A 72,089-nucleotide genomic window follows, 5' to 3' on the forward strand; every position below is an offset into this window, starting at 1 on the left:
CATGCCATACATTAGCTCACGAGACTTAACATAGGCGGGTTTTCTAGAACCTCACGTCGTATGTAGCCTACTTAGATGAAGTCTAATTATGGCTCTTTTATACGAAGTATGTTGCCGGGAGGTCCTCTCAAGTGCAAGGAGTGCCCCTGAGGCTACGGGTCCAACAGATACCCACCTAGCAGTTGTTCGGGATATTCCATCATTATGAACCGGAGCCTATCACAGCTCTAGCCCAGTCTATGAACGTACTGATCGTAATGGTATGGTTCGAAAAGTATATAGGTGGCATCCTGCTGCTGCTCAAACTCCTTTAACCTTTCGACAACCTCAAATCTTTACTACTAGCAAGACCTCAATTTCTTCGTCAAAATGTCCCTCGTTTCATTCTCCCTGCTTGTGCTTGCTGCGACTGGCTCGGCGTATGTCGCCCCAAGCAGCGGCACCATGCATCAACCTGACGCAAGAGAGGCACCAAGCTGTGACTGCAAAAATGACTGCACAAACACTCTGAACAACGCCACGCTCAAAGGCATATATCGTTGCGGAGATCCTCTTCTCGGTCCTGTCAAGTGGCCCACCAAGGCCCCTCTTCAAGATCTGCTTGAGCATTGGGAGCCCTACGCGGGACAGTGCCCCGGTGCATACTTGGTGGACAAGTTGAACCCCTCAACCAGAAGCTATGTGTATCCCGAAAAGGATGGATTTATGCTTGATTGCATGGGTAATGCTATAAGAGAGAGGTACGACTTGACCCCAGGTCAACTGGTTGATCGGTTCGGGCCCCCGACCAGCGCATTCCTGGGCGACCCTGGCATGTCGTATGAAAAGCGAGCTATTACACCTAAAAACTTGAATTTCGAAGCGAACGGAAAGTAAGTCTCATTAATATATCGTGCAAAATAGCCCCTCTCTAACCGCTATAGGTCGCCCTACCACGTGTATAAGGTTCTGAAGAATCTCCCGGTCCATGGTGGCACTATCAGGCCCGCGTTTGGGCAGCCTGGCGGCGGATATCAGTATGTCCTTGTCGACTTGACCGCCACGTCGAAGGCTTTGGAACAGGGCTACTTGACCGAGATCGATCTGGACAGCCAACTTAATGGACGGTGCGAGCCTAATGAGACTGAGTGCGCCGTCAACACCAATGTGGGAGGTGGCGGCAAAATAGGCTTAAAGACTTGCAATGCCGACGGTAGCAAATGGGAGGTAAGTTCTGGTCCCACATTGCTATTTCTAGGTCCGTTTTGATCTAACCATCCGTTACACTCTAGTACACCCAAGACTGCGGGGAGAGCACCACCTGTAAGATCCAGGACGGAAAGGCAACCTGCGTGCCGCGGAATTAGGTCTGATTGCAGGCTATATTTAGGGAGTTTTAATATTATATAGATATTTAAGGTTAACCTCTAATAACTAAATAATATTTTCTCTTAGATCTTAAGTTATTATCTTTATATTCCTATTAATTTCCTAGGAAAGCTAAGAGGCAGCTATAAGTATTATTTTATATATTATACTATAACTTTTTAATATACTTTTATAATTAACTAGCTTACTACTTTTTTTATAGCTAAAGTAGTAAAATAAAAGGGAATAAGTATTAAGTAAAACTAATCGCACTTATATATATCTCTAATTGCACTCACGCTATATTTTTAAGATATATACTAATACTAGCCCGCCCCGCCTACTTATACCGCGTAGGCCTAGTAAGTAGCCGTACCGCCTAAATGCCCGCACCCGCGCCTACGCCCGCCCGTATATTTATATTATAACGCACTTTTAGCTATATTACGTGCATGCCTCTTAATTCGCTTAAATAACATATTTCCGAACCTTAAGCTCGAAGTTATAATATTCGGCCCGCTAATTAATCCGGCCCCTCTAGCCCTAATATAACGATCCCTCCTTTTAGCGCCTAATAAAGCTAGCGGCTTTAATAAAGCTAGCGGCGCGCCCCTCCTACCGCGTCCTCCTCTTAATCCCCTTCCCCTTATATTTCCTCGGGCTAGAGATCCTTAATATAACGCTATAAGAGACCGCGGGCTACGGCTAAGTTTATCGATCTTATTATATAAGAGGTATATCACGGAGTAGGCAGAGGCGTATACGTAGGTGCCGTCCGTTAGATAATATTAATAAGCTATATAAAGCTCTTCTATACGCGGCTAGCCCGTATATATACGTATAGGATCCGGCCCTCCGTACGTAACTATATAGCTTAGGCCGTAGCCTAAGCCTATAACCTATAATAGTTAAAGACTCTTATATAATGCCCTCCCTCGAGCGCGGCGCGGCGCTGCCCTATTAACGGCTTCCGTACTATTAGGCCCGTACTACTAGCTCTACCCTACCCTTTCCTATTAATCGTGCTAGCCCTACTAGCCCTATTATCCCTATACCTATTAGCCTAGGTAGCCGGAACCTAGCTCTATACTTATTAGCCGGCTAGCTGTTTAAATAGGGGCGCAACCTATTATATTCGCTCCTAGGTAGCCGGCGGCCGGCCTAGACCTACGTAAGCCTTAGGTTGCCCGTCCCCTCGGCCTTAAGCAGCCTCCTCTACTAAGGGGTATATAAGGCGGTATCCCCCCCTTCCTCCTTCCCTTCCTTCTCTTCCTTCTTTAACTATAGTAGTAGTAGTAATAGGTAAGTTCCGCTCTACCTAAGGCGTTAGTTTATTCCTAGCTATATAAGCCGCTCTATTAATATATACTTATAGTAATAGCTATAGTAGTAATAATAGCCTTAATAATAGTAATAATAATAATAATTATAACTAGTAAGTTCCCTACCTTATAGAGCGGGAGGCCGTAATCTATAATACTAACTTCCGCGATAGATATATCTACCTCCCCCTCCCCCGCCTCCTCCTTCTCGGAGCGTACGGAGTCGTTCGTCGACGCTATACTAGGCACGGCTAACGATAACTCCGCCGCTGCCGCTACTCCTGCCCGCGCCCCTACCACCGCGCCTACCGCCGCCGCTACTACCTCCGCTACGCTAGCTACCCTTACGTCGCCCTTTAGGGTAACGACGCCGTCCCCGCCGCTACCCGTAACGCCTAGCCCCTCGGCCCCCGCCTCCGTCTCCGCTACCCCCGTAAGTCCGTAGCTAAGCGAGCGTAATAGACGTCTTCCGCTAACTCCTTAAAGTATAAGCGCTAGGTCTAGGCCGGAGCCGCTTACGCGGCCCCCTATATATAGTATACGTCGTAGGAGCTCCCTTACGCTAACTAGGTCGGGCGCCGCCGCGGCGGTAGTTATTACTAATATACGCGTGCCGGCCGCGCTTATAAGGCGGCGCCTCCCGTCCTACTCGCTACGGCGTCGGCTTAGAAGGCCGGCGCGTATAGGTAGGCCTAGGGGGCTGCTAAGAAGCGCCTTACCGCCGCCGTAGCCGCCTACTATAACCTTCGCGCCCTAGAGCGCTAGGGGCTTATCCCTAAGTAGGTTCTTCCCCCTCCGCTCTCCTACTTCCGCTATTAACTCTCCCGGTACTAGGGATACCGCCTCTATCGCCTTATCGGCGATCCCTATAGCTATGCCCGCCGCCGCCGCTACTACTACTACCCCTACCGCCGCCGCCGGAGCTAGCCGCCGCCCCTCTACCCTTAGAGCCGCCGCCGCCGCCGACTAGCTTATAGGCCTAGAAGGCCGACTTAGCGCGCTAGAGAGCGCCGCCGCCGCCGCTAAGGAGGAGGAGGAGGAGGCCGACGAGGATAATAATAATAATAATAGCGAGGGCGAGGGTAATAACGAGGAATAAGCTTAGGAAGTCTAAGGGCTTTACTTTAAAATAAACGCTATTTTTATCTCCGCCTATACTATTATACCTATATTACCGTAACTACCTACTCTACTTTACTTATTTTATAGTCTTAGTTTAAGCTACTACCGGTAGTCTATTAGTCTATCGTTCTCGTCTACTAGCCTATATAGGGTCTCGAACTTATTAAGGGCTATAGCTCCTATAAACTTATATATAGGTTCCTACGTAGGGTCGAGGTACCCGCGCTACTTAAAGAGAACCTCTTAGCGTATCTCCCGGCCTACCTTCTTTTAGTATATAGCCCGTATCTCCTTAACCTCGAATTTATCGTCCCCCTCTACCTTAATTATAGGCGGTTAAGCGTCTACTATTTCTTATCTAAGTAGCGGGTTAGAGGAGGCTTAGCGAAGGAGGTTAATATTAATCTTATTATAAACCCCCGTTAAGAGACTATCGAGCTTAACTACTTATAGGCTAACGACCCTTTATACCGTAAACTTTATATATAGCTAGTTTAGTTTCTTCTTTAGTCGTACTAACCTATAGTTATAGAGGTCGAGCTATACCTTATCTCTTACTATAAACCTATTTATTAGCGCCTTAGTCTTATTAGCGTACCGCTCTTAATCTTATACCGCCGCGGCTATCGCGGATTAGTAGTATTCTATAGTTTCTTATAGCTTCTATATAAACGCGGAAGCGCGGCTCTCTAATAACGTACTACTATACTACTCCGCTACTACGTTAGCGGTAAACGGGATCGGGGAGGGTAGCTTAAAGCTATACGTTATAAAGAAGGGGGCTATTTAAATAAAAGATTACGGTCTACTATTTAGCGCGAGCTAGGTAACGGGGAGCTAGCGGTCTTAGTCCGCTTAGTTATAGGCTATAACTACTTATAGGTACGCCTATACTTCCTAGTTAACCTTCTTAGGTCCCCCGTCGGTTTATAGGTAATAGGCCGTACTAAGTAGCTATATAATCTAAAGTAGCTAGTATAGGTACTACTAAAAGCGGCTAGTTTAGTTCGACCCTCTATCGCTTATAATAAAGGCCGGCTAGCTATATAAGCGGGCCTAGTACTAAAGGAAGCGCTTCGCGTAAGCTTCTATATCTATAAATAGTATTAGCTTTAGTACTATTAATTTACTAAGTTAGTCTTTAATTACTTATATATAGCGGTTACCGCCCTTTATAAGCGGGAGGTTTATTATAAAGTCTATCTATATATATATATAGAACTAGTTTAGTACTAAAAGCTACTTAAGTAGCCCCTTAAGTTATACCTTTTAGATCTTTATATAGCTATAAATATTATAGTTATAAAGGAAGCGATAAACGTAGTACTATAAGAGGGGCTAGTAAAAGTCCCTTATAAGGCCTACTACTATACCTTACTTACCTAGGTAACCTATAACGCTAAAGTTATAGATAAGCTAGACTAGCCTCCCTTAAAGCTCGTTCCGTTCGTCTAGCTCTAGCGGTCTATCTTTCTCCTTAGCTTCTATAGTATATAGTACGCCCGGTACCTATAGTCTCCCCCGCTAGCGTAGATGCCCCTATAGGTTAATATAATAGTTAGCTACCTATACCTTTAGCTTTAGCTTTAGATCTAAGCGTCGAGCACCGGACTCTATAGCGCGGCGTATGCTCTTATAGGTACGGTCTAGAGCTACTATCCTATCCTATAAGCGTTAAAAGGCTATATCTTAGAATACTCTCGCCGCGCGTGCCCCTAAGCCGGTCTATCCCTTCTTACTAAACTAAGGTAAAGGCGCTAAGAGAAGCTTATCTAGTAGTAAAGGTATAAGGGGAAGCTTATTTACTAGTACCGCGCCTTCTTCTATTAAGGAAGCTCCTATATAAGTCTATAGCGCTTCCTATAAGATAAGCTATAGATCCTAGGCCTCGATATCCGCTCCTATTAGCCGGTCTTAATCCCTCTAAGAAAGCGCGTCCAGGACTATAGAGTCCCGCTTAGGGCGGTACTTAATCGAGAAGTTAAAGTATAAGAGATACTCCGCCTAGCGGGCTTACCGCTCTAAGAGGTATTAGCGGGTTATAAAGTACTTAAGGTTCCTATAGTCTATAAGAACCTTAAAGCTCTTATAGCTCTAGAGCTCCGCTTACTATCGCTTAAGGTAGCTAATAATCGCTAGTATCTCCTTATCGTAAATAGCGTAATTCCGCTCTACTAAGGTTAGCTTATAGGAGTAGAACGCTATTAGTTACTTCCGCCTATCTACCTCCTAAGAGAGCGTTCCTTTAAGTACTTAGCCGCTATAGTCTACTTTAACTAACGTAGACCGGTTAAAGTCTTACTAAAGTAGTACTAAGGCTTACGAGAATAAGTCTTTAAGCGTATAGAACGCTCCTTCTTATATAGGCCCTTAATAAAAAGCGGTCTACTTCTTAGTAATCTCGTTTAAGGGTATTATAATATAAGAGAAGCCCTTAATAAATATCTTATAATAGTTCGTAAACCTAAGGAAGCTTTATATACCTATTTATATAGTTAGGGCCGCTTAGTCCTAGATCGCCTAGATCTTTATAGGATCTACCTATATACTTATACCTATATAGATAATAAAGCCTAGGTACTTAACCCTCTTAACCCTAAATTTATACTTATTTAAGTTAAGGTAGAGCCTATAAAGTTAGAGGCGCTTTAGGACCCTCTATACTTTCTATATATAGTCCTTATAAGAGCCGCTTATATAAATAAGGATATTATCTATATATATAAAAGCGAACTTATTAAGGAAGTCGCGAAGTATATTATTAATATAACGCTAGAAGGTAGTAGGCGCTCTTAATAAGCCGAAGGGCGTTATAAGCTACTTAAATAAGCTATAGTATATATAGAACGCTATCTTCTACTTATTACCCTCTAAGATCTATACCTTATAAAACGCTTATTTTATATCTAGCTTTATAAACTACTTTGCCTTTAAGAGGTTATAGAGCGTATCTAAGATTAAGGGTAAGGGGTAGCGGTCTAGCTTTATAATTACGTTTAGAGCTATATAGTTATAATAGAACTATATCCCGCCCCTTAGTTTATATATAAATAAGACCGGCGCTCTTACTTTAAAGCTACTTACTTAAATAAAACCTTTATTTAAGAGGTCCCTTAGCGTCTTCTTTAGTACTAATAGCTCTACGTATAATATACTATATAACGGTCTAAACGGTATAGGTAGTTCCTACCCCTTCTTATTAGTATAGAGTACGATCCTATAATCTACCCTTAGCTTATATAGGTTAAGCTTATCTGCTTCCTAGGACTTAAATAGCGGTAGGAGGTTATAAAAGCGCTCTAGTATTTACTACTATAGCTTAGAGGGCGACTTTAGCTTCTTTATTTAAAGGGCCTTATTAATATCTACTAAGCTAACTATATAGACTACTACGTTAGCCGCCGCTTAGCCTTCCTCCCGCTTTACCTATTATATAGTTCTTATAAAGATAGAGGTAAGGACTTCTTAGGCTAAGTATAAAGCTTATACGCCTAGTCCTATACTTATAGAACTATTATTATAGTAGACCTACTATTATATAGGCCTAAACTATAGCTTCTTTTAGTATAGAACTAAGTATAACTCTATATATAATAACTAGGGTTTCCTAAGGATTAAGGGAAACTCTAGTTAAGGGATTATATAGGCTACGATAAGCTTATAGTAGCTATTAACCTCTATAGCTAGCTATATAATACCCTTAATTACTATACCCTCTATCGCGCTTAAGGCGCCCTTTACTTACCTTAAAGCAATCTTTTCTACTAGTACTTATATCTCTTATATAAGCGCCTCGTTAACTATAGCGTAGCACTAGTAGCCCTTATTTATAAGGGCGGCGATAAGTAAGAAGTTATTAATTATAACCTATATTAAAGTAAGCTCCTCTTTTATATAGGCGGATAATTCCTCCTTTTCCTTTACTAGTACTAGTAATTAAGGCTCCGGAGCCCGTCTTTACTTTAGAGCTACTCTTTTCCCTCTAAGCCTAGGGGCGCAGAGTCCTCTTTATCGTCTAAGGCAAAGAGTAGTTCTATCTTCGCTACTTAAACTACTATAAGCCGCTTAGCTAAAAGGAAGGGGCATTTTAATATAAAGTATATAAACGCGCCGTAATATAGGTAGCGGCCGTTAGCCTTCCTTTTCCTAATTTCCTTACTTATTACCTACTTCGCCTACTACTTAAAGAGCGGAATAGTATAAGGGGTATTTAATAACGACTTCCTACCGCGTTTAGCTCGGTCTATATAAGTAGCCGATATTAGGGTATCCCTATTAGTATTAATAGTTAGCTATTCCTCTTATAAGGGGGCGGTAATCCTATTACTATTATACGGCGTATACTTATAAAGCTTTTAAAAACACGGCGTCTACTTATAGCCCTATACTACCTTTATTAACTAGCTTATATACTCGCCGTAGTTAGTAGGTATAATTATAAGGATAAGTAGCTCTTATAAGGCTAGCGTAATTAAGTTCTATAACTATATAAGCTTCGCGTTAACTTCCTATACTATAGTTCCTGCCGCTTATAAGAGCGTCTCTTTAAAGTTAGGGAGGAATTCGCTAAAGGACTACCTATCCTATTACCTAAGGGTCTATAGCTTATCCTACGCCTTCTCCCGCTCTTATATATTACCGAACGTATATATAAGATATTAAAAGAAGTCCTATAGGTCGCGTCTACCCCTAGGGCCGCCCTTATCCTAGAATCCGGAGATCCTCTATATCTAGGGCTCCGGTAGCGTATAAAGGAGCGAATACCACGCTATATTACGATAGCTATTTAAGCCCTATTTCTTATCTATTATAAACTTTATCTATAGCCGGCTAAGGAAGAAGTAGAAGAACTTAGGCTTACTATCCTAAGTCGGCTAAGGAAGCGGCTTTTATATTAGTAGTACTACCGCCGTAACCGGTATTACGGAGGTCGTAGGGGTTAACGCTAGTCTCGTAGATAGCTCCCTTATTATAGCGAGAACCTCGTTCTTCTCGCTAGCTATCGCGCTATTAATCGCTTCTAGGATAGCTACGATACTTCCTATCCGCCTAAGGGGTAGCGGGGTACTCCCTTAAGGAAGCGGCGCCCTTTTTAAGGAGATATCTATTAGGTCTATTAGTTAATAGCTTATACTATTATAGAGTAAGTAAAGGCGTATATATAAGTGCTATTTATTAAATAATATTAATAAGCTATATAGAGCTCTTTTATACGCGGTTAGCCTATATATATATATAGGATCCGGCCCTCTATACGTAACTATATAGCTTAGGCCGTAGCCTAAGCCTATAACTTATAATAGTTAAAGACTCTTATAAGGTACCCTCGAACGCTTACGTTAAGCCGCTATAAGCTAGCTTAACTTAAATTAAGTAGCTATATTAAACGAACTAGCTATAAAGCTAGCTATAAAGCTAGCTATAATACGCTTATTATAAGGGAGCTTAGTATAGGTAGCTTATTATTATAAGGCCGGCTATATATATTTATAATAATATTAAGATCGCGGATTTAAAGTAATAGCTTTTCGAGGTTCTTAAGGTAGTTATTAGTATTAAAATATATTAAAAAGGGGGGGGGGGGTCCTTTACTAATAGCTTCTTAAGCTATTAGTATATAAGAATATTATACTTTTTAAGCGTTAGCTTAGCTTAAAGGCATTAAAGGATAATATATATATAAGGTAGTCTAAGTTAAGCTATAAATCGCCTACTATAAAGTAGTAACGGCTATAGCTCTTATATTAAAGAGGGCGCTAATAAGGGTATTATAGCGATAGTAAGCCTATACTATAGAATAAAAAGATTAATCGCTTAATAGGTAACCTTAATATTTAAGTTCCTAAGCTAAGACTACCTAAGAAACTAATACCTTTATCGAATTTCTTACTAGGTAGTAATTTATATATAGGTTATCTCTTTATTCTTAATTATCTAGATAAGGGCATTATAAAGATATAAAAGACTAAATATACTAGTAATTAAATAAGACTTTATATCCTTATAAGTAGTCTTAACTAAGCTATTAACTTACTACTTAAAATTATAGTAATAGTTAATAAAGTACCTAGCTTATTACTTACGTTATAGTATATATTTATTTAAGATATAAGTTATAATATAGCCTTAGTATTATTAACCGAATATTTAATTAAGTTACTACTATACCTTATAGAAATCTACTTTTATTTTTAAGTAAATAACGCGCTTCTAAGCTTATAGTATTCCTTTATAGCTAAATTTAACTTCCTTATTATTTAGACTAAATATAGTAATAGCTCTAGGTCCTTATTTAGTAGCCTCTTAAGTAAGGATAGCTTTAGCTTTTAAAGAGATATCTTTATTAATAGAGCTTTTAAGACTATTAGGATTTACTAGGTCTTTTTAGTATAACTTAATTTAGGCCTAAGTATTACGATTAATATAATATATATAAATTTACTATTATATTAAAGGGAAAATATAAAGAAGGGCGTTTTTAAGTATAGCTTCTTTATCTATAATAACTATAAAGGGCTCTAATACCCCTACCTATATATAAAGAGTATTAAGGGACTTATAAAGCTATTAATATCCCTCTTTAATTTTTATATTAATAAAGCTAAAAGTAAATTTAGCTAATAACCTTTAGTTAGTAACTTTAGTAACTTAGAAAAGGAAGAGCTTAAAGTAGTTAGTTTTATATATATTATTAAGGCTAAGAACTTTAAGGAAGCGTGTTTATATATAAGAGTCTAATCGTTACCTAGATAGTTAATCTTATAAATAAAGGGTAGGACTAATACTAAGGGTATTTTAACGGGGGCATCTATACCCTAAGGAATATATATAGCCTACGTAGTAGAGTCTTTAGTAGGGTCCTTAGTAGGGTCCTTAGTAGGATCCTTAGTAGAGTCTCTAGCTAGCCCTCTTCTTAATTAAATAATCCCTTAGCCCCTATTTATCTAAGAAAGAAAGAGGGAAAATTCGGTTTATAAAAGAGGTCTCTTCTCCTCCTTAGCTAGCAGATATTATCTTCTTTTATTATCTTCTTTTATATCCTCTTCTACTAATATACCTTTTTAGCCCTCTTTACCTTTACCTTACCTTACTTAGTACTTTCTCTTTTCCTTCTTTCCCCTTAAACCCCCTTATTCTTTAATATCTAGCTACTACTATTACCGTTAGCATAGGTATATCTTTAAGTATATACCGTAGCTACTATTAAAGTATATAGCTAATTTACTATATAAACCCTAGGCGTAGCCCTAGCCCTATTTATAGGGGTAAGCTATATAGGCTATAAGACTACTTAGCTAAGAGCGGGCTATATATATATAGCTTCCTTTTTATATAGTATATTTATATCTTTAAGAGCTCTTTTCTATAGGTTATAATAGCCCTTTAATACTTACCTTTATAATAACTTACTTATATAAAGATTTATATAAAGAATATAGTTATTAAAGCTATTATAGGTCCTAAAGAATAAGAAGAAAGTAATAGCCTTAGAATTAAGGCTATTAACGCTTATATATTATACTAAAACCTAGTATAGCTTAGTATTATAAGATATATACTAGGCTATAAGTATAATATTAGGTAGCTATAAAAACAGCTAGCGAACCTAGATTAAGCGGAACGTACTAATAGCGTTTATAGTTATAAGATAAGGGCGAGATATAGGAGTAAATAAGCTTAAAGGTTAAGAGAATTATAACTTATAGGCTATAGAACTAATCGTAGCTTTAAGAGTAAACCGTCTTAAGAGCTACGTTAATAGGACTATAGCCTAGCTAGCTATAAGTCCCCCCCCCCTTACGATTAATAAGATATAAATAATAAAGCCGCGAAGTATAGTATTATTACTAGCTTAGCCTTAGAAATAAGGGATCTAATCGTCGAGAATAGCTAGCGTAATAATATAATAGCTAAGGAGACTATAAATATAATAAAGGAGTTATTAATAGAGATCCTTAAAGTTATATTTTACTTTAAATTTATAGAGCTTACTAGTATTAATATAAGGAAGTTTATAGATATAAAGGAATTTATAAAAAACTATATTATTACTAAGATTAGCTTATTATAATAGAAAAAGATATACTAGAGTAAGTCTTAATAGTCTTAGCCCTTAAAGGTATTTAGAAGTATCGTCCTAACTAGTATAATAACTAGGCCTACGATAAATAACGCGGTAATAGGATCTTAAAGAACGAGCTTTATAAGTAGCTTATAGGGAGGGTAAGAGCTAAGAAGTTAGAGTTACTAGCTAATACCGCTTTTAATAAAAGCGGTAATAATAAGAAAAGCTCTAGTAATAGCGGTTTTATAAGGAATAATAATACTATAAGTAGTAGCGGGTTAAGAAGCTAACCTTAAAAGTATATTAATAAGTTAGTAAACCTTATTATACTTAAATATAGCTATAAAGTTAAGGTAGAGGCCTTATTTATAATAAAGAAGACTACTAAACTATAAGAAGGTATAAGCAATAAGCGTAGAATCGGGTAATCGATAATATAAGCGGAAAGATCGGTCGAAGGAGTATAGGGTAGGATTTCGTCCGGAATTTATAACGAGCATATAAGGGGCTAAATAATATATTAAAAGAATAGCGTTGTAAAAGATATATATAAACTTACTTATTCTATCTACTACTCCTAGGGAAATCCTTCGTCTTTTATAGACTATTGCTCGCCTACTAGTAGACTAATTAGTTAGCTTTCTAGTATATTTAATAGTGCTTAAAAAGCTCTATCTATAGTATATCTTCCTAACTTAGTAGGTGGTCTGATTGTAGCGTGATGGTTAACGTAAGACTATGGGTTCTAGTATAAGTAGTGGATTTAACTAGAATGTTCTATGCCCTACCTATTCTCGTATCGCGGATATCTTTAGAACCGCTAAGCTAAAATAGGCAATAGGGTATCCGTTCTACTCGTAATTAACTTATGCATTTTATATATACTTTTGTTTATAAGGATAGGCTTATTCTAACCCGCTTTTCCTAGAGGAAGGTATAGATATCTAGTAGAGGTCTTTGTCTTTTAAGGGTTATTCCCTTAGACTATATTATAGAGCCTCTTTTTACTAGCTTATTCTATAAAGCCTCCCTATACTTATTATTTCTTTATAATAGTAAAATAGGAATATAAGGGTATATTCTTATATAAACTAAGTACCTTAAAAAGGCTCTTAAGTACTAGAAAGGTTAAAGAACTTAATAAGCTACTAAAAAAGCAGGTAATATAAATATTATAACCGCTGGTAGCTATAAGGGCTATTACCTTATATAGGCCTAGACTAGGGTCTAGGCTAAGTCTATATATAAGCTACCTCTATACTTATATAGGCTAGGCCTATACTTCTTTTCTTTTTTATCTTTATAGATTATTAACCTTCTTTTAATAGACTATACCTAAGCTTATTCTTTTACTTCCTTATAATAGTATAATCTACTCTTTATTTTATCCTTTTTATATCCTTATATATAAAATAGCTATTTTTAGCTATCTTTAAAGCTAACGTTTAATTACTTAGTTTAGTTAAACCGCCCGCGCTAGTATATATATAAAGTATTTATACTCCTATAGTTATAAAATTAAAGTAAACGTAATACTTAGTTTACCTAGGTAATTAAGAGCCTCTTATAATAGTAGGGCTCTATACGCTTAAGAGCGGTACTATTATACTTTAGTAAGTTTAACGGCTCCTTTATAAAGCTTAAGCTATAGCTACTTTATATAAAAGTAAAACTCTATACTAATAGCGCTATAATAGGAAATATCTACGCTTAATTTAACTATCTTTATATAAGCTTATCCTTATACCTATAAAATTATCTCTTACTATTTATATATATTAATATAAATAGACTCGCTAACCTCCTTATAAAGCTTTATATTAATTATAGTAAGCTTAATATAGCTAAGTTAATAAGCTAAGAGCTTATAACGCTTAATTAAAAGTAAAGTAAAGTAATTCCTACTTACCTTATATAGTTTAAAGAGGTATTATATTAAGTAAACGTATATAGCTAGCTTAATATAATAAAGTATAATTACCTTATTATAAGCTTAAATATAAATTAGTATACTTATTAAGTAAAAGGTCTATATTATTAAATATATATACCGATCTTATTTACTTCTTTTATAAGCTTAGTAGTAATAAGTTCTTTTTTTATCTTCTTCTATAATATAGAGGTCGCTTAAGAAAGTTATATTTAACGCTAAAACTAGCGCTAAGCTATATAAGGAACGCTACTACTAACTTTAGCTATAGCTTACTCCTACCTTCCTTATACTCGTTTCTTCCCTTAAGTACGATTATCTCTTAAATATACCTTAGAATTCTCTTAATCTAAGCTTAGATATACTCTTATAGTAGCTCTTTCTAAGCTAAATTCTAAGCTACGATAGGTTCCTACTAGCTTTATAGCGCGCCTTTTCTTATAGTCCGTCTTTTTATCTAAGGCTAGGTAGGCTCTATTATATTAAGGTTAGGGCTATTACTATACTAAAGAAGCCGCTAAACTTAATAAAGGTTATAGGCTTACTACTAAATATAGTAGTTATATACTAGAGCCTTATCTTCTTAAACTATTATACTTAGTCGGTCTTATATATATTCCTTAGAAAAAGGAAAGAGCTTTAAAATAAGTATCTTTTATTAATATTAATACTAGTTAATCCTAGCGCCCTTATAGCGTATAAGCTTACCGGTCTTTATAGTAAATTTCTAAGTTAGCTTCTTCCTAGGCTTTATATAAAGTCTTAGTTACTTTATTCTAGTTATAAGCTCTTAGTTCTCTTTCGCGGCTAGCTCTAGCTCTTTATTTATCTCTTAAATAACTCTCTTAGTATCTCTTTTCTCTTATATAGTCTCTAAGGACTAGTAATATAAAGGGCCCTTACGATCGTATAAAAAGTAGCCCTAAAATATAAATTCTAAAGAGCCCTTTTAATGCTCGTAAATATAGCTCTTTATAAACGCCTTATTGCTTTTATACTAAACGTAATAGCTACCTCTACGATAGAGTAAGATAATAAAGGTCTCGTTTAACTAAATTATATTCTTTTAATCTTTAAGAGTTTAGTCCTTTCTCTTAAGGTACTAGAGTAGTCGATCTACCTTTATCTTCTTCGTTAATCTAGGCTTCCTCGTTAGCTTAGTCTTCTTAAAGCTAAGCTTCCTTAGGATCTTCTAGACTATAATAAAAGAAATAAGTAGTCCTTCTTAACTAAGCTCCCTAGTAATATTAATATATATCTTCTCCTAGCTATACTTATCGCGGCGGACCTTTTAGGCTATCTTCTCTTATACTTCTTCTATTTACTTAGTCGGGCGGCCGGACTATAGGGCATCCTTAAGAAATTTATCTTAAATAAGTAATAGCCGGCAAGCTAGATTAAATCTACGCTTAATTGCCTTAGTATAGATATAGTTAACTTAATAAGTAGAGACTCCTATAAGGCTAGCAACCTTAAAGGTAGTCTTACCGCTAAATTTAAGCTTAACTATAAGAGCCCTTATTATAATATCTATATTTAGGGCTATAATAAAGAAGTATATAATAATAAAGATATATAAATTTATATAAAAGAAGAGGGGAATATTCCCTTATAAAATAAGTGCGGGGTTTCTTAGCTTAATTTTAAGCTATATATATAGGGATATATATAGGGATTAGACCCTTATTAAATAGAACTTTTAAAATGCTCCTTTATATAAGAAGAGGATAACGCTAGTAATACTATAAATATCTCTATCTCTACTTTAAGGACTAAGAGTAGAAAGAGGTAGCGATAAGAGGGCCGCTATATAAGCTATAGTAGTAAATCCTACTAGCTTTTAAAGTACCCGCGTTAAGAGGCGCGGGTAAATATACTCTAAGTAATAAAGGGGCGTATATACTAAAACGGAAAGGAGGTTAGGTTTAACGATAGCGACTTTAGTAGTAAGTAATCTTAGTAATACCTCTATAAGCTTTATCGGCGTTCCCTTATATATAGTAGTAGCTACTATATAGATAGAATATATACTTATAGCGACTAAAAAGGTAAGTAAGATATAAAAAGGCCGCTAATATAATATAACTATAGTAAAAGGGAGTACTTATATAGCCCTATATAAAAGGGAGCGGAGCCTTATATACTAAAATACTATCTATTATATTATAGTACTAAGAGCTACTACTATATACTAATATAAGGGGGCTAGGATATTATAAGCTTACTAATACTAGCTATATACTATTTTATATACTATTACTCCTTAACTATAAGTACTAAAGTTAAACTCTTAAGGCGCGGCCCTTATTAATAATATACTTTATCTAAGAAGCTTATTTAAGAGGGTATTATTCTTATAAAGAGAAATATAAAAAGTATATATAAAATATATAAAGGTAAAAGTAAAAGTAAGGGGATAGATAGGTAAGGCAGAGATATTTAAATCTTATAGGGGTAGTAATTATAGTAAGGGAGTAATTATTATATTACCTTAATTATCCTTCTTTCCTTTATCTAACGCCCCTTTTTATACCTATTTAGCATCTTAATTAATAAAGAAGATTCTATTTAAAGAAGCTACTAATATCCTTTTAACTACTAAGCTTTTTACCGGTTTTTCCCCTCCTTTTTAGCCGTTACTAGTATATCTACCTTATCTCTCGCTACTTTTATAAGAAGCTATCGCTATTTATACTTCCCCTTATACCCCTACCCTCCTTTTTATACCTCTTTTTAGCTCTTTCTTCCTTCTTTTATACTAGGTATTTTTAGCTTCCTTAGTCCCTCTTACTAAGGGATATATCTAAGAACTACTAAATTAAGCTACGCTTTATAATATACCCCCTTAGCTATAGCCTGCCCTTATAGTAAGGGTATAGCTAATATAGCTTCGAGCTAGTAAGCGTATAGAAGAGGTTCTTAGCTCTATACTTCTCCCTTTACTTAAGGAAAGTAAGGGCCCTTTTAGGTCCCTAGGCTCTTTTAGGCCTACTTAAGGAATAAGGGCCTAAAAAGGGGAAAGTTATATAAGAAGAGGGCTTTCTTAGAAGGGAAAAACCTAATTAAATAAGGGGCCCTTTAAAGGGAAAAAGCCTCTTCCTTCTTCTTTAGCTATAGACGTTACCTTCTTATATAGGCTATTAGCTCCTCTTATAGACTCTTAAGGCGGGCCTCTAAAGATAGCTTCTTATAAATATCTTCTAGCTTAATTTACTATAAAAAGATAGCTAGCTTTTACTTTAGTAAGGGCTTTATAAGACTATTTACTTTTATTAATACTATTAAAACCTAACGGATAGAAATAAGTCCCTTTTAGACCTCTTAGTATAACTAATATTAATAGATATCGATATACTATAGCTAGGTTAATAGCTTACTATTTTTCTTTATAAGAATTTATATAGTCTAAGTATTATTATATTCTATAGCTAATAAGGACGGTATTTATAGTTATAGAGATATTAGTAGCTAGCTAAGGAAAATCGCTTCTTTTAACGCTTTTAAAAGAGCTAGTAGCTTTACCTCTATATTAAAAGTTATAATAGTAGCTTACTTTAAAGCTTTCTAAGTAATAGTTCCTTTAAAAAGAGATATAATATACCTTTATAAGCTCTTTCTATTTAAGTAATTATTAGTTAAGGACGAATCGCTTAAATAAAAGAAGATTTCGGTAGCTAATTTCTTTCTTCCTTACTATCTTAAGCGTAAACTATATAATCTCGTTAAATAGAGATAAAGGATAGCTCTATCTATTACTTCTTAATACCTAGGGCTAGGATTCTAGTTATACCTAGCTAGCTAGGAGACTACAAAAGAGATATCCGGTTTAGTAGAAATAGCTAAAAAAAGTAAGGAGCTTACTTTCTATAAATATTAGTATTTCTCTTACCCTTAGCTTAAAAGGATAGATAAGGTAAAAGCTTCTTATTTAATATAGGTATAAAGGGAAGCTTTTTACTAAGGGAATTAAGGAGGAATTTATAAGCAACCTTATTAATATAGGCGTCCTAGGTAAGCTAGATAGTCTATTAGGACCTATTTTAAAGGATTTATATCCCTAAGAACTACTTTAGCTCCCTTAGCTTAGTTATCTTATACTTTTATTATAGGCCTTATATAGTATCCTTAGTAGTAGCTTCTTCTTCTTTTAGGTAGGCTTAGATAATATTATCGATATAAAAGAAAACTATAATTTTACCTTTTTATATTATATATAGTTCCTAAGGGACTTTCTTAAAGGCTAGGGCTTTAAGGGAACCTATTAAATACTATTACTAAAGAAGGGGTAATCTTCGTAGTTTATATAAAGCTTTCCTAAGCTATAGAACCTTTCCTAGCTATTAAAAGCTTAGTAGAAAGCGTATATAAATAACTTCTTCTTCCTTAAGTAGGTAATTAATAAAGGCGTTAACTATATCTATCTAATTAAGTTTAAGGTCGAATTCTACCACTATAGTTATAAGGGTCTAAAAAGACATCCCTATTAAGGTAGTCGCCCTAGTAAGTAGATCCCCTCTTTCCTATTAATTCCTATAGATAACTAGCCGGGCTTTATACTTTTAAAGGAAGCTATATTTATTAGTCTTATAGATTCTTAAGGTATATAAGTAAAAGCAGAATTTTAGGAAATTAAGGAATTATATAAGACTACGTAATAAAGGGGAAGAAGGAGTATAAGGTAGGATCTTTAATAGAATTTATTAGTAATATATTAGTATATAAAAGAGGTATTAAAGTTAATTAGTCGTGCTGGTATTCTTAAGAGGTCTTAAGAGGTCTTAGCTAGTATTCTAAGCTAGCTCTATTCCTTCGATTCCCGATTATATAATAACCGGCAACCCGTTTAATATATAATAATATATAAAATAATAAGCGATTCTTACTCTATAGGATAGGATTTTATCTATAATTAATATACTACTTATTAGCTTATATAATCGGGAGAGTATATTATAGCTGCTTTATTTATAGTAGGAACACTGTTCCTTATATAGATAAAGACCTACTTATAGCTAAGGACCTATTTTCCTTTTACTTTCTCTTTAAGGACTTCTTTAAAAGACCCTATCTCTTTATATAAAGCTAGGTAGTCTTTCTAGCCCTAGAAAAACTAGTCTTTAAAGGGGTGTCTTTCTAGCTGCTTTTAGTTTACTAGTAGGTCTAGGAGGTCTCTTTTATATACCTTCCTTACTAAGAGAGGCTTAAAAAGCCGGCCTACTATTAATACTCCGTAGGAACCGTCTTTTATAGGCGTTAAATAGAAGTCGGAAAATCGATCGAAATAAGAAAGAGGTTAGTTTTCTTTAGTAACTATATCGGGCCCTATACCTTCCTTTACTTCTTAAAGTAAGGATAAAAAGGTAGCTAGGTATTCTTTTAAGAGAAGTACCTTTCTTACCTTTTTAGGGGTTAAGATAAAAAGACTAATAGAAAAAGCTACGTTTAGATCTTCTTTTTATATAGGAGGAGGCATAGGGAGGTAAGTATATTCTAGCTCTACCGCTTTCCTATAGTCTCCTTCTTTATCTAGATTATTTAATTTAGTAGCTTCCTTTCTTTTTCTTTAAAGTTAGCGTTATCCTTAACTACTTTAATATTAGTTTCTTCCTTTATTTCCTTATCTAAGACCTCTTTTTAAGACTATTAAAAAGGGGGGATTTAGATCTTTTAAATTAGCTAACGTTATAAGAGTAAGAGGGGCTATTAATCCCTCTTTCTATCGAAAAAGCTAGATTCGTCGAAAGTTATATCCTTAGTCGAAATAACCTTCTATAAAAAAGGAATCTAGATCTAGAAGATATTTATAGAATTATAACTAATAAGGTAACTAATAAAGGCTCTAAGATTAACCTCTTTTTTCTTTTCCTTTTTAGCTATATATCGGTAGTTATAGCGTATACCTTATATCTATAGGTATAAAGGTAGGCTAGTAAGGCCCTCTTCTTTATAAAGAGCTTAAGGGGAGATTTCTAGTCTATTCCTTATATAGTCCCTCTAAGGGTCTAGTTTTATAGGTAATAAGCGGTCTTAATAACTTCCCTTTAAAGGTTATAGGGAAGCTTTATAGTAGGTCTTATTATATAGGCCCTTTTTATTATAATATCCCTTAATCTTTCTACCCCTCCGTTCTAGGCCTAGGTATTCGGTACTAATAAGAGGGGTAAAATACTCCTTTTTCGTAGCTAATTTAAGATATCTTTTATAAATAGCTCTCTATTAGACTATATCTTCTTTACCTAATAGCTAAAGTAGGATTTTATTTAGTTAATAAAGTCCTAGAGGGTAAACTAGTTATACTTACTTAGGTAGGTCTATAGGAAATAAGGGAAAACTATCCTTAAAAAAGCATCTATAAAAAACATTACCCTAATAAAGCTTTCTTAGTCCCTAGAAATATTAGTTTAGTCGACCTAAATTTCCTTATATAGCTAGTTTAGCTATATAAGGGTTCGTTTAGAAATTCGTCTTTTAGTCTTCCCTTAGCTATAGTATTTATATTAATAGTCTTTAGGCCCTTTATTCGTACGCCTTATTATTAACCTAGCTTATATAAAGCTAGGGGGCCTAGGTAACTAAGTTATACGTACTAAAGAAGGCCGTTTCCTTAAGCTACTAGAAGAGGGTCCTTAGAACCTACCCTCTTAGTAGGGAAAGCTAACTTCTTAAGAGATTCCTTCTTAAGGATAGGTCGGAATTCGAGAATAAATTAACCGAATTTCTCCTTAATAAGCCTAATTATCTAATTCTTCTAAACTAGCTTTATAAGCTTAGTTATTATATCCTAGAAGATTCCTTCTTCTTAAAGAAAGTAAAAGGAAATTAAGCTTATTAAAAATTAAGGGTAAAAAGCTACCCTTTTTTATCGAAGAATTTATATAGACCTATTAGGTAATTTTATCGTGAAATTTACCCTTCTATATCCTTCTATCTATATAGTTAATTCCCTAGTAATAAGGTATTCCCTTTATACCTTCTTAAAAGACTAGAATTATATAAGTATATTATAGATATTAAGGGAAGTACTAGAGTTAAGGATAGCTAATTTTTATAGGGGATAGTCGGAGGGTCCTAATAGTTAGTCTTAGCCTTATTAATCTATAAGGAAGATAAAGGCTGGATTTACTATACTAACGATTTTTCCTTAAATTTATAGCTTAAATAAGGGTAGCGGCGTTAGTTACTATTACGGGCTACGCTTATAGAAGGCTAAGGTTATACTATAGCGACCGCGCCGAAGTCGGGCTAAAGTAGACCTACGTATAGGCAGAGCTTAACCCGAACTTAGGCCGAATAGCACCCGAATATAGGTCGAGCTAAGGACTAAGGAAGATAGATAACTATCGCGACTAAGATAGAGTTTTCCTCCTTTCTCCTTAGCTTTAAATAAATAATTATTCGGCCCCGTACTACTATACTAAGTATACGCTAGCCCTTAATATATCTAAAGCTCCTTTTAGATAAGGCTATAAAGCCCGGAGAGAGATCGGACCGAAAGGATATAATATAGATATCCCGACGACCTAGAGGAGGGAGAATAGGCCTAAGGACGGCAGGGAGCAGTAACGGGAGGGCTAGACGCCCGGCTAACGATAGAGTAAGCGATACTCTCGCTATAGGCAGGAGAGGTAAAGATAAGGTATTAGGTAATATAGAGCTAACTATAGATATAGGAACTAATTAGCTAGATTAAGAGGATATACTAAAAGATAGATAAACCGATATAGACGGGCACGTAGGAGAGGGCTAAGGGCGGAGTAGGTGGTTTAATACCGCCCTTAAGGGCGACGGGGGGGGCAGCGACGCTTACGACTAAGGGGGAGGTAGTAAGGAAGAATAGCTATAAGAAGCCTCTCCTAAGCCTAGGAAAATTTAACGGATAATAACGGCACTATACCCTATAGGCACGATATATATAGGAGAAGTATAAGATCGACGAAGAATTCTTCTTAAGCTTAAGGGAAATCTTTTACCTTATCTATAACTACTTAGACGCCGGGCTATAATAAACGGTCGCTATATACTATAGAATAGGGGCGGAGAGGGGCTATAATTAAAAGGAATTCCTAAAGTACCTTAACTCGATCTACCTTAACGTAGATATCTAGTTACGCGCGGCGGCGGCGATCTAGATAATAAAATAAGGGGAAAGTTAGACGTTTATAGCGTTCCTCCTAAAGTTTAAGTAGAGACTCTTTAAGGCTAGGGGCGGGTCCTAGCTATACGACGTTTAGATCGTTTTCCTAGAAGGGGCTCTAGGAATCCGGCTCCGCGAGGCGTTAGCTATAGTCGACCTCCCTATATTAAGCTTCGCCGCCTATACTAATTAGGTAGCGTAAATAGTAGCTAAGCTAGAGAGGGTCTAGTAAATAAGATAACCCCCCTTAAACTAAAGGAGACTAGCGGATATATACCCCTAAGAAAGGAAAGATAAAAATAAGGATACCTTAATAACCGGTATTAACGCCCTAGATAAATAAAGGGAGGGGTAGAGCTAGCTAGAGAACCGGATATACTTTAACTATAGAGTGAAAGGATATATCGCGCTCTATTATAAAAAGAGGAGATAGGAACCCTAGAGGGCGGGCGTAATAAAGGAAGAGAGGGACGCTAAGGATAATAACGACTTAGAAAAAAGGGAACCTTAGCGTAAAGTTAGGCGCTAAGGGTAAAAGAGAAATAGTAAGAAGCTTAGAAGTTAACGAGGGACTATCTTATACTAGGCCTAGTAACGCTAAGGGTAAGTATTAATAGGAAGAAGGGACTTAACGCGCTTATAAATACCGGCTATAATTACTATACTATAGTAAGCGAGAGGGTAGTAAAGAAGCTATAGATGCCTCTCGCCGATAGAAGGAGAAGATAACTAGGGCCGTTCTTAAAAGATACTCTAGCCTTATAGATAAAAGGAATTATAGTATTTAAGATAGATATTAACGGCTATATAGAGTAAACCTTTATATATATAGTCCCTAAGCTAAGCTATAACGTATTCTTAGGAAGGCTATAAATAAAAAAGAACTAAGTAATATACGACGTAGCGGGGGATCGGATTTAGTACGGTAAAGCTAAGATCTAGATTAGCTTATAAGGATCGAAAGTAGTAAGGAGGGTAGAATAGATCTAAGGGGCAAAGATCGTTAGCGCGGTAGTATTTATAGCGGAATATTAAAGGGAGAGGGCGGTAAAGGATAATAAGGGAAGGTAGAGGATAGTTAATATCTAAGCGATTACGATAAAGGACGTAGAGAGAGCACTCTAGCTAAAGATAGCGGTAGACCTAGCGGACCACGTCCTAAAGTAGGCGCTAGATATATACCTAGACCTTTTCGCACTAAAGAAGGCTTTAGAGATACCCTTATATAGGCTAGGGGTAGACTATAAGATTAACCTAATACTAAATAAAGATAGGGTAGAGCCCCCCTTACTATAGGGACCCCTCTACGATATATTAAGGGAGGAACTCTTAGTACTAAGGAAGACCCTAAGCGAGCTAATAGAGGTAAACCTAATCCGCTTAAGTAGCTCCTTAGCTATAGCCCTAGTACTCTTTACCTAAAAGTTAAACGGTCGCTTACGATTTTACTATAACTACTAGGCCTTAAACGCGATTATAAAGAGGGATAGGTACGCGCTACCCTTAATTATAAAGATACTATAAATACTTATAAAGGTAAAGTAGTTTATAAAGCTTAACGTTATAGTAGCGTTCTATAAGATCCGGATAGTAAAGGGCTATAAGTTTAAGATAGCCTTTCGGATAAGGTTTAGATTATTTAAGTAATAGGTATACTTATTTAGCTTAATAGGGACGCCGGCTACCTTCTAACGATATATTAATAAGGTACTAAGGGAGTACCTATATAAGTTCGTTATAGCGTATATAGACGACGTCTTAATCTATTTATTAGGGTCTCTCTAAGACTACTAAGAGAAGGTAGTAAGGGTACTTTAAAAGCTATAAAAGGCAAGCTTAATATTAAACTTAAGGAAGTATAACTTTACTATAAAGGAGGTTAAGTACCTAAGCTTTATTATATAGGTAAAGGGTAAGGTTCGATGCGACCTAAAGAAGATCTAGGTAATATAGATATAGTAGGCACCTTAGAACGTAAAAGGAGTCCGGAGCTTCCTTAGCTTCGTAAACTACTACCGGGCCTTTATACTACTTTACGTAGAGGTATCGGTATACTTAAACGGCCTTTATAAGAAGGGCGCGACCTTTAAGTAAATAGATAAGCACTAAGTAGCGTTTAAGTTTATCCGGAACGCCTTCTATAACGCCCCGGTACTATAACTCTACGACCTAAAGAGAGAAATATACCTAAAAGCGGACTATTCCGGATACGCGATAGGGGGGGCGCTAACGTAGGTAGGGCTAGACGGTATACGATACCTAGTAGGATTCTTCTTAAAGAGACTAAACCTAGCGGAGTATAAGGAGTAGAACTCTAAAATATACCTGCCTTTATAGTACTAACTAACTATAATAACCTAAGGTACTTTATAATAAAGAAGAAGTTAAATAAGAGATAAAGCTAATAGGCGATAGAGCTTATATCCTATAACTTTATACTAAAGTTCCGGCTAGGGAGGCTAGCGGCGGTGCCCGACGCGCTATCCCGCTAAGAGTAAGATTGGCTAGCGGGCGAAACGGACGAAAGGGAGATAGGGCGAGTAGTCTAGATAATTCCGGAGACCGTATACCCACGGGGCCGCCTAGTCCCCGCCGGGGGCCGATACGCCGACTTACCGGGACGCTTAGCCCGAGATAGGGCGGTAGTAGCGGCGCTATAGGTAGGTAAAGGAGGGGTAGGCGCGATAGCGTACGTCGGCGGAGCGGGGGGGCCCGTTAAACGACCTAAGAAGGAGGCGAATAAGGGTAATAACCGACTAGAACTCGACCTAAACTTAGGCTAAAATATACCCTAGGAATAGGCTAACCTTATACTAGTATTTAATAACTAAGAGCTATAAAAGAAATATATAGAGGCGTTAGGAAAAGATAAGGAATACTAGGCGGTATTCTAAGTAGTATATAAAGGGGAGAGATTACTAGCACCGAAATAGTAACTAAAGGTATAGCTAAGCGAATATATAATCGACGTTAAGAGACGGTTATACTTTTAAGAGAAGCTATAGGTACTAGGGAAACCGAAGTACGATAAAGGAGAGGGGGCCGAGGAATAAGATATACTTTAGGTATAAATAGCTTAATAGATATATAACTTAACGGCGGTAGGATACCTAAGGAGAGAAGGGACCCTAGTAATACTAGCCTAAGAATTCTTTTAGCGTAGCTAGTCGGCGACGGTAAGGCGGCTCGTCGTAAACTATAGACTATATAAGAGGGGGTATATATAAAGGTAACTTTAAAAGGGACTCCTAAAGCCCTTACTACCGCTATCCTAACCGTTTATATACCTATCGATAGACTTTATAGTCGAACTACCGCTAACTAATATAGAAGGCGCGAAGTACCTTTAAGTAATTATAGACTAGCTAATAAAGGCGGTAACGCTTAAAGTAATACCGATAATAGGGGCAGTAGTATATATAATAAGGTTCTTCTAAGCTTACTTTCGCTTTTATAAGATACTAAGGTCGATTATATTAAATAGAGGGACGAACTAAATAAGAAGCTTCTAGAGGGAGTTCTATAAATAAATAGGAGTATAAAGGAAGTTAAGTTTAGTATACTACCTATAGATAGATAGGTCGACTAAGCGCGCGAACTAAGAAGTATAGGCATACCTTTAAGCGTATATTTACTATAGCTAGGACGACTAAGGAGCGTAGCTACTATACGTATAAGCTATACTAAATAACTACGTAGCGTTAATAACGGGTATAAGCCCGTTCTTCGCGATATATAAATACGATATCGAGCCGGTCTAAATAATAAGGGAGGAGGGGCCGCTAGCGCTAAAAGTAAGGGGGGCGAGGGAGCTCGCCTAAAGGATAAGAGAGGTAACCGACTTCCTATAAACCGCTATTATCGCGGCGTAGGTAAGATAAAAGGAGACGGCGAACTAAAGGAGAGCCTTAGTAAAGAGGTTCGAAGTAAGCGATAAGGTATAGGTAGATATAGCTAAATATATAACTAACTAGCTATATAGGAAGCTTAACTAGCTATACTAAAAGTATACTATAATAAAGGTAGTAAGCCTATATATAGTAGAGCTCGATATACTAAGGAGGGTATATAAGAGGCTCTACGTAGAATTTCTCCGCTAAGCGGTAGAGAACCTATTACTTAGATAGGTAGTCGATAACTACTAACTACTACCGGTAATCGGGGAGAATAACGAGCTTAAGTATATCGTTAAAGAGATCTAGTAAGTATAGTAAAAGTAAAGGGGGAGGGGTAGATAGTAATAGGTACTCGTAAAATAGTAAGGGTATATAAACCTATTATAGCACCCGCTAAACGACTTCTAGGAGATAGAAGCCTTAAAGGGATTCGAGAGATAGTAAGGAAATATAAAGGAGAACGACGGAGGAGGGGCAAGAGAAAGGGATAAAGAGGAGGGTAGAAGATAAAGAAGGGGAAATAAAGGATAAAAGGGGGAGAAAGAAAAGAAAGTAAGAGATAAGGGACGCTCGTTAAAGAATAAAGAAAGGATAAAGAAGAACTATAGTACTAAAGGGAAATAATAAAGGATAGATAAGGGATAGATATAAGATAAATAGCGATAAAGGATAAATAAGGATAGGGATAAGGGTAAGATATAATAAGATAAGATATAGATATAGTAAGATATACTAAGGATACCGACTTAATTTTAACCGACTATAAACGCCCCTTAACTATCGCTTAATTACTCTAAGATATTAAGGTATATCTAGGCCTAGCGTATAAATATAGCGGCGCGGGTAAGCTTAGTATACTAAAATAATAGTTAGAGATAAATAGTAGGATAAGGTTAAAGGAGGAAGGGAGTATATATATAAGGGTCGCTTTAATAGTTATCGAACGTCCTTTAAGATATATAGTCTTAGAGGGCGTTAGTAGTAGCGATTATATCCTTAGTATACTACTATTATATTAGCGTCTTATTAAATAAAGTTAAGGGGGAGTAATAGATAGGAAGGTAGCGTAATCTAGTATAAGCGTAAGCGAAGTAGTTATAAGTACGCGGCGACGCCTAATTCTAGTAGGCACTATACTACGTCTCGACGCTTAGCGACGTTATTCGGCCTATATAAGCGAGATAGGGTAGCCGCCGTATAATAGTACTATAGGTCGCGCCACGCTTACTAAGAGATATAGGCGGACGCGTCGACTAGCGTAAAGGCGGTAGAGTATAGTCGCCCGGCGTGCTAGGAGGCGGGGTGCCGCTACGCGGAGTAGAGAAGCCGGCGGGCGTGCGAGGGCCCGTAATAGTTATAATATAGCGCGGCGCGGCGATAGAAGTTAGGTAGAGTAGGGGCGCGCGCGCGGAGGGAGTAAAGCTTAAAGGAGGAAAAAGAAAGAAAGAGAGAGAGGGGATAAAAGAGGGGTATTTATACGCGGCGGGGCACGCGCATAGTTAGTAAGGTATAGGGGTATATATATAGAGGAGGGAAAGAAAGGGCGGAATAGGCATACGAAAGGGTAGGGCGTAGAGGGATAGGGCGAGCGTAAGGCGAAAGGAAGCGACCGCGCGCGCTAAGAAAAAAAGGATAGCGATAACGGAAAGGCGGTAAGAGAGGAACGGGAGTACTACCGATAAGAGGGGGAGAGCGGGGGTAATATTATAGGCTACGCCTATAGAAGGCTAAGGTTATACTATAGCGACCGCGCTAAAGTTAGGCTAAAGTAGACCTACGTATAGGCAGAGCTCGACCTAAACTTAGGCCGAATAGCACCTAAATACGGGTCGAGCTAAGGACTAGGGAAGATAGATAACCGTCGCGACTAGGATAGAGTTTTCCTCCTTTCTCCTTAGCTTTAAATAAATAATTATTTAGCCCTATACTACTATACTAAGTATACGCCGGCCCTTAATAGTTACTATTTCTTAGTAACCTAAATCTCGTTTATCTTCTTTTATAATAAGGGGTCCTCCTTAAGAGACTTTTTAATAACGTCTTTTAGTCCTTTAAGAAGTATAATTTTAGACGGTCGAATTTCCTTAAAGACCTACTAGTAGTCTTTTAGCTAATAGGGCCTTTTATATACTTAGTAGGTAGGTCGATTCCTCCTTATTTATTTTTTTAAGGAATCCTCGTCCCGGTCTAAAAGGTTTACTTAAAAACCCCCCCTTTTTACTCCTTATTACTAATTTTAATAAAGAGGTTCGATTTTAACTAGTTCCTTAATTTTTTAACTAATAGACTAAAAGGTCTATTAAGGGACTAGTCGGGCCGGTCTAACTAACGGGACTAGGGCCGGGCCCGGAGTAAGAGGCGGAGCTAGGGCAGTAGTAGTAGTAGTAGCAGAGGCTATAGTAGGGGGGGCTATAGCAGCTACTAAGGTAGTAGGTTAAACCGTCTAGGTCGAGTACTAGCTATAAAGGAATAAGACTACTTATTATTATTCTTTAGTAGCCTCTTTATTTAGTTCTTAGCTAGCTTCTTAAAAGATAGTTAAGTAACCGTTACTAATAGGCTTTATTAATAGAGATATATCCTATAGCTACTAGCTAGAAAGAGCTTTTATTAGGAAGTATTAGTTAGCTTCCTTAAGGATTTCTTCTTACTTAGCTAGCTATAAAGAAGCTAGTAGGTTCCTAGTAAAAAAGGCTCTTAGGTATACTATATAGGTCTTCTTAATACGGTTAGTTATATAGCCCCTTAAGGGAGCTATCGAGGTCTCGAGCTTTAAAAGCTACTACCTAAAAGTCTCTTCTTAAAGAGTAATTAGTTTTATAGTACTAACGGATTCTATTATTACTATATAAGTAGTAGTTAGTAGCTTCGTCTTATAAAGGTATTCCTTATAGTAACTCTCGTAGTTACCTAAGGTAGTAGAAAAAGCTCTCTACTATATAGAGGTTAGCTTAGAGAAGAGGGAAGCTCCCTTTATAAATTCCGTTGCCCGAGGATAAAGAGGGGGCTCGAGAGGGTCCTACTTATTAAAGAAGACTAAATTATAGATAGTTCTATCTATACGAGCCTATAGCTCTTTTACCTACTTATCTTAATCTTAAGGCTTTATAAGAATCGTCTTATAGACTATAAGGGTAGTAGAGTCGTTTTTCGATATTATTATAAGGGAAGGGTAGAAAAGTCGGTTAAAAATCGGCTTTTTTAGTAAGAGGGGTAAAAGGGGCTTTTTATAGTAGCCGGAAGGTATAGGAATTCTATTCCTCCTAGGCTTATAACTCTTGCGAGGGGAGATATAAGAAGTATATATAAAATATATAAAGGTAAAATTAAAAGTAAGGGGTTAGATAGGTAGGGCGGAGATATTTAAATCTTATAGGGGCAGTAATTATAGTAAGGGAGTAATTATTATATTACCTTTATTCTCCTTCTTTCCTTTATCTAACGCCCCTCCTTATACCTATTAAGTATCTTAATTAATAAAGAAGATCCTATATAAAGAAGCTACTAATATCCTCTTAACTACCGAGCTTTTTACTAGGTTTTCCCCTCCTTTCTAGCCGTTGCCGGTATATCCGTCTTATCCCTCGCTACCTATATAGGAAGCTATCGCTACTTCTACTTCCCCTTATACCCCTACCCTCCTTTCTATACCTCTTTTTAGCTCCTTCTTCCTTTTTCTATACCGGGTGTTTTTAGCTTCCTTAGTCCCTCTTACTAAGGGATATCTCTAAGAACTACGAAATTAAGCTACGCTTCGCGATAATAATATTATACTTCGCGGCTTTATCGTTTATATCCTATTAATTATAAGCGGGGGTACCTACGGTCGGCTAAGCTATAGTTCTATCGATATAGCCCTTAAGACGGTCTACTCTTAGGGCTACGATAAGTTCTATAGACTATAAGTTATAATTCTCTTAACCCTTAAGCTTATCTATGCCTATATCTCGCTATCTTAGGGCTATAGACGCTATTATTACGTTCCGCTTAATCCGGGATCGCTAGCCGCTTCCTTTAGCTACTTAATATTATACTTATAGCCTAGTATATATCTTATAATACTAAGCTAAACCGGCTTTTAGTATAATTTATAGGCCTCGATAGTCTTAATTCCGAGGCCGCCGCTCCCTTCCTATTCTTTAGGACATACGATAGCTTTACTTTAATAGCCGTGTTCTTATTATAGAGGTAGGCGTTAAAGGGCTATTATAACTTATAGAAAGGAGCTCTAAAAGATATAAAGATGCTATAAAAAGGAAGCTATATATATAGGCCGCCCTTAGCTAAGGGGTCTGGTCTTATAGCCTGTGTGGCTGACCCCTGTAAATGAGGGCTAGAGCTGCGCCCAGGGTTTGCGCAGTGAATTGGCTGCGCACCCCTGGCGTCGGTCCTGCCCTCTGTTTGCAACACTCTTAAGCCTCTGCTTAATACCCTGCTACTCTGTCACTCCGAGCGCCCCCTGCTACTCCTTGTCCGATGCCTGCGACGCCATCTCCAACCGCATTTAAGATACCACTAACAAGGGGCCCGGCAATAGGTATAAAACTTGTGCCCTCGGCGACAGCACCTAGCACATCGCTTGCGATACCTGTGCCTGCCTTCACGGCTGTAAAAGCATTAAAACTGGCGAAATGTTTCGAAAAATGGGAAAAGGAGGGATAGAAGTAGAAGCTAGCATTTACTTACCATTCCCGCCCTGAGGAACCAGAACAGGGGCGGCGGCCGCAAGACAAGCCGAGAGAGCAGTAGTAGCGCTTGTAAACTTCATAATAGAATAAAATACGACTTGAGGGAAGCTATGGTAAGGTAATTGAGATGCAGGAGAAAAGTGTTTTAGTATATTTTGATAAGAAAGTGAGTTGTCGACAAACTAGAAAGGAAGTGTTTATGTTAAGCTGCGTCTGGTAATTAAATAAAGACGAGCAATTGAATACCGGAATCTAGAAGGGCATGCCTTCTTAAATATCCCTGGCTAAAGCCTTAAGAAATCACGGCCCATAATAGTCCCCCTAACGTAGATTCCCATCTTGCCATATGACCACGCGTTCTTCAGCCGATCGGCGGAGGCGATCGACGGGTGGAGAACATTTAATATAACCAGTTCGTTATGCTTCGCGCTCCTACGTCCGCTATGATATAACAGCCGATGTGCCCCTAATACAGATGTGTTGAAACGCGTGCACAGATCCAAATTTCCGAGCCTTGGCGGTTTTTCAGATCTTCTCTCTATAATGCCCAAGCCACCAAAGCTGAATTTCTCCCCAAACGGCAATTTGGAAAGTTTAAAGCCATACGGATATACATACTGGGCGTGTCCACGTAGCCCTTAATAAGCAGGCTCGACCTGGAACGGACTCTCAACTCTAAAGTCCTCAGAGCGTTGTTAAAGCACGGCCAAAGCACTTTGAAGAATGGCCACACGCACGGCCTTAAGTTTAGACTAAGAAGAAGCCTAAACTCAACGGAGTAAGGAGCGAGGGCTTCTCGAGTCGTTACTCGTCGTCACTAGTCCCATCCCTTAATGCTCTACCTAATCTCGGCCGGCTTATCCCCAGTTATCTTCTGACGAAATAAATATAAGTATAAGAACTCTTACCGCAACGCCGGCCTATGGCACTAAGCTCTACCTAAGGAGGCTAATGGTACTAGGGTGTTTTTTTAAAGTAATTCGCTGTCTTAGCTGAATATTGCTTAAAGATCCTAGTGCGAAGGATAACGGACTCTTAAGACTATAACAAAGAACGCAGGTTCCTCCATATATCATAATCCTACCCATTTACAGAAGGAGAAAACTAACGACAACGCTTAAGTAGACTTAATAACTCCGGGAAAAAGTATAATTTACAATGCTTAGCGTCGTGGTGTATAAGCCAACACGCTACCCTTCCCGCAAAATATTTAAATACGCAGAATCTCGTTAAGCTGCGTATTCAGCCATCTAACTTGGAGATCGGCGACGAAACGACCGATCGTGGCGGCGAAGGTAAACAGCGTGCTGGCTATCTATGTAAGACAGTGTGAAACTGGCCAGGCCAGTCTTATGGTAATTAGTTAGCGGTCATAAGGAACTAACACGTTAAACCTATCTCGGACCTTCGCAAACCCGCATATTGAAAAGACTGTTATATTCTTTTTAAATGACTGTCTTAGTTATCCCGTAAAGTATTAGGTTCTTGCATGCGCTTTCGATGGCCTAGAAGCACGTCGAGACTGACTGGCAGCTCGGGTCGGCTCGTTAGGAAGAACTCAAGTCACTAGATACCTACCGGGTGAATGCGGTAAAAGAGGTCAATTATAATGCTTATGCCGTTCTCCCGCTCGCGCTCAACTAAAGCATCGACAACAGCAGCGAGTAGGTGCATTATTGGTCTATCCCGAAAACTCATTGATACTTGGTCCCGAATAAGCTTATTAAAAGTAGCCGCACATGGATGCAAGTGATGCCTCTCGTCATAACCGCGGCGCCAACGTTCGTGTGCCAACGCTTCTAGCCGCCGGCAAATCGCATATGAATAATTGCCTGTCCGTGATGTCGTCTCCGGTTACTCATCATCGGAACACGCCTTGCCCATAAATGCCAGCGTGCCGGGCGCGGCAGAGGCGTTGGGCGAGCTCAACCTCGCCTGCTTAGCCAGCTCCCGGCGATCGAAGACGACCTGGGTGAGGCCTGACGAAACGGTGTACCATGCCCTTTGCCGTCCCGCTGCTCGGACAGAGCGCCTTTGCACCGTGACGAGAACGTCGGCGTCGGCATCGGTCTGCCCAAGGTCGTGCGGCCTTACGCCTGCGGCCGCGTGGCCGCGGGCTTTGAACGACCTAGGAGTCCAGCCGTGGATGACCTTGCAGCCGGGCTCGTAGGCCACGGCTCCGTTCTTATCTGTGCGCGGAACGTGCGCCAAGCAGACGGCAAAGAAGCGAGGAGGCAAAGACCGCCGCTTCTTGAAGACAACCACAGCGCCATAGATGTCGTGATCCGCTGACGCGCCGTCGCTTGCCGTCGAGGTGAGACGGCCTCGGCCGTCGACCTGCTTCGATGGGCGTGACTGGATGAGCGGCAGACCCAACGAGAGCTGCGCGCGGAGTTGGTTGTCGGCGGCGTCGGACCGCGGGAACACGCCGTAAAGCCGGTTCTCGGAGACACCTCGCGGGAAGCAGAGCAAGAACGGACTGCCCGCCTCGCGGAGCGCCTCAGTGGGCTTCCGCTTTAGAACCGAGAGGATAGTCGCGTAGGGCTTCTGGATCAGAATGTCTTGGCACATGTCGGGTGGCACGAAGTCGACCGGCCCTTCGGATCCAACGCCATGCCCAACAGCCACCAGCATCGCGCGGCTCTGGCAACCCGCGCCGCCGTCGGGTCCGTAGTCGTACGGTGGTCTGCGCTCCGCGTGAAACTCCTGGTCTGTCACGAGACCAACGGCAAGAAGAGGCGATGGCCAAAGGAGCCGCGTAGACTGGCGGATGCCTTCGGTCCCCTTGCGCATTGGCAGGATTCAAATGCGCGAGAGCGAGTGGGTGGTGCGGATGGTGCCCGAGGAGGCGTCCCGAGTTGGCCACCTGGAAGAGGTACGAGCGGACCGTAGGCTTCTAGTGCTTGTTGAGCTGCGCTGACTCGCCCGTCGCGACCAGCTGCGACTTGCAAAACTCCTTAGTGGAGCGCGGCAGGGAGTCAACGCAGCGCAGCGGCAAGGCGAGAACACTATGGTATGTGTACTTGCGCATAATATCCTCGAGCAGGCGCGCGAACGCCTCGGAGCCCTCGGCGTAGATGAGCGGCATGGACATGTGAAAGAGTCCCGGCAGGGAGTAGGCCTGGTCCTCGACGCGGGTCGTGGAGCGGCCCAACGCCCATGACAGCCGCTGGGCGATGCTATATCCTAGGAGTATTGCTATTTACACAATAGCATATTGCTGTTTGCACACTCGACCCATTTTTAAGATACGTACTAAAGCCAGCCCGCCCCGCCTATTTATACCGCGCGCGCCTGGCAAGTACCCACACCGCCTAAATGCTCGCCCCCGCGCCTGCGCCCGCCCGCACACACACACAACCCGTATACACAACCTATATATATAACCTATATATATATACTAAATTTAAAGCTATCACTAGCGCTACGATAGACCCCCTTCTCTCCCTCCTTAATACGTTAGATAATGCCTACGATGCCCGCGATGCTAAGAATATAAAGATACGATCCCGCCCTTACCGCCTTCCCTAGGCTTCGAAACCTACGATAAGGTATATAACTTCGTCTAAGGCTTCCTTCGCGAGAATAGCGCTATAGTTATTAAGCGGTTAAGTATATATAAGCGAGATATTAATAAGGTCTTTATTATAATATAACTCCTTTTTATATATAATTATAGCCCGCGGCGAGCTTATTTAAGTATTAAGCTATATAAATCTTTTACTTAAAAGCTTAATTGCCCCTTTTACCTTATTATAATAGTATTATATAATAAGGAAGCTTAGAAGTAGGATTTTTATATTATTAAGGATCGCTATAATTATAGGCCTTCCTTTAATCCCTCTATATATAATATTTATTACTAGCGGATTAATATATAGTAAGCTCTTAAGTAGAACCTCTCTTAATATAAAGCACTACTAGCTTAAGAGATATTAAATATCTTACGTAAAGCTAAACCTTTAATAGCGTTCTTTTATATTAAAGATATTTATAATAACTACTAAAAGACCCCTTTTAAAGCTCTTAGTAGTATAATAGTAATATAAGCGTTTTTATAATGTCTTTAAGTAAGCGATCTTCCTTATTATATTAAATTCGACCTATATAATAAAAATAAGATTTAAGGCGTATTATAGACCTATTTATAGTATTAAAAGATATTAAAACGTTTCCTTAAGGTTCTTAGCCTTAATAATATATATAAAACTAACCGCTTTAGTCTCTTTCTTTTTTAGGTTACTAAAGTTATTAACTAAAAGTCCTTAGCTAACTTTACTTTTAGCCTTATTAACTTAGAGAAAGAAGAAGGATATTAGTAGCTATATAAGTCCCTTAACGCTCTTTATATATAGGTTAGGGTATAAGAGCCCTCTATAGCTATTATAGATAAAGATGCTAACCTTAAAAACGCCCTCCTTTATATTCTCCCTTTAATATAATAATAACTCTATATATTCTACGTTAATAGTAATATTCGGGCTTAAATCTAGTCCTACTAAAAAGACTTAGTAGATCTTAATAGCCCTAAAAACTCTATTAATATAAAGATCCCTTAAGAAGTAAAAGCTATCCTCGCTTAAGAGGCTATTAAATAAAGAGCCGCTAACGCCGCCGCTACTATTATATTTAGTTTAGATAATAAGGAAGTCGAATTTAGTTATAAAGGAATATTCTTAACTTAGAAGCGCGGTTATTTACTTAAAAACTAAAGCGGATTTCTATCTAGTATAGCGGTAGCTTAATAAGATCTTTAGTTAATACTAAGGGTATATTATAATATATATCTTAAACGAATATATATTATAGCGTAAGTATTAAGTAAGCTACTTTATTAGCTAATATTATAACTTTAGGTAGTAGGTAAATAGCTTAGTTAAGACCGCTTATAAGGATATAGAGTCTTATTTAGTTATAAGTACCTCTAACTTTTTATATCTTTATAATACCCTTATATAAGTAATTAAGAATAAAGAGATAATATATATATAAATAGCTACTTAGTAAGAGATATAATAAAAGCGTTAGTTCCTTAAGTAGACTTAGCTTAAGGATCTTAGTATAAAAATTACTTATAAAGTAGTTAACCTACTTACTATATAATATAAGCTTGCCCTTACCGCGATACTTTTCCTAATATAAGAGCTATAGCTATTATAGCCTTATAGCCGTTAATTTATATACTAACTTAGGCTGCCTTATATATATACGATCCTTTAACGCCTTTAAGCTAGGTTAATACTTAAAAAGTATAATATTCTCTTATAATAGTAGCTTAAGAAGCCGTTAGTAAAGAACCCCCCCCTTTTTTTAGGTAAATTTAATACTAATTACTACTATTAGGACTTTAAGGAGCTATTACTATAAATCCGCGACCTTAATATTATTACTATTATACGCGGCCGGCCCTATAATAATAAGCTACTTATACTAAGCTCTCTTATAATAAGGGCATTATAGCTAGTATTATAAATAGTATTATAAACGGTATTATAGTTATAGCCGGCTATAAGGGTATCCTAGCTACCTAATTTAAGTTAAGTTAGCTTAAAGCGGCTTAATATAAGCGTTTAAAGGCGCTAAGGGCATAACGAGATTAATAAACTTAGCTATAGCCCGCGGTCTCTTATAGCGTTATAATAAGGATTATTAGCTTAAGGAAATATAAAGGTATAAGAATATACCCTTATATTCCTATTTTACTATTATAAAGAAATAATAAGTATAGGGAAGCTTTATAAAATAAGCTAGTAAAAAGAGGCTCTATAATATAGTTTAAGGGAATAACCTTTAAAGATAAAAGACCTCTACTAGACATCTATACCTTCCTTTAGGAAACGCGGGTTAAGATAGGCCTATCCTAATAAAATAAAATATATATAAAATACATAAGTTAATTACGAGTAGAACGGATACCCTATTGCCTATTTTAGCCTAGCGGTTCTAAAGATATCCGCGATATAGGAATAGGTAGGGCATAGAATATTCTAGTTAAATCTACTACTTATACTAGAACCTATAGTCTTACGTTAACTATTACGTTATAATTAGACTACCTAATAAGTTAAGGAGACATACTATAGATAGAGCTTTTTAAGTACTATAGAATATACTAGAAAGCTAACTAATTAGTCTACTAGTAGGCGAGTAATAGTCTATAAAAGATAAAGGATTTCCCTAAGAGTAGTAAATAAAATAAGTAAGTTCGTAAGTATCTTTTATAACGCTATTCTTTTAATATATTATTTAGCCCCTTATATACTCGTTATAAACTCCGGACAAAATCCTACCCTATACTCCTTTAACTTATCCTTCCGCTTATATTATTAATTACCCGATCCTATACTTATTGCTTATACCTTTTAATAAAAGGGAAGGGGATTAAGAGGAGGATATAGTAAGAGGGGCGCGCCGCTAGCTTCGTAAGGGTAGCTAGCTTTGTTAAGCGTTAAGGGATCGTTAAGTAGGATATAATTAAAGCGGCGATACCGCTACCGCCTATATAGCTATAAGGGCTAAGAAGGAGCCGGATTAATTAATAGGCCGGTTATTATAACTTTAAGCTTAAGGCCTAAAAATATATTATTTAAGTAAATTAAGAGGTATATATTATATAGCCTTTATTACCTCTTATATATATATAGGTTATATATATATATAGGTAGGCGTAGGCGCGGGTATAAGTATTTAAGCGGTATAAGTACTTGCTGAGTACGCGTAGTATAAATAAGTAAAGTAGGCTAGCTTTAGTATATATCTTAAAAATAAGTTAAGTATATAAATAGTAATACTTTATCTTATAGCGGGTTTAGCTTATATTAGCTATTTATAAGAGTATTACTATTTATATAATAGTATATTATTATTTATATACTTAACTTATTTTTAAGATATATATTAAAGCTAGCCTACCCTACTTATTTATAATACGCGTGCTTAGTAAGTACCTATACTACTTAAATACTTATACTTACGCTTACGCCCGCCTATATATATATATAACCTATATATATAACCTATATATATAACCTATATATATATACTAAATTTAAAGCTATTACTAGCGCTATAATATACCTCTTTCTTTCCTTCCTTAATATATTAGATAATACTTATAATGCCCGCGATACTTACTAAGAATATAAAGATACGATCCTACCCTTACCGCCTTCCCTAGGCTTTAAAACCTATAATAAGGTATATAACTTTATTTAAAGCTTCTTTTATAAGAATAGCGCTATAGTTATTAAGCGGTTAAGTATATATAAGCGAGATATTAATAAGGTCTTTATTATAATATAACTTCTCTTTATATATAATTATAGTATATAGCGAGCTTCTTTAAGTACTAAGCTATATAAATCTTTTACTTAAAAGCTTAACTAACCCTTCTTATAAAAGTCTTTAACTATTATAGGTTATAGGCTTAGGCTATAGCCTAAGCTATATAGTTATATATAAAGGGCCGGATCTTATATATATATATATAAGCTAGCTATATATAAAAGAGCTCTATATAGCTTATTAATATTATCTTATAAACGGTACCTATATATATACCTTTACTTACTTTATAATAGTATAAGCTATTAACTAATAGATCTAATAGATATCTCTCTAAAGAGGGTGCTACCTCCTTAAGGAGGTACTCCGCCCCTCTTTAGACGGATAAGAAGTATCGTAGCTATCCTAGAAGCAATTAAAAGCGCGACGGCTAGTAAGAAGGACGAGGTTCTCGCTATACTAAGGGAGCTATTTATAGGACTAGCTTTAACCCCTACGACCTCTATACCGCTAGTTATAGCGGCGATACTATTAATATAGAAGCCGCTCCCTTAGCCGACTTAAGATAGTAGGCTAAAGTTCTCGCGAAGAGAGATGCGAGAAGTGCATATAAAATGCACGAAGGTGAAAGTAGAAGTAAGGGGTCGGACAGGCAGGGTAGAGATGTTTGAATCTTGCGGGGGCAGCAATTGCAGTAGGGGAGTGATTGTTGTATTGCCTTGATTATCCTTCTTTCCTCTATCCAACGCCCCTATTTATACCCGTCTGGCATCTCAATTAACAAAGAAGATCCTGCTTAAAGAAGCCACTGATGTCCTTTCAACTACCGAGCTTTTTGCCGGTTTTTTCCTTCCTTTGCAGCCGTTTCCGGCATATCCGTCTTATCTCTCGCCACTTTATGCTTTCCCTTATGCCCCCACCCTCCTTTCTGCACCTCTTCTCGGCTCCTTCTTCCACACCGGGTGTTTCTAGCTTCCTTGGTCCCTCTTGCCAAGGGATATCTTCGAGAACTGCGAAATCAGGCCACGCTTCGCGACAAAAGTCCTTTTACTTCTTCCGTAGCTAGCTATAGATAAAGTTTATAACTAACGAGAAATAGGGCTTAAATAGCTATCGAGATATAGCGTAGTATTCGCTCCTCTATACGCTACCGGAGCCCTAGATATAGCGGATCTCCGGATTCTAAGATAAGGGCGGCCTTAAAGGTAAACGCGACCTATAAGACTTCTTTTAATACCTTATATATACGTTCGGTAATATATAGGAGTAGGAGAAGGCGTAAGATAGGCTATAGACCCTTAAGTAAAGAGATAAATAAACCTTTAGCGAATTCCTTTTTAATTTTAAAGAGACGCTCTTATAAGTAGCGGGGACTATAGTATAGGAAGATAGCGCGAAGCTTATATAGCTATAGAATTTAATTACGCTAGCCTTATAAGAGCTACTTATCCTTATAATTATACTTACTAACTATAGTAAGTATATAGGCTAGTTAATAAAGGTAGTATAGGGCTATAAGTAGACGCCGCGCTTTTAAAAGCTTTATAAGTATACGCTATATAGCGGCGATAGGATTACTGCCCTTTTATTAGATAAATAACTAGCTATCGATATAAATAGGGATACCTTAATATTAGCTACCTATATAGACCGGGCTAAACGCGGTAAGAAGACGCTATCGACTACCCCCTATACCGCCCTATACTTTAAGTAGTAGGCGAAGTAAGTAACGAGTAAGGAAATTAAGAAGAGGAAAGCTAATAGCCGCTGCTTATATTATAGCGCGTTTATATACTTTATACTAAAATGCCCTTTTCTTTTAGCTAAGCGGCTTATAGCGGTTTAAGTAGCGAATATAAAACCGCTCCTTACCTTAGATAATAAGTAGGACTCGGCCCTCCTAAGCTTAGAGGAAAAAAAGTAGCTCTAAAGTAAAGATAGGCATTAAAGCCTTAATTACTAGTATTAATAAGAAAGAAAGAGGAATTATCCGCCTATATAAAAGAAGAGCTTACTTTAATATAGGTTATAATTAATAACTCCTTACTTATCGCCGCCCTTATAAATAAGGGCTACTAATATTATACTATAGTTAATAAGGCGCTTATATAAGAGATATAAGTACTAGTAAAAAAGATCGCCTTAAGGTAAGTAAAGGGCGCCTTAAGCGTAATAAAAGGTATAGTAATTAAGGGTATTATATAGCTAGCTATAAAGGTCGATAGCTACTATAAGCTTATTATAGCTTATATAATCCCTTAACTAGAGTTTCCCTTAATCCTTAGGAAACCCTAGTTATTATATATAAAGTTATACTTAGTTTTATACTAAAAGAAGCTATAGTTTAGGCCTATATAACGGTAGGTCTACTATAATAATAGTTTTATAAGCGTAGGACTAAGCGTATAAGCTTTATACTTAGCCTAAGAAGTCCTTACCTTTATCTTTATAGGAACTATATAATAAGTAAAGCGGAAGGAAGGCTAAGTAGCGGCTAATATAGCGGTCTATATAGTTAGCTTAGCGGATATCGATAAAGCCCTTTAAATAAAGAAGCTAAAGTTAACTACTAAGCTATAATAGTAGATACTAAAGCGCTTCTATAACCTTTTACCGCTATTTAAGTCCTAGGAAGTAGATAAGCTTAACCTATATAAGCTAAGGGTAAACTATAGGATTATACTTTATATTAATAAGAAAGGGTAAGAACTACCTATACTATTTAGACTACTATATAGTATATTATATATAGAGCTACTTATACTAAAGAAGACGCTAAGGGACCTCTTAGATAAGGGTTTTGTTTAAGTAAGTAGCTCTAAAGTAAGAGCGCTAGTCTTATTTATATATAAACTAAAGGGTAGGATATAGTTCTACTATAACTATAAGGCTTTAAACGTAATTACGAGGCTAGACCGCTACCCCTTACCCCTTATCTTAGATATACTCTATAACCTCTTAAAGGCAAAGTAGTTTATAAAGCTAGATATAAAATAAGCATTCTATAAGGTATAGATCTTAGAAGGTAATAAGTAAAAGATAGCGTTCTATATATATATACTATAGCTTATTTAAGTAGCTTATAACGCCCTTTAGCCTTTTAAGAGCGCCTACTATTTTTTAGCGTTATATTATCTTAAGGTATATAAGCAAAAGCGGAATTTTAGGAAATTAAGGAATTACGTAAGACTACGTAATAGAGGGGAAGAAGGAGTATAAGGTAGGATTTTCAACGGGATTTATTGGTAGTGTATTAGTATGTGGAAGAGGTGTTAAAGTTAATGATCCTCTATCTATCTACTAGCGGACATGCTGTCTTATATAGAAAATTATAGCTAAACGGAAGAACCTTTCGGGACCGGATTTAGGCTGCCGTATAGCCCTAAGACTAGGGAATTCTATGATACCTCGAGTGAATCTAGAAGTGTCTTGGTTCCACTAATATTCGTGTTTAAAGGAGGTTGGTCGTGCCGGTGTTCTTAAGAGGTCTTAGCTAGCATTCTAAGCTAGCTCTGTTCCTTCGATTCCCGATTGTACGATAACCGGCAACCCGTTTAATGCATAATGACATGCAAAATAACGAGCTATTCTTGCTCTATAGGATAAGATTTTATCTATAATTAATATACTACTTATTAGCTTATATAATTAGGAGAGTATATTATAGCTGCTTTATTTATAGTAGTATATATATAGGGTAAAAACCTAATTTAGGAAAACCATTCTTATACCTTAATAGGATATATAAAAACCTATTCTTTCTTAGGAAAAAAATCCTTAGGTATATACTAATAGAAAAACCTATAGTAGGAAAAATCTATAGTTATAATAATTATTTATAGGATAACCTTATATAAGGTAAAACCTATTATTACTAGGAAAATCTTAATAGATAAAAACCTAGTAAATATTTCTCTACGAAACCTAAAAGGAAAAACCTAGTAGGGGAAAGATATAGAAAGTATAAGAAATATCTAAAAACCCCTTTTAATTGCTTAGGAAATTATATTAAGGATAGACCGTCTCTAAATTTATAGAGTAATCTAGGTCTTAATTCCTTTATAAAAATATTAGCTATATTATCTTCTAATTTAATATAAAAAACTCTAATTTCCCCTTCTCTTATACTAGTTCTAGTATAGTAATAGGCTAATCTTATATGCTTAGACCTTTTATAAAATTCCGGATTTTCTACTAATTTAATAGTAGTAGTATTATCTATTAAAATAGGAGGTATAGTATTAGGAATCTTAATAGATAGATCCTTAGTAATATTTTTAAAAAGCATATTTAAATAAATAGCTTCTTTATTTGCCTCCCTAAGGCTAATATACTCTGCTTCGTAGGTAGAAAGGGCAACGGCCTTTTACTTAGAGTAAGCCTAGCTTATTATATTATTATATATATAAAAATAGTAACTAAAAAAGGATTTTCCGTCTATTAAATCCGACGCTTAGCTAGAGTCGGTAAAACCCTTTATATATAGATAGGTAAAAGGGATATTATAATTATATTTAATCTTTAGGCTAGGAAATTTATTTAAATATTTCTAAACTATATTTAAAGCCTTAAAATACGTCTAGTCGGGCTTAGCCGCGAATCTAGCGTAGGAAATTATAGAATATAAGATATCTAGCCTAGTAAATAAGGCTAAGTATAATAGAGATCTTATTTCTTTCTAAAATTATAATATATCTTTCTTAAAAGGTAATTCCTTTGCTTTTATAAGCTTAAAGCCTACTATAGTAGGTAAATTCGAAGTTCCTAAACCTTCTTTATTAAATTCCTTTAATTTATTTAAGGTATAACTTTCTTAGGATATATATAGCTCTTTATTTTCTCGGTTTATTATAATATTTAGACCTAAGAAGTCTTTTATATCTCCTAAAATAGTAAAATCTAGGAATTTAGATAATTCTTTAAATAATCTTTCTTCTATTATAGATTTAGAGGGCCCTACTATAAGAAAGTTATCGATGTAAATTACTAAGGCTATACTATAGTCCTTATTTATAAATACTCCTTTATCTATTAAAAGAGGAAGAAATCCGAGTTTATTTAGTATAATTTTTAAATAATTATACTAGAGCTTAGGACTTTATTTTAGGCTATATAATACTTTCTTTAGCTTTGCTTTAATTTAACCGGTTTTATATAGGTCTAGGAATTTAGTTAATTTAATTCCTTTAGCTCTATAAGCTAATCTATATTTTAAATAATATTCTTTAAGAGCGTATTCTTCGTAGCCTATAGGAAGATCGATATATACTTCGCTATCTATATCGGTATATACGAAGGCATTTATTATATCTATTTATAAAGCTTCGAATTCGTAGATAATAGCTAAAATAAGTAGAATTCTAATAGATTTAGGTCTAGCTATAGTCGAGAAGGTATCTAGGAAATCTAAGCTATAGATCTGCTTAAATCCCTATATTACGAAACGGGCTTTATATTTTATTATATTATTTTAACTATCCTTCTTAATAGTATAGACCTAGCGGCCTCCTATAGCCTCCCTATCCCTAGGGAGGCAGGAAAATTCCTAAGTTTTATATTTAATTAGCTAGATAATTTCCTTAATTATAGCTTCTTTCTTAAATACTATTTTAGGGCTATTTATTACCTATTTATAGGTCTTTAGAATTTTTAGATCCTAATTTTCTATACTAGCTAGAATTAACTCTATAAAATCGTAGTTTAGAAATATATTAACGTTAGGGTATTCGATATAGTTAGAATCGAACCCTTTTAGCTTCTTAGGTAATTCTACTACTATTTTACTAGTAGTAGGAATAGGATCGTTATTTAAAGACTCTTCTTCTATAGAGGGCGAGGGACTTTTATCTCTAGGTTCTTTAATAGCTTCCTCTATAGGGATATAGCTTTCTAGCTTATCTTTATTCGAAATAGAATTAAAATCAAAGGTATTATTACTACTAGAGATTTCTAGACTTTTTATAAATTTATTTTCTAGTATAGTAATATCTCTAGAGATAGTAATCTTTCTCTTAGAAAAATCCTAGATTTTATATGCATTTTCTAAATAGCCTACTATTATTCCCTTAAAAGCTCTATTATCTAGCTTATCTTTAGGGTCTTTATTCTTATAATATATAAGGCTTCCGAAGGTCTTAATTTTATTTAAGGTCTTAAAAGGTAGTATTATATTATCCCTCTTTTTTATAGGACTTTTAAATCCTATCGTAGAATGCGGTAATCTATTATATAAATAGGTAGCTGTTAAAATAGCTTCTCCCTATAGATATTTAGGAAGCCTAGTAGTAAATAAAAGAGCTCGTACTTTTTTTAATATAGTACGATTTATTCTTTCTATTCTACCGTTAGATTCCGGCGTCCTAGGAAGACTAGAATTAAAGGTAATTCCTTCTTTTTCGCAATAAAGCTTTATTTAATATATAAATCCTTTAGTATTATTAGAAAATGCTTCTTTAATCCTAGTATTTTTAGGGTTATTTTCTACCCTATTTTTAAATTCTAGGAACCTATCTAGAGCTTCTCCCTTTTTTCGAAGAAGGTATATTTCTAGATATTAGGTTCCTACGTCTAGGAAAGAAATATAATAGTAATATTTATTATAAGTAGGCACTTTAATTAGCCCCTAAATATCTAATACTATTTTTTCTAAATAAGAATAAGACTTATATAAAGGTTATTTATTAACCTTATTTATTGCTTTAGCTCTAATATATATTTCGTATTGCCTTATTTTATTTTCCTCTTCTAGAGGTATTTTAATATCCTTATTATATCTTTTTAATATTTCTAAAATAGCCCTACTATTTATATGCCCTAAGCATAAGTACTAAGTATAAAAATCTATATCCTTTGCTTTTAAAGACGTAATAAGGATCGATTAGCTTTTTAATAAAGGTTCTATAAGAATATAATATAATTTATTTCTAAGAAATCCTTTAGTAAGGACCTTAGCCTTATTATCTAATAAAAGGACTTTATTTCCTCCTATTAAGGCATAGGTATTATAAATATAAGATTAGGATAGTATATTTACCCTTAATTCGGGTATATAAAAGTAGTCTCGAAGGATATACCTTTTTCTACTATACGGGAACTTGAATACTAAGTCCCCCTTTCCTTTTACTAATATAAAGGAAGCTTTTCCCTAGTAAACTTTAGACTTAATTTCTTTATAGTTAATAAGGAAATTCTTATTAGATACTATATACTTAGTAGCTCCGGTATTATAGATAAAATTAAAGATCCTTTTATTCTTATAACTAGGAAATCCTCCTTCTCTTACCTTTAAAACTAATTCCTTTATTCTAGGAATCGAGGCTTTTAAAGGTCCTAAAAGAGAGTCTTTATTAGCTTTTATTATAGGGGTATTTATAGAGGTTAAAATTACCTCTAAATCCTTAGACGTTTATATAGGGGTCGGAGCCCTAGAAAGGTCTATAAGGTCGATATCTAGGTCTATATTTTCTTATAAAGCTATATTTAAGACCTTATTACTATCGTCTAAATCGGACTCTAGCTCTATAATTCGAGCCTTCCTTCTTTTATTAGTAGTAGAAACACTACTAGAAGGGGATTTCTTCCTAGAAGAAGAAGATAAAGAAGAAGATTTTCTCTTCTTAGAAATTTAAGTCTTATCGTCCTTTTTTCCTTTATTTAAAACCTAATAAGCAGGAGCCTTATTTAGGTGTAATTTATAGCAATTTACTATAAAATGCCCTGGTTTTTTATATTCCTTATAATAAGGAGTATCTATAGAATTTCTATAGGATTTCTAAGGCTTCCTTCGTATTAGGAAGGCTTTCTCCGAAGATTTATCTATATCCTCTATTCTTCTAGCTTCGTCTAAAAGACTAGCTGTTAGGGATTTAAGGGTAAACGCCGTAGAATTATACCTAAGGCTCTACGTAATATTTATAATATAGCTTCTAAATTCCTTATTAAGGCAATTAAGAATCTATGCTATAAGGATAACTTCTAGAATTTCTATATTACTGGATTTTAAATCCTCGTAGATTTCTTTTACCTTATAAAGGTATTTCTCTAAATTAAAGCCCGAGGGACTAAGATTAAAGAGCTGCTTTATAAGTAAATAATTCGACGAGAAATTCGACGGATTATATAGCTTTATAAGCTTATCCTAAGCAGCTTTAGCATTTATTAAATGCTTAATTTATATTAAAGGGCTATCTTTAACTTAAAGAAAAATCTAGGATAAAGCTTATATAGTCTTTATATAATTTTCTTACTCTAAGGTAGCGATAAGCTTTTCCTTAGTAAGGATAGCTCTTATCCTTATAGACTAAAGAGTATAATTTAAATTTCCCTTGAGTCTAGAGAATTTATATTCTTTCTATCTACCTATTTTATATAAATTCGGTATTATTTCATTCGTAGGGATCGAGAAGTCTAGGCGGGAGTTTAAAAAGCGGAATTTTAGGAAATCAAGGAATTACGTAAGACTACGTAATAGAGGGGAAGAAGGAGTATAAGGTAGGATTTTCAACGGAATTTATTAGTAGTATATTAGTATATAAAAGAGGTATTAAAGTTAATAATCCTCTATCTATCTACTAGCGGACATGCTGTCTTATATAGACAATTATAGCTAAACGGAAGAACCTTTCGGGACTAGATTTAGGCTGCCGTATAGCCCTAAGACTAGGGAATTCCCTAATACCTCGAGTAAATCTAGAAGTGTCTTAGTTCTACTAATATACGTGTTTAAAGGAGGTTGGTCGTGCCGGTGTTCTTAAGAGGTCTTAGCTAGCATTCTAAGCTAGCTCTGTTCCTTCGATTCCCGATTGTACGATAACCGGCAACCCGTTTAATGCATAATAACATGCAAAATAACGAGCGACTCTTACTTTATAGGATAAGATTTTATCTATAATTAATATACTACTTATTAGCTTATATAATTAGGAGAGTATATTATAGCTGCTTTATTTATAGTAGGAACACCGTTCCTTATATATTAATAATATACTTTAAGACTTCCTTAATAAGTTCGCCTCTATATATATAGATAATATCCTTATTTATATAAGCGGCTCTTATAAAGACTATATATAGAAAGTATAAAAGGTCTTAGAGCGCCTCTAACTTTATAAGCTCTACCTTAACCTAGATAAGTATAAATTTAAGGTTAAGAGGGTTAAGTACTTAAGCTTTATTAATTATATAAGTATAAGTATATAAGCGGATCTTATAAAGATCTAGGCGATTTAAGACTAAGCGGCCCTAACTATATAGATAGGTATATAAAGCTTCCTTAGGTTTATAAACTATTATAGGATATTTATTAAGGGCTTCTTTTATATTATAATACCCTTATATAAGATTACTAAGAAGTAGACCGCTTTTTATTAAGGGCCTATATAAGAAGGAGCGTTCTATACGCTTAAGGGCCTATTTTCTTAAGCCCTAGTATTACTTTAGTAAGACTTCGACTAGTCTATATTAGTTAAAGCGGACTATAGTAGCTCGGTACTTAAAGGAATACTCTCTTAAGAGGTAGATAAGCGGAAGTAACTAGTAGCGTTCTACTCTTATAAGCTAACCTTAGTAGAGCGGAATTATACTATTTACGATAAAGAGATACTAGCGATTATTAGCTACCTTAAATAATAATAAGCGGAGCTCTAAAGCTATAAGAGCTTTAAGGTTCTTATAAACTATAGGAACCTTAAGTACTTTATAACTTACTAGTACTTCTTAGAGCGGTAAGCCCGCTAAGTAAAGTATCTCTTATACTTTAACTTCTCGATTAAGTACTAGCTAAGATAGGACTCTATAGTCCTAGATATACTTTCCTTAAAGGATTAGAACCGGCTAATAGGAGCGGATATTAAGGCCTAGGATCTATAGCTTATCTTATAAGAGGCGCTATAGACTTATATAAGAGCTTCCTTAGTAAAAGGAGGCGCGGCGCTAATAGATAAGCCTTCCTTTATACCTTTACCTTAGTCTAGTAAAGAGGGATAGAACGGCCTAGGGGCGCGTATAGCATAGGTATTTTAAGATAAGGTCTTTTAATGCTTATAAGATAGGATATCGTCTCTAGACTATACCTATAAGAGCGTACGCCGCGCTATTAAGTTTAGCGCTTAACGCTTTAATTTAAAGCTAAAGCTAAAAGTATAAGTAGCTAACTATTATATTAACTTACGGGGGCATTTACGTTAGTAGGGGAGACTATAAGTACTAGGCGCGCTATATACTATAGAAGCTAAGGAGAAGGATAAACTACTAGAGCTAAATAAATAGAACGAGCTTTAAGGGAAGCTAGTCTAGCTTATCTATAACTTTAGTATTATAGGCTACTTAGGTCGGTAAGGCATAGTAGTAGGCCTTATAAGGGATTTCTACTAGCCCCTCCTATAGTACTATGTTCGCTACTTCCTTTATAACTATAATATTTATAGCCGTACTAAGATTTAAAGGGTATAGCTTAAGGGGCTACTTAAGTAGCTTTTAGTACCTAACCGGTTCTATATATATATATAGATAGACTTTATAACGGACCTCTTATTTATAAAGGGCGGTAACCGCTATATATAAGTAATTAAAGACCGACTTAGTAAGTCTATAGTATTAAAGCTAATACCGTTTATAAATATAGAGTCTTATATAGAGCGCTTCTTATAGTACTAGGCCCGCTTATATAGCTAGCTAGCTTTTATTATAAGTAATAAGGGATCGAATTAAACTAGCTGCTTTTAGTAGTACCTATACTAGCTACTTTAAATTATATAGCTACTTAGTATAGTATATTACTTATAAACCGACGGAGGGCTTAAGAGGTTTAACTAAGAAGTATAGGCTTACTTATAGGCTATTATAGCTTATAACTAAGTAAACTAAGACTAGTAGCTCCCTATAGCCTAACTTATATTAAATAGTAAACTATATACCGCTATTAAGATAGCCCCTTTCTTTATAATATATAGCTTTAAACTACCTTTACTAGTTCCCTTTACTATAAATATAATAGTAGAGTAGTATAGTAATTTATTACTAAAGGGCTACGCCTTTATATTTATATAAAAGCTATAAGAGATTATAGATTATTACTAATCTATAATAGCCGCTATAGCGTAAAATTAAGAGTAGTACGCTAATAAGACTAGGGCTTTAGTAGATAGGTTTACGGTAAGAGATAAGGTATAGCTAGACCTTAATAACTATAAGTTAGTATAGCTAAAAAAGAAGCTTAATTAGCTATAAATAAAGTTTATAATATAAAGGGTTATTAGCCTATAAGTTATAGAGCTTAATAGTCTCTTAATAGAGGTCTATAATAAGATTAATATAGACCTCTTTTATAAAGCCTCCTTTAACCTATTACTTAAATAAGAAATAGCGGATACTTAACTACTTATAATTAAAGTAAAAGGAGAAGATAAGTTTAAGGTTAAAGAAATATAAGCCGCGCGCTAGAAAAGGGTTAGTAAGGGGAAACGCTAAGAGGTCCTTATTAAGTAGCGCGGGTATCTCGACCTTATATAGGAACCTATATATAAGTTTATAAGAACTATAGCCTTTAATAAGTTTAAGGCCTTATTTAAAATAGTAAACGAGAATAATAGACTAATAAACTACCGATAGTAGCTAAGGCTAGAACTATAAAGTAAGTAAAGTAAAGTAAGTAGTTATAATAACGTAAGTATAATAATATAAGCGGAGATAAAAATAGCGTTTATTAGGGCGGAGCCCTTAAACTACCTAAACCTACTCCTTATCCTTATCGTTACCCTTATCCTTATCTTTATCGTCCTCCTCTACCTTATTAGCGGCGGCGGCGCTTTCTAAGGCGCTTAGGCGGCCCTCTAGGCCCGCGAGCTAGTTAGCGGTAGCGGCGGCTCTAAGGCCTCTAAGGGTAGAGGGGGCTTAGCTAGTAGTAGCGGTAGGGGCGGCGGTAGGTAAAGCTAAGGGGACCGCTAATAAGGCGATAGAGGTAGTATCCCTAGTACTAAGAGAGTTAGTAGTAGAAGTAAAAGAACTAAAGGAGAGGAACTTACTTAGGGATAAGGCCCTAGCGCTTAAGGGTATAGAGATTATAGTAGGCGGCGGCGGCGGCGGTAAGGCGCTTCTTAGTAGCCCCCTATACCTACCTATACGCGCTAGCCTTTTAAGCTAACGCCGTAGCGAGTAAGATAGGAGGCGCCGCTTTATAGGCGCGGCCGGTATATACGTACTAGTAATAACTACCGCTATAGCGGCGCTTAACTTAGTCGGCGTAAGGGAGCTCATATAACGCGTACTATATATAAGGGGCTACGCGGGCGGCTCTAGCCTATACTTAGCGTTTATACTTTAAGAAGTTAGCGGAAAATAGCTACTACGCTCGCTAGGTAGTAGACTTATAGGGGTAGTAAAGGTAGAGGCAAGGGTAAAGGGGCCGGGCGTTATAGCTAGTAGCGGGGATAGCGTTATTACCTAGAAGGGTAATATAAGGGCGGCTAGCGTAGTAAAGGTAGAGGCGGCGGTAGTAAGCGCGGTCGTAGGGGCATAGGTAGGAGTAACGGTAGCGGCGGAGCTATTATTAGCTATACTTAATATAGCGTCGACGAACGACTTTATATACTTTAAGAAGGAGGAGGTAAGGGAAGGAGAGGTAGATATATTTATCGCGGAAGTTAGTATTATAAATTACGGCCTCTTGCTCTATAAAGTAAGGAACTTATTAGTTAAAGTTATTATTATTAAGGCTATTATTATTACTATTATCGCGAAGCATAGCTTAATTTCGTAGTTCTCGGAGATATCCTTTAATATAAGGGACCTAGGAAGCTAAAAAATAGGTTTTAAGGAAGGAGCTAAAAGGAGGTATAGAGAGGAGGGTAGGGGTAAGAAGGGAAGTAGAAGTAGCGATAGCTTCCTATAAAGGTAGCGAGAGATAAGACGGATATACTAGTAACGGCTAGAAAGAAGGGGAAAAACCGGTAAAAAGCTTAGTAGTTAAAAGGATATTAGTAGCTTCTTTAAGTAGGATCTTCTTTATTAATTAAGATACTAAATAGATATAAAGAGGGGCGTTAAATAAAGGAAAGAAGGATAATTAAGGTAATATAATAATTACTCCCTTACTATAATTACTGCCCCCGTAAGAATTAAATCTCTCTACCCTACCTATCCGACCCCTTACTTTTAATTTTACCTTTATATATTTTTATATACTTCTTATATCTCTCTTTAAGAGAGTTATAAGCCCGGGAGGAATAGTATTCCTATACCTTCCGGCTGCTATAAAAGGCACCTTTCTTATATCCCTTATAGCTTCCTTTTACCCCTCTTACTAGAAAAGCCGATTTTTAACTAACTTTTCTACCCTTCCCCGTAACGATAATAAAAACCGACTCCTCTACTATAAAGGTATATAAGTAAAAGCGGGATTTAAGGAAATTAAGGAATTACGTAAGACTATATAATAGAGGGGAAGACGGAGTATAAGGTAGGATTTTCAACGGAATTTATTAGTAGTATATTAGTATATAGAAGAGGTGTTAAAGTTAATAATTATCTACCTATCTACTAGCGGACATGCTATCTTATATAAACAATTATAGCTGAACGGAAGAACCTTTCGGGACTAGATTTAGGCTGCCGTATAGCCCTAAGACTAGGGAATTCCGTAATGCCTTAAGTAAATCTAGAAGTGTCTTAGTTCTACTAATATTCGTGTTTAAAGGAGGTTGGTCGTGCTAGTGTTCTTAAGAGGTCTTAGCTAGCATTCTAAGCTAGCTCTATTCCTTCGATTCCCGATTATACGATAACCGGCAACCCGTTTAATATATAATAATATATAAAATAACGAGCGATTCTTGCTCTATAAGATAAGGTTTTATCTATAATTAATATACTACTTATTAGCTTATATAATCGGGAGAGTATATTATAGCTGCTTTATTTATAGTAGGAACACCGTTCCTTATATCTACCGTGCCTACGGTTTATAGGACGATTCTTATAGAGCCCTAAGATTAAGATAAGTAGGTAAAGGAGCTATAGGCTCGTATAGATAGAATTATTTATAATTTAGTCTTCTCTAATAAGTAGGACCCTCTTAAGCCCCCTCTTTATCCTAGGGCAACGGACTTTATAGAGGGAGCTACCCTCTTCTCCGAGCTAACCTCTATATAGCAGAGAGCTTTTTCTACTACCTTAGGCGACTACGAGAGTTACTAAAAGGAATACCTTTACGAGACAAAGCTACTAACTACTGCTCGTACGGTAATAACGGAATCCGTTAGTACTATAAAGCTAATCTCTCTTTAAGAGGAAGAGACTCCTAGGTAGTAGCTTTTAAAGCTCGAGACCTCGATAGCTCCCTTAAGGGGCTATATAACTAACCGTATTAGGAAGACCTATACGGCCTACCTAGGAGCCTTTTCTACTAGGAACCTACTAGCTTCTTCGTAGCTAGCTAAGTAGGAAGAGATTCTTAAGGAAGCTAACTAATACTTCCTTATAGAAGCTCTTTCCGGCTAGTAGCTACGGGATATATCTCTACTAATAAAGCCTATTAGTAACGGTTACTTAACTATCTTTCGAGAAGCTAGCCGGGAACTAAATAAAGAGGCTACTAGAGTATAATAGTAAGCAGTCTTATTCCTTCGTGGCTAGCACTTAACCTAGACGGCTCGACCTACTGCCCCTATAGCTGCTGCAGCCCCTATTACTATGGCTCCCGCTGCTGCTGCTGCGGCTGTTGCTCCTTTAGCTCCTCCTCCCTCGAGAGCCTTAACCCTGTCTTTAACGGCTGCCCCGGTCCCGGCTCCGCCTCTTACTCCGGGCCCGGCCCCGGTCCCGTTAGTTAGACCGGCCTGACTAGTCCCCTAATAGACCTTTTAGTCCGTTAGTCGAAAAATTAAGGAACTAGTCGAAATCGAACCTCTTCGTTAAAATTGGCAATAAGGGGTAAAAAGGGGAGGTTTTTAAGTAGACCTTATAGATCGGGACGAGGATTCCTTAAAGAAATAAAAGACTAAACGACGAAACGGCTGCCTAGTATATAAATCCCTAGGTTATCGATTATTATAATACTAGTAGGTCTTTAAGGAAAACCGACCTAAAGGATTTAACCCTTTAAAGAGGCTATAAGAAATAATATAATAGTCTCTTAAGGAGGACCCCTTATTATAGAAGAAGATAAACGAGATTTAGGTTGCTAGGAAATAGTAACTAACGCCGCTACTATAAATTTAAGGAAAAATCGTTAGTATAGTAAATCCGGTATTTATCTTCCCTATAGATTAGTAAGACTAACCGTTAGGACCCTCTAACTATCCCCTACGAAAATCAGCTATCCTTAACTCTAGTGCTTCCCTTAATATCTATAATATACTCTTACGATTCCGGTCCTTTAAGAAGGTATAGAAGGAATATCTTATTGCCGGGGAATTAACCGTACGGATAGAGGGATATGGAAGGGTGAATTTTACGATGAAATTACCTAATAGATCTATACGAATTCTTCGAAGGAAAAGGGTAGCTTTTTACCCTCGATTTTTAACGAGCTTAATTTCCTTCCGCCTTCTTCGAGAGGAAGGAATCTTCTAGGATACGACGTCTAAGCCTACGAGCCTAGTCTAGAAGAATTAGACTATTAGGCTTATCGAGGAGAAATTCGGTTAATTTATTCTCGAATTCCGACCTATCCTTAGGAAGGAATCTCTTAAGAAGTTAGCTTTCCCTACTTAAAGGAGGGTAGGTTTAAAGGACCCTCTTCCGGTAGCTTAAGGAGACGGTATTCTTTAGCACGCACGACTTAGTTACCTAGGCCCCCTAGCTTTATATAAGCTAGGACAATAATAGGGCGTATAAATAAGGGGCCTAAAGACCGTCGAATACGAATACTATAGCTAAGGAAAGACTAAGAGACGAATTTCTAAACGAACGCCTTTACGGCCGGACTAGCTATATAAGGAAATTTAGGTCGACTAGACCGACGTCTCTAGGGATTAAGAAAGCTTCGTTAAGGTAATGTTTTTTATAGACGCCTTTTTAGGGATAGTTTTCCCTTATTTCTTATAGACCTACCTAAGTAAGTATAACTAGTTTACCCTCTAAGACTTCGTTAACTAGATAAAATCCTACTTCGGCTATAAGGTAAAGAAGATACGGTTTAACGGAGAGCTATTTATAAAGGATATCTTAAATTAGCTTCGAAAAAGGGGCATTTTACCCCTCCCGTTAGCACTAAATACCTAGGCCTAGAACGGAGGGGCAGAAAGATTAAGGGGTGCTATAATAAAAAGGGCCCGTACGATAAGACTTACTATAAGGCTTCTATATAACCTTTAAAGGGAAGTCGTTAAGACCGCCTATTACCTTCGGAACTAGACCCTAAGGGACCCTAGGGGACTAAGGGACTATAGGGACCTAGAAACCCTTTTTAAGACCTAAGGAATAGATTAGAAATCCCCCCTTAAGCTCTTTATAAAGAAAAGGGCCTCGCTAGCCTACCTTTATACCTATAGCTATAAGGTATACGTAATAACTACCGATATATAGCTAAAAAGGAAGAAGAAAAGAAAGCTTAATCTTAGAGCCTTTATTAGTTACCTTATTAGTTATAATTCTACGAATATCTTCTAGATCTAGATTCCTCTTTTATAGAAGGTTATTTCGACTAGGGATATAACTTTCGATAAATCTAGCTTCTTCGACGGAAAGAGGGATTAATAGCCCCTCTTACTCTCTTAACGTTAGCTAATTTAAAAGATTTAAATCCCCCCTTCCTAATAGTCTTAAGAAGAGGTCCTAGATAAGGAAATAAAAGAAGAAACCGACGTCGAAGTAATTAAGGATAACGCCGACTTCGAAGAAGAGGAAGCTACTAGATTAAATAATCTAGATAAAGAAGGAGACTATAAGAAAGTAGTAGAGCTAGAATATACTTACCTACCTACGCCTCCTCCTACGTAAGAAGAAGATCTAAAAGCAGCTTTTTTAGTTAGTCTTCCTATCTCGACCCTTAAGGGGGTAGGAAAGGTACCTCTCTCGAAGGATTACCTAGCTGCCTTTTTATCCCTGCTTTAAGAAGTAAAGGAAGGTATAGGGCCCGATATAGATACTAAAGAAGACTATCCTCTCCCTTATTTCGATTATTTTTCCGACTTCTACTAAACGCTAATAAAAGACGGTTCCTACGGAGCGTTTATAGTAGGCCGGCTCTTTAAGCTATAGCTATTAGCAAGGAAGGTATATAAAAGAGACCTCCTAGACCTACTAGCAAACTAAAAGTAGCTAGAAAGACACCCCTTTAGAGACTAATTATTTCTAGGCCTAGAAAGACTACCTAGCGTTATATAAAGAGATAGGGTCTTTTAAAGAGGTCCTTAAGGAAAAGGTAAGAGGAAAATAGGTCCTTAGCTATAAATAAGTCTTTATCTATAAAACTAATAAATATAGCTTCCTTTAAAAGTATAAGGCCTAGCTAGTTATCTATAGGAATTAATAGGAAAAAGGGGATCTACCTACTAGGGCAACTACCTTAGTAGGGATATCTTTTTAGACCCTTATAGCTATAGTAGCAGAATTCGACCTCGAACTTAATTAGATAGATATAGTTAACGCCTTTATTAACTACCTACTTAAGGAAGAAGAAGTTATCTATATATAACTTCCTCTTAGTTTCTAATAACTAGGAAAGGTTCTATAGCTTAGGAAAGCTCTATATAGACTACGAAGATTACCCCTTTTTTAGCAATAGCATTTAATAGGTTCCCTTAAAGCCCTAGGCTTTAAGAAAGTCCCTTAGGAACCGTATATAATATAGAAGGGTAAAATCATAGTCTTTTTCTACGTCGACGATATTATCTAGGCCTACCTAAAAGAGGAAGAAGCTACTATTAGGGAGGCTATACGAGGCTTATAATAAAGGTATAAGATAACTAAGCTAAGGGAGCTAAAGTAGTTCCTAGGGATATAAATCCTTAGGAATAGGTCCTAATAGACTATCTAGCTTACTTAGGACGCCTATATCGATAAGGTCGCTTATAAATTCCTTCTTACTTCCCTTAATAAGAAGCTTCCCTCTACGCCTATATTAGATAAAGAGCTTTTACTTAATCCGCCCTTTTAACCTAGGGAGTAAGAGAAATACTAATATTAATAAAAGGTAGGCTCCCTGCTTTTTTTAGCTATTTCTACTAGACCGGATATCTCTTTTACGGTCTCCTAGCTAGCTAGGCATAACTAGAATCCTAGCCCTAGGTATTAAGAAGTAATAGATAGAGCTATCCTTTATCTCTATTTAACGAGATTATATAGTCTACGCTTAAGAGGGTAGGAAAGTAAATAAGCTGCCGAAATCTTCCTTTATTTAAGCGATTTATCCTTTATAGATAATTCCTTAGATAGAAAGAGCTTATAAGGGTATATTATATCCCTTTTTAAAGGAACTATTACTTAGAGAGCTTCGAAGTAAGCTACCGTTATAACTTTTAGTACGGAGGTAGAGCTACTAGCTCTTTTAGAAGTATTAAAAGAAGCGATTTTCCTTAGCCGGCTATTAATATCTTTATAACTATAAATTCCGACCTTATTAGCTATAGAATATAATAATATATAGACTATACGAATTCTTATAGAAAATAGTAAGTTATCGACCTAGCTATAGTATATCGATATTTACTAGTATTAGTTACGCTAAGAGGTCTAAAGGGGACTTATTTCTATCTATTAAGTTCTAATAGTATTAATAAAAGCCGACGGTCTTACGAAGCCCTTACTAAAGTAGAAGCTAGCTATCTTTTTATAGTAAATTAGGCTAGAAGACGTTCGAGAGAAGCTATCCTTAGAGGCCCGCTTTAAGAGTCTATAAGAAGAGCTAATAGCACGTATAAGAAGGTAACGTCTATAGCTAAAGAAAAGGAAGAGGTTTTTCCCTTTAAAGGGCCCCTTATTTTAATTAGGTTTTTCCCTTCTAAGAAGGCCCCCTTTCTTATAGGACTTTCTCCTCTTTTGGCCCCTTTTCCTTAAGTAGGTCTAAAAGAGCCTAGGGACCTAAAAGGGCCCTTGCTTTCCTTAAGTAAAGGGAGAAGTATAGAACTAAGAACCTCCTCTATACGCTTACTAGCCCGAAGCTATATTAGCTATACCCTTAAGGGGCAGGCTATAGCTAAGGGGGTATATCGTGAAGCGTAGCCTAATTTCGTAGTTCTCGGAGATATCCCTTAGTATAAGAGACTAAGGAAGCTAAAAACACCCGGTATAGAAGAAGGAAAAAGGAGCTAAAAAGAGGTATAGAAAGGAGGGTAAGGGTATAAGGGGAAGTAAAAGTAGCGATAGCTTCCTATAGAGGTAGCGAAAGATAAGACGGATATACCGGTAATAGCTAGAAAAGAGGGGAAAAACTAGTAAAAAGCTCGGTAGTCGAAAGGATATTAATAGCTTCTTTAAGTAGGATCTTCTTTATTAATTAAGATCATAGATAGGTATAAAGAGGGGCGTTAAAGAGAGGAAAGAAGGATACTTAAGGCAATATAATAATTACTCCCCTACCTATATTACTGCCCTTATAAGAATTAAATCTCTCTGCCCTACCTATCCGACCCCTTACTTTTAATTTTACCTTTATATATTTTTATATACTTCTTATATCTCTCTTTACGAGAAATATAGCTAGTTTTTTTATATCCTTATTAAGCTTATTATAAAGAGTAATATAGCTAATAGTTAGCGTTAGTAATCCCTTCTTTAGCTTTAAAATAAATTAAAAGTCCTCTTTTATATTTTTCTTAGCTAGAGCCTTAGTTAATAGCTTAGCTAAAGCTATAGTTAGAGCCTTAGCTAGGGCCTTAAGCGCTTTCTTTATAAGAACCTTAGCTTATAAGCTAGCTTTAATATTTCCTTAGGTAGCCTTAAGCTACTAAGCGGCCTTAAGCTAGTATAAGGGTAATTATAAGGGCGGGGTCTTTATAGCTACCTTCTTAAGCTATTATATAAGGGTCTTATAAAAGGGTTTAATTTTTTAGGTTTCCTTAATAGACTAAAAGGTCTATTAAAGGAAGCCCTAGGCCTAGTAATTAGGAAAGAAGTACTAAAGCTAGGGCTAGGTTTATTATAGTTATTAAAATATAAGTTAGATAAGTATAAAGCTAATAAAGCTATTTAAAATAGCTTTATTTTACCTCTTTACTTACTTTAAAAGCTAGTTTAGCTAGAAGTAGCTAGTATAAAGTAAGGCTAGGCTTAGCTTAAAGAGGCTAGTTTTTAATATAGGCTAGGTATTATCTTTTATCTTAATATTCTTTAAGTCGTAGTTTTAGGTCTTTAGCTTTTCTTTTAAATGTTTTAAAAGGTATTAGCGTTTTAAAGCTTCTTTTAAGTAGGCCCTAGCTTCTAAGGTACTTATTTTAGCCCTTAAGTTAAAGGGGGGGGGGTTTAAAGGGGCCCTCCTTAAGCCTAAGCTAAGGTCCTAGGTTAGGTCTAAGCTAGGTCCTATTAATAAAGGGTATAATCCCTTAGTTAGTAAAGGTAAGGAAACGCTTTCTACCTATATAAAGGAAAACCTTACTTAATTTATAAACTTTAATAGTATATTTCTTATAAAGAGAGATATAAAAAGTATATATAAAATATATAAAGGTAAAATTAAAAGTAAGGGGTTATATAAGTAAGGTAAAGATATTTAATTCTTATAAAGGTAGTAATTATAGTAAGGGAGTAATTATTATATTATATTAATTATCCTTCTTTCCTTTATTTAACGCCCCTTTTTATACTTATTTAGTATCTTATTTAATAAAGAAGATCCTACTTAAAGAAGCTATTAATATCTTTTTAACTACTAAGCTTTTTATTAGTTTTCCCCCTTTATTCTAGCTATTACTAGTATACCTATCTTATCTCTTACTACTTTTATAAGAAGCTATTACTACTTTTACTTCTTATCTTAACCCTACCCTTTTCTCTATACCTCTATTTAGCTCCTTCCTTAAAACCTATTTTTTAGCTTCCTTAGCCTTTCTTACTAAGGGATATCTCTAAGAACTATAAAATTAAGCTATACTTTATAATAATATTATATACCTATTAATTCTTATAAAGAGAGATATAAGAAGTATATAAAAATATATAAAGGTAAAATTAAAAGTAAGGGGTTAAATAGGCAGGGCAAAGAGATTTAATTCTTATAAGGGTAGTAATTATAGTAAGGGAATAATTATTATATTTCCTTTATTCTTCTTCTTTCCTTTATCTAACGCCCCTCTTTATACTTATTTAGTATCTTAATTAATAAAGAAGATCCTACTTAAAGAAGCTACTAATATCCTTTTAACTACTAAGCTTTTTACTAGTTTTTCCCCTCTTTTCTAGCTATTACTAGTATATCCGTCTTATCTTTCGCTACCTCTATTAAAAGCTATCGCTACTTTTACTTCCCTTTATACCCCTACCTTTCTTTTTATACTTCTTTTTAGCTCCTTCTTCCTTCTTTTATATTAAATATTTTTAGCTTCTTAGTTCCCTCTTACTAAGGGATATCTCTAAGAACTATAAAATTAAGCTATACTTCGCTATATACCCCCTTAGTTATAGCTTGCCCTTATAGAAAGGGTAAAGCTAAATACCTAGGCCGGTAAGCGTATAGAGGAGGTCTTAGTTTATACTTATCCCTTACTTAAGAAATCCGGGTTTTAACCCTAGTCTCTTTTGGACCTACTTTAGGAAAAGGGGCCTTAAAGAGGAAATTATATCCTATAAGAAATAAGGGCTTCTCTAAGGATAAGTCCTTAAAAAGGGGGCCTTTAAGAAGAATAAGTCTTAATTAAGCTAGGGGCCCTCCTTTAGGATAAGTCCTAATTCCTCTCTTTAGCTATAAACGTCTCCTTCCTCTTATATACTATTAGCTCCTCTTATAGACTCTTAAGGCGGGCTTCTAAGGATAGCTTCTCTTAAATCTTTTCTAGCTTAATTTACTATAAAAAGATAGCTAGCTTTTACTTTAGTAAGGGCTTCGTAAGACTATTAGCTTTTATTAATACTATTAGAACCTAACGGACGGAAATAAGTCCCCTTTAGACCTCTTAGCGTAACTAATACTAGTAGATATCGATATACTATAGCTAGGTTAATAGCTTATTATTTTCCTTTATAAGAATTTATATAGTCTATATATTATCGTATTCTATAGTTAATAGGGTTAGAATTTATAGTTATAGAGATATTAATAGCCGGCTAAGGAAAATCGCTTTTTTTAACGCTTTTAAAAGAGCTAGTAGCTTTACCTCTATACTTAAGGTCGTAATAGTAGCTTACTTTAAAGCTTTCTAAGTAATAGTTCCTTTAAAAAGGGATATAATATACCCCTATAAGCTTTTTCTATCTAATAAATTATCTATAAAAGATAAATCGCTTAAATAAAGGAAGATTTTAGTAGCTAATTTCCTTTCCTATCCTCCTAAGTATAGACTATATAATCTTATTAAATAAAGATAAAGGATTACTTAGTCTACTATTTCTTAGTGCCTAGGGCTAGGATTCTAGTTATACCTAGCTAGTTAAGAGACCGTAAAAGAGATATCCGGTTTAGTAGAAATAGCTAAAAAAAGTAAGGAGCTTACCTTCTATTAATATTAGTATTTCTCTTACTCCCTAGCTTAAAAGGACGGATTAAGTAAAAGCTCTTTATTTAATATAGGTATAGAGGGAAGCTTCTTATTAAGGGAATTAAAGAGGAATTTATAAGCGACCTTATTAATATAGGCGTCCTAGGTAAGCTAGATAGTCCGTTAAGACCTATTTTAAAGGATTCGTATCCCTAGGAACTACTTTAGCTCCCCTAGCTTAGTTATCTTATACCTTTATTATAGACCTTTTATAGCTTCCCTAGTAGTTACTTCTTCCTCTTTTAGGTAGGCTTAGATAATATTATTAACGTAGAAAAAGACTATAATTTTACCCTTCTATATTATATACGGTTCCTAAGGGACTTTTTAAAAGCCTAGGGCTTTAAGGGAACCTATTAAATACTATTACTAAAGAAAGGGTAATCTTTATAGTCCGTATAAAGCTTTCCTAGGCTATAGAACCTTTCCTAGTTATTAGAAACTAAGAGGAAGTTATATATAGATAACTTCTTTTTCCTTAAAAGGGTAGTTAATAAAAGCATTAACTATATCTATCTAATTAAGTTTAAGGTCGAATTTTACTACTATAGCTATAAGGGTCTAAAAAGACATCCCTACTAAGGTAGTTACCTTAGTAAGAAGATCCCTTTTTTCTTACTAGTTCCTATAAATAACTAGCTAGCCTTTATACTTTTAAAGGAAGCTATATTTATTAGTCTTATAAATAAAGACCTACTTATAGCTAAGGACCTATTTTCCTCTTATACTTTCCTTAAGGACCTCTTTAAACGACCCTATCTCTTTATATAAGGCTAAGTAGTCTTTCTAGGCCTAGAAAAACTAGTCTTTAAAGGGGTGTTTTTCTAGCTACTTTTAATTTACTAGTAGGTCTAGGAGGTCTCTTTTATATACCTTTCTTACTAATAGCTATAGCTTAAATAGCTAGCTTACTATAAATACTCTATAGGAACTATCTTTTATAGGCGTTAAATAAAAGTCGGAAAAACGATTAAAATAAGGGAGTAGTTAGTCCTTTTTCGTAACTATATTAGGCCCTATACCTTCCTTTACTTCTCGAAGTAAGGATAAAAAGGCAGCTAGGTAATCCTTTAAGAGAGGTGCCTTTCCTACCCCTTTAGGGGTTAAGATAAGAAGACTAACCGAAAAAGCTACTTTTAGATCTTTTTCTTATTCTATAAAAGGAGGCATAGGAAGGTAAGCGTATTCTAGCTCTACCGCTTTCCTATAGTCTCCTTCCTTATCTTAATTATTTAATCTAGTAGTTTAATAAGAACGAGGGTATATACCTAAAGTATATATAGTATATAACTAAGGATTATTAGAGTAATTAACTATATAACTATTTAATTATCGGTCCTATATATAGCTCTAAGGGCCTTAGGTTATAAATATAAGTCTTAGAGATTTCTTTACCTTATACCTTTTTATCTTTACTAAAGTCGCGTAACTAGCGGTCTTTACTTTAAAGAGGAAAAATAAAAATTTAAATTAACTATAATTAAAGAAGATACCTTATTAAATAATTAAGGTCTTTATAATACCTTTAAGTATACTTAGAAGTAAGTTAGAAGGGGAGTATTAAGGGTCTTATCCCTTTAACGGGCTAATATTTATAGGGGTATAATCTTTCTTATTAAATTCCTCCTTAGTAACTTTCTAACTTAAGATACTAATAAAAAGGGCGCGATAATAATAAGTAAGGCTCTCTTCTTAAGTATATAAGTAAGTAAATAAACTATTAATAGAACCTTTCTCCTTTACTATAATCCTTTTCCTTTATATTATTTATTCCTCCCTTTACCTATAAGCTACTTATTTAGCTCTTTCTTATCTTTACTTATATACTTCCTTCTTTAAATAATTATCTACTACCCCTTATATATACTCTTAAGTATTCGCGCTTATTATTCTTAGGGGCGTTAAGAAAATAAAGTAGTTAGTATCTTTACTAGTCTATAGCTTTAGGTATAGCTAGATTAAATAAGCTATAGAGTCTCATAGACTAGTTATTATCGCGTTACTAGTAGTCCTATATAAATATATAGAATTATAGTCGTTAATATCCTTACGGTAGTTTTAATATATTCCTAGGGTTTTAAATCCTTTAACCTAAGAGGGTTTAAAGCCTAGTATAAACCTTATAAGGACTATAGCTAAAGAGGCTATTACTATACTTCGTTTCTAGGGAGTAATAGGTCGCGCTATAGGCGTTACTAAAGTCTTTAGCCTTAAGGTAATTAACTAAGCGCTTAGTAATTTTAAAGTCTTAGAGCGAGTTAGTAGCCGCGCTATTTACCTTTCTTCCCTACTAGCTTCTTATTAAGCTATTAATAGGGGTATAGTTATAAGTCTTTTACTTTTTTATATATTTAAAGGGGTCGTTAGTAGTAGGTAAGGAGTAGGCCTAATTAGCTATATATTTAAGGGGGAGAATAAAAGCGTTATTTCTATATAAATAAAAAAACTAGTAAGGTCGGTTAGCTTTTTCTTTTATAGATTCTAAGGTAGGGATCCTATCTTAAGGTTACTTAGGGAAAGGCTACTTAGTTTAGATAAGGAGCTTAATTTAATTAACGCTTAAGGTAACGATAGTCTAGGCTTATTCTCGATTCCTATTAGCGTAATTAAATAGTTAAGGGTCTTTTTAAAGAAAAGTTTTATAAAGAAACCGCGTATAGCTTAAGCGATTAGGTTAAGTTACTCTATAAAGGTAGCTAGTATAGTTAGCTTTTTTCTCGCTTTCTTTACTATATAAGCTAGTTCTATATCTCTTTAAAGTAGTGGTTTTTATCCGCTAAGCTTATCTTAGAAGTTAACTACCTCTAGGACTTCCTAAAGGTCTTATTTTTCTTAATCTCTTAAAATAATATAGTTATATTAGTAAATCTATTTATACCTAAGAATCCTTATAAGAAAGACTCTGCTAAAAGTTATTAAACCCTAATTAAATAGTATCCTTTATAGTCGTTTAACCCTACTATTAAACTACTAAGAAACTCCGCTACCTTATAATATCGGTTATATATAATTAAGTTCGTTCGCTATAATAGCTTAGATTCTATATATTAGCCTATCGATATAGCCTTTTATACTTATTCTTTTATTTAGCTTAAAGAAATACTAGTCTTAGTATAAGATTTTATCTATTTATAGGGCTTCTTATATTACCCTATACCTTTACTTTAAAATTACTTTAACCTTTAAGTATCGCTACTTAATTATCTTAAGGTATAGCCTAACTATACCTTTAACCTAATATTAGATTATTATTAAGGCTAAGTAGCTATATTCCTACCCTTTATATTAAGCGGTATAAAGGACTAATATATAGGTAAAGTTATAAGGAACTTAGAGGATATAAAGAAACTACTACTATACTTATAGGAATATATAAAGTTTAGCGTGCTATCCTTCTTTCTAAGTCTTAAGGTATATAAGTAAAAGCGGAATTTTAAGAGATTAAGGAATTACGTAAGACTATATAATAAAAGGGAAGAAGGAGTATAAGGTAGGATCTTTAATAGAATTTATTAGTAATATATTAGTATATAGAAGAGGTATTAAAGTTAATAATTCTCTATCTATCTACTAGCGGATATACTATCTTATATAGATAATTATAGCTAAACGGAAGAACCTTTTAGGATTAGATTTAGGCTGCCGTATAGCCCTAAGACTAAGGAATTTAGTAATACCTTAAGTATATTAGGAACTATCTTAGTTCTACTAATATTCCTATTTAAAGGAGGTTGGTTATGCTAGTATTCTTAAGAGGTCTTAGCTAGTATTCTAAGCTAGCTCTATTTCTTCGATTCCGGATTATATAATAACCGGCAACCCGTTTAATATATAATAATATATAAAATAATAAGCGATTCTTAGTCTATAATATAGGATTTTATCTATAATTAATATACTACTTATTAGCTTATATAATCGGGAGAGTATATTATAGCTACTTTATTTATAGTAAGAACACCGTTCCTTATAGCTTCCCTTAAAAAGTAGATTTATATACTCTTTACTAATTTATTTATAGTAGTATATATATAGGGTAAAAACCTAATTTAGGAAAACTATTCTTATAATATATAAGGCTTTTAAAGGTCTTACTTTTATTTAAGGTCTTAAAGGGTAGTATTATATTATCCCTCTTTTCTATAAGACTTTTAAATCCTATCGAGGAATATAGTAATCTATTATATAAATAGGTAGCTATTAAAACAGCTTCTCCCTATAGATATTTAAGAAGCTTAGTAGTAAATAAAAGAGCTCGTACTTTTTCTAATATAGTACGATTTATTCTTTTTATTCTACTATTAGATTCCGGCGTCCTAGGAGGACTAGAATTAAAGGTAATTCCTTCTTTTTCGTAATAGAGCTTTATTTTATATATAAATCCTTTAGTATTATTAGAATATGCTTCTCTAATCCTAGTATTTTTAGGGTTATTTTCTACCTTATTTTTAAATTCTAGGAACCTATATAGAGCTTCCCCCTTTTTTAAAGAAGGTATATTTCTAGATATCGGGTTCCTATATCTAGGAAAGAAATATAATAGTAATATTTATTATAAGTAAGCACTTTAATTAGCCCCTAAATATCTAATACTATTTTTTCTAAATAGGTATAAGACTTATACGAAGGTTATTTATTAACCTTATTCGTTGCTTTAGCTTTAATATATATTTCGTATTATCTTATTTTAATTTCCTCTTTTAAAGGCATTTTTATATCCTTATTATATCTTTTTAATATTTCTAAAATAGCCCTACTATTTATATGTCCTAAGCGTAAGTGCTAAGTATAAAAGCCTATATCCTTTACCTTTAAAGACATAATAAGGATTAATTAGCTTTTTAATAAAGGTTTTATAGGAATATAATATAATTTATTTCTAAGAAATCCTTTAGTAAGGACCTTAGCCTTATTATCTAATAAAAGGACTTTATTTCCTCCTATTAAAGCATAGGTATTATTAAAATAAGATTAGCATAGTATATTTACCCTTAATTTAGGTATATAAAAGCAGTCTTAAAGGATATACCTTTTACTATTATATAGGAACTTAAATACTAAGTCCCCCTTTCCTTTTACTAATATAAAGGAAGCTTTTCCCTAGTAAACTTTAGACTTAATTTCTTTATAGTTAATACGGAAATTTTATTCGATACTATATACCTAGTAGCTCCGGTATTATAGATAAAATTAAAGATCCTTTTATTCTTATAACTAAGAAATCCTCCTTCTCTTACCTTTAAAACTAATTCCTTTATTCTAGGAATTAAGGCTTCTAAAGGTCCTAAAAGAGAGTCTTTATTAGCTTCTACTATAAGGGTATTTATAAAGGTTAAAATTACCTCTAAATCCTTAGACGTTTATATAGGGGTCGGAGCCCTAGAAAGGTTTATAAGGTCGATATCTAGGTTTATATTTTCTTATAAAGCTATATTTAAGACCTTATTACTATCGTCCGAATTAGACTCTAGCTCTATAATTCGAGCCTTCCTTCTTTTATTAATAGTAAAAATACTATTAAAAGGGGATTTCTTCTTAAAAGAAGAAGATAAAGAAGAAGATTTTCTTTTCATAGAAATTTAAGTCCTATTATCCTTTTTTCCTTTATTTAAAACCTAATAGGTAGGAGCCTTATTTAGGTATAATTTATAGCAATTTACTATAAAATGCCCTAATGTTTTATATTCCTTATAATAAGGAGTATCTATAGAATTTCTATAGGATTTCTAAGGCTTCCTTTATATTAAGAAGGCTTTCTCCGAAGATTTATCTATATCCTCTATTTTTCTAGCTTCGTCTAAAAGACTAGCTATTAGGGATTTAAGGGTAAACGCTATAGAATTATACCTAAGGCTCTACGTAATATTTATAATATAGCTTCTAAATTCCTTATTAAGGCAATTAAGTATTTATACTATAAGGATAACTTTTAGAATTTCTATATTATAGGATTTTAAATCCTTATAGATTTCCTTTACCTTATAAAGGTATTTCTTTAAATTAGAGTCTAAGGGACTAAGATTAAAGAGCTGCTTTATAAGTAAATAATTCGACGAGAAATTCAACGGATTATATAGCTTTATAAGCTTATCCTAAGCAGCTTTAGCATTTATTAAATACTTAATTTATATTAAAGGGCTATCTTTAACTTAAAGGAAAATCTAGGATAAAGCTTTTATAGTCTTTATATAATTTTCTTACTCTAAGGTAGCGATAAGCTTTTCCTTAGTAAGGATAGCTCTTATCCTCGTAGTCTAAAGAGTATAATTTAAATTTCCCTTAAGTCTAAAGAATATATATTCTTTCTATCTACCTATTTTATATAAATTCGGTATTATTTCGTTTATAAGGATCGAGAAGTCTAGATAGGAGTTTAAGAGCATAGGAAGGTAGAAGAAGTTATTAGGGGGATTTTTAAAAGGAATTTTAATTAGGTATTTCGATAAGGAATTTTAAAGGTATAAGTTAATTTCCCGGCTTAAAAGGAGTAAGCCGGGCTTATAACCTCTTAAGGTATATAAGTAAAAGTGGAATTTTAGGAAATTAAGGAATTACGTAAGACTATATAATAAAGGGGAGGAAGGAGTATATAGTAGGATTTTCAATAGAATTTATTAGTAATATATTAGTATATAGAAGAGGTATTAAAGTTAATAATTCTCTATTTATCTACTAGTAGATATACTATCTTATATAGATAATTATAGCTAAACAAAAGAACCTTTCGGGACTAGATTTAGGCTACTATATAGCCCTAAGACTAAGAAATTTAGTAATACCTTAAGTATATTAAGATCTATCTTAGTTCTACTAATATTTATATTTAAAGGAGGTTAGTTATACTAGTATTCCTAAGAGGTCTTAGCTAGTATTCTAAGCTAGCTCTATTTCTTTAATTCCCGATTATACGATAACCGGTAACCCGTTTAATATATATTAATATATAAAATAATAAGGGATTCTTACTCTATAATATAGGATTTTATCTATAATTAATATACTACCTATTAGCTTATATAATCCGGAGAGTATATTATAGCTACTTTATTTATAGTAGGAAATCCGTTTATTTTTTTAACGCCCTTATATATTATCCGAGCATCTTTAAGGGTAATATCCTACTATTTAATAGGGCCCGTTAGTATTAAGTACTAGCTATCTTTATAGACGTACTAAGGAGGTTGCTTTTACCTATAAACGTCTTATTAGTCTTAGTCTATAAACTTTTCCTTATCTTTAATATAGAAGCGCCCTTTACTACCTTTTACTTTAACTTTACTATAGTAAGTAGGTAAAATAGAGCTCCTACTCTTAAATAGTAGTACGCTAAAGAAGATAGTAGTATTCTTAGGGAGGTCTATAGCTAGGCCTAGGATACTATTTAAGTTCGCCGCTATATCTTAGGAAAGGGTAGAGTAAGTAAAAGAGAGAGAAAAGATAAGATTAAATAGTTAGGGTAAGTAGTTTTAAATTATAATGCTAAGAGGCTAAGAGGGTATTATATATATATATAAGAGTTATATTAATAAAGGGGATCGTTATAAGTAGGGAAGTATATAGAGTATATATATATATATATATATAGAAGGAAGAAAAAGGAAAGAAGAAGGAGGGTATAGTAAGAGGAATAAATAGTTATTAAAGCGCGCGGTTATTAATTACTTTAGCTAGCCTCTTTAATAGTAAGGTCTTAAGCGTATTTAGGCGTTACGCTTAAATAGCTTCTTTTACTAGTTATTAATTAAGGAGCTATTTAATCTCCCCCCTTTTCTTTTCCTTTTTACTCTTTTTATTCCTTTTTTTCCTCTTTTCTTCTTTATCTTCTTTATTTCTTTAAACCGCTACCTCTTATCTTCTCTTTTTACGACTACCTCTTCTTTCTTATTATATCTTATAAGACCGCTAAACTTAAAACTAAAGAGCTACTAAATATCTTTAACCTCTTTTTAACTACTCTTTTATAACTTTCCTTTATTATTACTACTCTTTTTACTTAAAATTATCATACTAAGGTCTTTTTTCTTTATATAAAGTATTTTTAAGTAATAACTATCTAACTTATTTAATCTTACTTAGCCTATTTTAACTATCTTCTTTTATAGATCTATAGTTACTTTAAGACCTTGCTCTATAATAGAAATAATATTAGTTACTAAGGGTTTCTAATTTATATAAAAATTACCTTTTAGTTATAGGTTTTATTAAAAGCTCTTAATATTATTAAGATTAAAGCGCGCGGTCGCTCTCCTTTCTCTTACTTTCTTAAAAGTATACTAGGTCGGTATAATTAAATCGTCTTCTATACCCTTTATTATAGACGTCGGCTAGTAACCTATATCCTTATAGAAATCGCTTATCTATATAGATACTTCTTTTCTTAGCTTAGTTTAAGGCGGTAAGAATACTCTTAAGTAGTTTTAATTACTTTATATAAAACTTATAATCCTTACTTTTATTAAGGGTATATTCGAACTTATTAAATAACTATAACTTTCGCTTATAAGTATATTATATTTCCTTTTTATAAGTATATCTTTCTTTTAAGTACTATTAATAGCTCTTACGCTAACTATATCTAAGATTTAACTAAAGCACTTATTTATAAATAGTAGTACTTCCTTAAATACTATAGGGCTACTTATAAACCTAATAGATTTACTAACCGTATATACGGTTATAATTTCTATACTAACCTTAAAACTAATTAGTTTTACGATAAGTATATTAATAATTAGACTGCCCCTTATTTCTTTATAATATCCTTAATCCCTTTAATCCTACTAAGGATTTAAAGAATAGGGAGGAAATTAACCTTATACTTATTTTACTTAGAAAGAGATTATATAAGTTTAATAAGCTCTCTCTTAAGTAATAATTAGATAGTCTTTAAGTTCGCTTTATATTAGTCTATAATAGGTTTACTAAAAGTAAGTAGCTTTATTTAGTCGCTATCTTTAGTAGTAAAAGTTTTTCTCTTAAGGTTATAAATATTTAATTTAGTAAGTTAAAAGTATATTAAAATTTATCTTATAAGCACCTTTATTTTCGCTACTATAGGTCTCCCTTTTATAATAAAAAATAAACGTCCTTATCTATAAAGTAAAAAATCTTATTCTTAAAGGAGGTAAGTAGTAAGAATATTTATTTTCTTACTTTATTATTTAATTATATCTCTATTTATCTTCTTTAAGGTAGTAAAAGGTAAGTTATTATTAAAGAAGGGTAGGAAATATTATTTCTATCTACTTAAGGAGCTTTAAGTAGAAAATTTAAAATAATAAGGTAGTAAGTAAGGCGCTTATAAATATCTTAGCTACTATAATCGTCCTTCGATTAAATAGTTAGATAGTGCCTTAGTTACTAGTTAGGTTTTAGTATACTTCTTATAATAGTTATAGATTTTTATCTTTACTACCTTTTCCTCCTTAGTACCTTTTTACCTCCTCCTTTTCTCGTTAAATTAGCTTCTTTAAAGCTCCTACGTAAAGATCCTTTTTTACTTTACTACGTTATAGTAGCTAAACCTTAATCGTATGCCTTAGGCCTTTCTTAAGTATTTATAGTCGCTCTTCTTCCTCTTCCTAGCTTTAATCCTTCTAAGGTTTATAAAGGAGTTATTATAATTATAGTACTATTTAATCTAAGGCTTCTTTACTTAATAGGAGTAGTAAATTATCTACTTTATTTATTATTTCTTCTTACCTCCTTTTATTAAGAGTAATCTTATCCTAGAGTAACTAGTTATCCTTAGTAAAGTACTATTAACCTTCCTTATCCTTTTTAAACTTCTTTAAATACTCTCCTAGGATTATCTTATTAAGCACGAATTTATTTAAAGTCTTAATCCTATATACCTTAGACTACTCTAAGCGCGATACTACTTAAAAGGGACCGTTCTACCTTATTTAATACTTAGCTTACCTCCCTAGATTATTTAATTATCTTATATTAAATAGTAAGATAAGGTCTCTAAGTTATAGGCTCTCTTTCCTTATTATATACTTATTAGCTTTATCCGTCCTCTCTATTAATCGATTCCGATATCTTATTACTCTTTTCTTAGCTTCTTTTATATCTTTTTCTTTCCTTTTTAAAACTTATACTTATACTTTATATAATTCTTCTCTTATCTTTACTTTATCTTAATCGATTAATCGCTAAGTTAGGTATTTTACCTTAAGAGGTAGTACTAGTTCCTATCTATATAGTAGGTAGAAAGCTAATATTTTATAAGACTCTTTAACTACTATTTAGTTTATAAGGATTACTTAGTTAAAGTATTTAATCTACTTACCCTTTTTCTTTACTATTTTTATAAGTGCTATTATTAACCTCTAGTACCTTTATTTTACTACTATATTCGCCTTTAAATTATATACTAAAGTTTAAATAACTTTAATACTTATATCCTTTAAGATATACTTAAAGTCTTTCTTTATTTTAGGCCTTCTATTAATTATAGCGTATAGTATTACGCTATACCTATAAATAATAAAGAGTATAAATTTAGTTATAGCTCCTATAATAATTACTTTAACTAGGGTTACTTTTACTTATTTAGTAAGGTCGTTTTATATTTTTATAAGGTATAAATACCTATAATTAAATAGTATATACTAGCTATTAAAGTAAATCTTACTTATAGGGTAGCTAGGCGCGGTCGCGGTTATAACTTCCTAGGGTCTCTTAGTTATAAAGTATTAGTATTCTTTATAGGAAGAGATTACGCTATAAATATTATTTTAAAGGCTAGCCTACTAATACCTATTCTTTATAAACGTATATATAACTTATTATCCTTTATATCCTATTTACGCGTAGTACTTTACGATAATCCTTTTCCGTTCTTTTAGGTCGTCTATAACTAGTATAGGTCCCCTTCCTTCCTTCCTAGGAAGTCGCTAAGGCTTTTAATCTTTAACGTAGAAATTTAGACTCTTTAAATATAGCTTCCTATAATCTTATTTAGAAAGGCCCTCCGGCCGTTTTAACGTTTAAAGTAAGTCTATAATTATCCTTAATTTCTTTAAGTAGTCCTTTTATAGCTTAGTCCTTTATACTACGTTTAAGTAAAAGTCTATAAATTCTTTAATATCGCCTTCTATTTCCCTATTTAATATATTAAAAGGTCCTTTAAGCTTTTTTAAGAGTCCGTTAGCTATACTATTCTTCTTACCTTCGATATATTATATAGTAAAGTTAAAGAGGAAAATATAGCTTATCTAGTAAGTTACTATAGCTTTAGGGCCGTCTTTAAAAGCACCTTTTAATTAATTAACTAAGACCTATATATTAGTTTCTAGGATAAAATATACGCTATATAAGTATATTCTTAGTCTCTTAAGCGTACTTAGTATAGCCCTATACTCCCTCTTTATTATATTATATTTAGTTTCTACTAGTAACTATATTTTACTTTCGAACCTTATAAGGCGCTTCTTTTTATTAACGATTTATATTAAGACTGCCCCCTAGCTAAGCAAACTAGTATTATATATTAGAATAATATCTCCTCTTCCTAGGCTAACGTCGAAGGATACTAGAAAGACTAGATTAGTAATAGCTTCCTTAAAAGCAGCTATCACCTTTACTTATTTATCTCCTTATTCTTAATAGACTTCTTTCTTTAATAGGTCTATAAGGGGTTTTACTAAGATAGCAAACTATTTAATTTAAATTTAA

The 72,089-nt window shown here is 34.9% G+C and overlaps 2 protein-coding genes across 2 annotated transcripts; one reads left to right on the forward strand and one right to left on the reverse strand.

The window, feature by feature from the left end:
• Positions 1 to 369: 369 nt before the first annotated feature.
• On the forward strand, positions 370 to 3,596 carry HRG_08343 (uncharacterized protein; the record flags this gene model as incomplete). Its single annotated transcript, XM_044866814.1, has 3 exons — positions 370 to 872; positions 924 to 1,206; positions 3,504 to 3,596. The coding sequence occupies 3 exons, from the start codon at positions 370 to 372 to the stop codon at positions 3,594 to 3,596; spliced, it is 879 nt and encodes a 292-aa protein (XP_044717701.1).
• A 28,762-nt stretch (positions 3,597 to 32,358) lies between these two features.
• HRG_08344 (uncharacterized protein) lies at positions 32,359 to 33,297 on the reverse strand (the record flags this gene model as incomplete). The annotated part of the gene is made up of 1 exon (XM_044866815.1): positions 32,359 to 33,297. The coding sequence occupies one exon, from the start codon at positions 33,295 to 33,297 to the stop codon at positions 32,359 to 32,361; it is 939 nt and encodes a 312-aa protein (XP_044717702.1).
• Positions 33,298 to 72,089: the final 38,792 nt, after the last annotated feature.

Source organism: Hirsutella rhossiliensis, assembly GCF_020360975.1.
Source record: "Hirsutella rhossiliensis strain HR02 chromosome Unknown scaffold00010, whole genome shotgun sequence".
Classification (NCBI taxonomy): domain Eukaryota; kingdom Fungi; phylum Ascomycota; class Sordariomycetes; order Hypocreales; family Ophiocordycipitaceae; genus Hirsutella; species Hirsutella rhossiliensis.